The following is a 72089-nucleotide window of genomic DNA, read 5'->3' as shown; positions in this document are numbered from 1 at the left end:
CTGGATCAATGAGTCCTTGAAATGACGGTTTTGGCCAATTTCTCCCTATAGTTCTACTTATTATAAATCAATATAATTTGAAATTATTTTATAAAATATATGCAAGGTTGATCTTATCATTTAAAAATGGTTTAATAAATTTTTATAGGTGTGTGTCACTACACCTGGCTAAAAGAATACATCTTGAAAGACATTTTTATTGCTAAGAGGACTGACTAAATGAAAACTTCTTTCCACAGGTGCAATAGTAAGTATGGGGAAGTGGGTCGTGATTTCAAATTCATTAACAAAAACACTTTTATTGAGCACCTACTCTGCACAGGTACTATGCTAAGCATGATGCTTGTGAAGAGGCACAAAGGATTCTTCAAGGAACTGCAGGTCTTCGAGGAGGTGAGAGGTCTTGTATAGTTACTAGCAAGTTCAGAAAACCTTATTAATCTGCCTGAGAGGAGTATCTGAATGTCCCCTGGGCTGCAAGAGCCCAAGTAGGTTTGACATTTTTCATGTGTTGCATAGTTTCATCGGGAACAACTTTGTATGTATTGTATCTTTCGTTCTTCACAATAAGATCCCTTTTTGAAGTGTTTGATTTTAATTTACAAATATTTGTATATTATATATAAGGTATGATGTGATTTTCTGATATATGTATATATTATAAAATAATTAAATCAAACGAACATATTCACACCTCACACACTCATTTTTTTGTGGTGACATCTATTTTTTCATATTTTTGAAATAAACAATTATTTACTATAGCCACCGTTCTGTGTACTACATCACCGAGGCTCATTGCTCTTATCTAACTGAACCTTGTACTCTGTGGCCAACATTCTTTTCCCACTCATCTTTCTCCCCTCGCCTCTGGTAACCACCATTATCCTCTCTACTTTTGTGAGTTTTTAAAGATTCTACAGATGTAACTTCATGAGGAATTTGTTTTTCTTGCCTGGGCTGTTTCACTTAGCATAAGGTCTTTAGGTTCATCCACATTGGTGCAAACGATAGGCTTTCTTTCTTCTTGAAGGATGAATAGTATTACTTGTGTGTGTGTATTCTTTATCCATTGTTCCGATGATAGGCAATATTGGAAATAATATTAATGAACATAAAAGTACAAATATTGTTTCTGCATGCTGATTTCAATTTATTTAGGTATATACCCAGGAAAGGATTGTAGGATCATATGGTAATTCTATTTTTTGTTTCCTGAGGCATCTAAGAGCTAACTTTTATTGTTCCAATATTGTGGATTATCAACCCAAGGTTCTTTGAGAGGGACTCTGCAATCGGGGCTGGAATCTAATTTGATAAATAAGTAATAAAAATCAGGTAATGCTTACTAAGCTACTATGTGTTGAGTGCTAATACTGTTCTATCAGTTTTAATACGGCATTGCCTTTAATTCTTAAAAACAATCCTGTGAGAGTCATTACCATTCTATTCCATTTTGCAGATGATAAAAGGATGCTTGAAGAGAAATACAACGGTGTAAGGCTGACAGCCACCAGAGGTGGATCTGAACCCTCAGAGCCGTGTTCTGTAGACTTACGTTGTAGCTTTTGTCTTAGCATCATACTTAGTCTAATAGCCTTGGGCTTAGAAAACCAAACTTCCATTTTGAGTCCCAAATCTGCCTCTGACCTCTTTGTTACTTAAGTAGTCTTTGGACTAGGAAGCTGTTGAAATGAAGAGTTTACTGGGTTTGTTGGCACAGGCTTGTAATCCCAGTGTTTGGGGAGCAGAGACGGGAGGATCCCAGGTTCAAAGCCAGTCTTAGCAACTTAGTGAGAACTTGTTTGAAATAAAAAAAAATTATACACACACACACACACACACACACACACACACACACACACACATATATATGTATATTGGTGGCACTGGGGTTCCTGGAAACCCTTCTCCTCCGGGCTACACTCCCAGACCTATTTTATATTTTTTATTTGGAAACAGGGTCTCTTGAACCAGCACGATTCTCCTGTCTCCGCCTCCCAAGCGCCGGGATTACAAGCGTGCACCACCATGCCCGGCTGAAAAAAAAAAGATTTTTTTTATGGAGTGTTGCTAGGAAGTGTAGCTAGGAGGTAGAATGTTCTTAGGAGGTAGAATGTTCAATCCTCAGCACCACAAAAGTAAACAAAACAAAACAATAAAAATCCCCAAACAACACATTATTAAGCTTGACCCCAGATGCACTGATTGGAATCTACATTTTACCTGAGAAACACAGTCTGATCAGCTTTGCCTGGATCTCAGGTTCTCTCTCAACTTCAGTTTCTCAGACTGTAAGAGGACAGTATCTGCATCTGCCCTCTCTGGGCTGCTGTGGAGATCAAAAGGCAGGAGGTATGTGAACAGGCATTGTAAATTGCATAGTATTCTACAAAGGTCAAATCGCAACAGTGAACCAGAGCATTAAAGCTTTAGAGACAATTTGACAAACAGATAATGCCTTTTATCTGCTAGCTTGGCTGAGCAGGAACTCACAGTGCTGTGTGTTATGCAAAATAACCAGACAGAAGAAATGCCTTTTACAAGCAGTTCCTGGAAATTTCGAGCTTTATCAAGGAATTTGGTTTCTCCAGTTCACTGCGGAGTGAAAATAGCCGCACCATAATAAGTTCCAGATGTTGACTGGTCCCCTCACCTTCCCTGGTGCGTGGATGCGTTTCATACCGAATTTCACCTAAGGAATTTTAGACTTTAAAGATAATAATCAAAACCACTGCCAGCTTCCCTTTGGGATTCTTGCTGATTTGGGAGATCAAAGATGCCCCAACCACACAGTGAGCATAGACAGAAAGTTAGCCTTCTTGCCTACTACCAAAGACACAATTGCATCTCACAATGGTCAATTTAGCACTTTTGTCCCCAGGTGGGGTCTGCTCAGAGCGGGCTCTCTTCTCACATATTTTTGTAATTTCCCCCAACTGCCCTTCTTCGCCTCCCACTAAGGCACATGTGGCTGGCCGTGCTAACAACATTAGCTTCTGTTTCACATGCAATTAAGTGGATGCCCTCCCAGTTAATTCTTGGCATACCTAAAAAATACTTTCTCTGTGTCTCGGAGAAGTAGGAGATGTTTAAATTCCAAACAATGAGCGATTCCCAGGGGTATCTCACATGAAGTTTAGTCGGATGGGAATCTGGCCCAGAGGAAGGGCGTCCTCCGTGGTGGCCCCTGGCTTTTTCCGGAGGCGGCCCGATTTGACTTTCGGCGAAAAGCTGAGAAATAACACAACTCTTGACTTTTGAGAGCGCCGTGTGTTCTTGCAGACCTGCGTAGAGGGGCCAGGCTGTTTTCATTACATCCTTGCCGGAATGCATGGGATCTGCTAGAGGTCGCCAGGGATTTCACAAACCCGAAGCAGGAATGGCAGAAATTTGACTCGGGAGCCCCCGCCGCTCTTCAGTGACTTTGTGCTTTGCTTAAAGAAACGATAGAGGAAAATAGTCTCAAAATGGGTCTAAAGGACCAGACAGCGAGGACATTTTTCTCTCTGAGGTTTGCTTCCCTAGGCATGTGTATCTTGCGGGCATGACCATTTGTCCCAACACAGAGGCATGTCCCTGGGAAGCCTACGGTGCCAGGTGAGGTCCGTCTCCTGGTTTCGCCACCTACTAATGGCCAGACTCCCGTAGTTGTATGCGTCTCTGCAAGTTCCATTTTCTGGTTGTAAATATGACAAGCAGCATCTCAGCAAGACCTCCTGGAGATTGCATGAGTCCTGGGGATGCGATGGGCAATCTATGGATTTCTCTAGAAAGATGTTGTTTCTTCCACAAAGAAAGCCACCACTGTCAGCTTTATTTTGAGTGATATTATACTTAAATTCTTTAAGAAGGAGAAGAGTTTTGGTTTAAGAAACAGGCTGGGTCATGCGGCAAATCTAGACCTATGGCAGAAGTGGCTCTGCATGGGAGCTTCAGGCCCACCAAGGAGTTTCAACACACCTGGAGGGGTTCTTGGTTTGGGGTAGGCACCAGTGTCCCAGGGGCTTTGGTGGCAGCATTGGAGGAGGCAGACTTGGTCCCTGTGGTCAAGGGGCTTGAATGGGGGAAAATAAACACAGAAGCTGACAGTTGCAAAATAGATAAAGGCCATAATGAGGGAAGACCATGGGGATGGGCCAGCTGCAGAGACCAGAGAGGTGGGGGAGATGTGCTCCAAATGGCCAGTGACAGAGACCAGGAGATGTCTGTGCACAGTCTGCCACTGTGACCAAGCAGGACCTCTTCTAGTGCAGGGAGGGTCGACAGTGCTGAGAGAAGGGTTAGCAGCTGTCTGTGATGCCCAGCGGAGGGCAGGTCCAATCACAGAGGGATGTGCACATTCCCTATGTAGGGAATTTGTGTAAAACTGAAGGGAATATAGGACAGCAGGTGACAAGATAGGTTTGTGCTTCCGGTAGAGAATCTTTGGGGCTCAGCTTATAAGTGGGGTGGAGCCCCAGAAGCCTTGTGTGCTAGCCCCCTGCTTGCTGCCCACTTGAGCTCAGTTGACATGCTTTAAGTAAGAGACGAGTAGCAGGTGCGAGTCTGAGTCCTTAACTAATATAAAGTCATTAAATCTTTACAATTCTATGCAATTGCTCTGTTTATAGACAAAGATACCACAGCACAGAGAGCCTAAGTAACCTGTGCAAGGTCCCACTACCTGTCATTTGGCTACAGGGTCTGTCCTTCCCTGATGAAAGAAACTCCCAAGGTTGCTATTTCTTGAACAGCTCAGTATCTATGTGGTGGTCTCTACCCACCATGCCCTTGTCCTCCTCCTGTCCTGCTATGGACTGATGCTTGTGACCCAACCTAAATTTGTATGTTCAAACCTAACCCTCAATGTGCTGAAAGTCGGAAGCAGGGGGCTTTTGGAAGTGGTTTGGGGTTCTTGTGAAAGAAAGTCATGCCCTTATAAAAGGGACCCCAGAGAACTCCCTCACTCCCTTCCCTGTATGAGGATACCGCAAGTAGATGGTGGCCTATGAACCAGGAGGCTGGTCTCCACCAGACACTCAATCTGCTGCCACTTTGATCTTGGACTTCCCAGCCTTCCAAAATGAGAAGAAAATTCTGTTGTTTATAAGCTATCTAGCTTGTGATATGTTGTTATAGCACCTGAACAGACTAAGAGGCTTCCCAATCAAGGAGGCTGAGCTGGGGAGTCTGGTAGTACCACTGAGGAAGGAGCCCTGTGCTTCTCTGGGCGAGACACAGCATTGGCAGCAAGGCCTCAGCCCCTCCCTCTGATAAGCCCAAAAAAGTCAAAGACTTGATGATGGAAGTACCAAGCTCAGAGCTGTTGAGTGAAGCCAGTGGATCATAGGGAGCACAGTTGTGGGGCTGGAGGGCCAGTCCACATTCTCCCAGGTGCAGTATCCTCTGAGTCCTATGCCTCCCTGCACACATGGGGGCATCTTATTGCTGGGACACTGGGTCACTTCTCAGCTGGCCTTTCTCTCTTCTACTTCCTGCCTTTGCTATCTCCAGAGCTTCTGCCTGGAAGGCCTTCTTGCCCAGTCGGACTCATACTTGTCTTTGGAGACTCAATCCAAAGCCCATGGAATTCTTCATGTACCCACCATTGCACCTTTGCCAGCTCCTGCTGGGGACTCCTGACTGACTGCCCAGAGTGGCCTCCTGGCTGGCTCCTACATCCAATCCTGCTCCCTGCAGTTCATTCTCCAGGTGGCAATCCAAGGGACTCACAGAGGCTCTCTCCTTGGCCATGCTGTAGTCAGTCTCCTCTGAGCCTTCTCATGGGGCCTTGACTCTAGTCCACCATCACAGCCCTGGCCTACTGGACCTAGCTTGATCAAAGAATTCTGCTATGTCAGTTTAATAAGCACCCACCACCCTTGACATCGATCAAATTCTTTATTCCCTATGCTTGAGGTCAAAGTCCTTAGTCTGTATTTGGCAAGGATCCTGTTAAGCTCATTTGGCAAGAGTCCCCCTATCATAGATAACGCCACTTAGTAATTTTCCATCCACAGAGGCCCTTACTCTGCCAATTGCTTATAAAGTTCAACTCATCCCTCTTTTATTTGGAGTTGAGGTCAGTCTCTCCCCCATTGCAATAGTTGTGAATAAAGTCTTTCTTAATTTTATCAAGTATCAGAATAGTTTTTTCTTTAATAGGATCCTATTTGGATGTGCAGACTTTCTTATTATCGAATCTGAAGCCCATACCACTGCTAGATCTCTGGCTCCATCTCCCCTCTGCTTCTCCTGTCACTGGTGTCTGCCACCTGGGCCCCTGCTGTTCTTTGGGTCCCATCCATCTCACCTTTACACTCATTCTCCTTTCTGCCAGAGACACAGGTGCTCCTTGATATCTGATAGGGCTATGTTCTCTTCTGTTTGGGCTGAAAATATTATAAATGCATAATGCATTTTTTCACTTATCAAACATCACAGCCTTCCCAGTGCTGTAGGCTAATTCCATCCTTGAACAGTTGTTCAGAAATCTGGGTGTTCACTCAAGGTCATAAAGCTCATCAATGGCAGAGCTTGCCCTAGAATGAAAATGCTCTGGGCTCCTCTGGCATCTCACACTCTTGGAAGGTCCAGCTAGTTGAGCACTCATCAGCACGATGTTGTGGAAGCTTTCTTCTTCTTCCTCTTCATTGCCTCATCAGAAAGTAGGATGTAATAAGGGACCCTCTGGTAATATGACTCAGTCTCAGGCAGCAGAGGCCTGTCTTGGCAGTGTGAAAAGTATGCTTTTTCTGGAAAAATGTTTTACTTAAAAGATCAAAGAACTCTTTCACCCAAGACAGATCCCCAAAATACAACTCCAGCTCTGTAGCTCTATAGATCTGGCAGGGTATATTATTAAATGTTCTCACTATTAGCCAGCCCAAATGCTCAGAGAATCCAGAATAACTCAAAGAAGAGCCCTTAAGATCGAGTTCCATCTTCCAGTGCTCAGGGTCCATGGGCTCTGAAGGACTTAGAGGCAGCTCCGCCTCCTCTTTAACTCATCCATCAGCTTCCCTGGGATACGGATCCCTTTCTCTCACCTGCTCAGGTGGATTCCCTCCTCTTGGGATCAGATGATGAAAATGTCCTTTTCTTCACCACACACCTCTCTTTAGCTGTTCTTCTCTTCCTATATCTTAAGATTTTCCAGATATAGCAACTGCAGAGAATTTTTATCACTTACACTGAGGATATTATTCTAAAAGAGTTCCTGGATCTCCCTTTGCTCTCTGAAGAGGTTTTTTTTTATTTAATTTTTTTTGGGGGTACTGGGGTTCCTGGAAACCCTTCTACCTCTAGGCTACACTCCCAGACCTATTTTATATTTTTATTTGGAAACAGGGTCTCTTAAGCCAGCAAGGCCGGCTTTGAACCAGCTCGATCCTCCTGTCTCTGCCTCCCGAGCGCGGGGATTACAAGCGTGCGCCACCACGCCCAGCTAAGCGGTTTTTTAAAAACTGTATTTGTATTGAAAAGCACAGCTGGGTCTTCATATCATGAGCATTATTAGGAGGATGGGGCCAGAGTGATGGTGTCAGTGGCAATGATGGTGGTGGTGATGGTGGTGATGATGGTATTATGGTGGTGGTGATGGTGGTGATTTTGGTATGAGGGTGGTTAGATTGGGATGGGGTCGTACATCTGCACCATTGATTAGAAGGGTAACAGACTTAAATTTTAACATTGTGAATTTCATGGTATTACTTTTATAATGTATCATTTAAAAATAGTATTCTCAACTACAATCGTTTGTTGTTCCTAGCTCTGACTTTTACCATGGTTGATCACGTTCATCACTTGAATAATTATTGGAAAGTTGCCACTTTGGGACAATATGCTTAGGGATTCGCTTCCTTGTTTAATATCAATAAGTCTTCGTTTATTCACATACCATCTGGCCTCGGGCCCCTCAACATGATTGTACAGAACAAATCAGAGTATGCAAAGGGCCACAGGAATAATAATAATAATAGCTACTATTAATTTACCATTTGCTTAGTGAACATGTCAAGAAGTTCACATACGTAACTGGCAATTCCAAAAGTAATCTTGTACTATTGCTTTGTTTGCTTGTTTTTGCCTTAATTCTGAAAGGACTTGTTACAAGCTCCCAAATATTTGTAAAATATATAAAAGAGCATCATGACTTTAGTTGGAAAACAAGACAGAAAAAGAATGTAGACTAAAATGGAGCCATTGGCAGGCTAAAAGGCCAGTATAATGACCTCCTCTATTACTAAGGCCACAAACTGGGCACTTGACTGTTTAGAAGCCATTTTGAAAAGGAAAATCTGGCCCATTACACAACTCTGCTTCCTTAAGGAAAAACTTTATGGGTCATTGGTTTGACCAGAAGTCTTGAAGGTTACCTAAAGGCTGCCTTCCCAGTGACTGTGGAGCCAGATTGGAAACCAAAACCTCTTTGATTTTAACACCTATGCTTGTTTCACTATTTCATGTTACTGTTCCTCTGCTCTTGAAAGGCAGCATATTTTGCAGACGAAAGCAGATTGGAACTAATTTTAACTTAGGTATTTATTTATTTATTATTATTATTATTGTTATTATTATTATTATTATTAGTAGTAGTACTGGGGTTCCTTCCTGAAAACCCTTCTACCTCTGGGCTACACTCCCAGACACCTATTTTTTATTTGGAAACAGGGTCTCTTAAGCCAGTGAGTCTGGCTTCAAACCTGTGTGATCCTCCTGTCTCCGCCTCCCAAGCACAGGGATTACAAGTGTGCACCACCACGCCAGGCTTAACTCAGATTTTAAAAACAAAATCTCCTGACTAGCTCATATATGTATCAGAAGCATTTTAAAATATTTAAGAAGTTTCAGGTGCTTAATATTTGTTTTCAAACTTGTATAAGAGATACACAACCATCCATCCCTGCTGAGGCAGGACTGTGATTGCTTTTAATAATATCTCTCCTCAGATAGTGGTTTGAGGATAGCCTCAGCTACTTGGTGAGGCCCTTTGCAACTCAGTGAGACTGTTTCAACATAAAGAATTAAAAAATAGGGCTGGGGTTATAACTCAGAGGTAGAATGCCCCTGGGTTCCATCCCCAGCATGGCAAAACAAAAAAACCAAACAAACAAACAAAAAACCCTCATGCCTCCTATGGCACTCTCTTCCCAATGACGCACTGGAGAAGGCTTCGGTAGGAGTGGGTGGGAATTTCCATCTCTTCACCCCAGGACTCAAGTGCTTAGTTACCTTCCATACTAATGGCTGGAGATCCATTACACCTGTGAAATGAGGACTTTCTCACCTGGGAGAGAAAACTGGAACCTGATTCTTCCCCTTTGGGTGGAAAGCTCATGCTGAACAATGTCTTGGTGGATAAGAATGGGAGCCAAGGATGTGGGGACTGGAGCTTTGTGCACCACATCTCCTTGTTTTGAATTGTTTCTCTCCGTTATGATTTCCGGGTTCTATTCACTGCCAGGCATGGTGGCGCATGCTTGTAATCCCAGCATTAGGGAGGCTGAGACTGGAGGATCGCCGTTCATGGACAGCTTCCATTAGTGAGGCCCTCCGCAACTTAGTGAGACCCTGTTTCAAAATAAAGAATAAAAAAAAGGGCAGGGGCTATAACTTAAAGGTTGAATGCCCCTGGGTTTCATCCCCAGACCCGCCCCAAACAAAAAAACAAATAAACAAAGAGATGAGGGAAAATTCTTGCTGGTTTAATGGTGTCCCTTTTCCCTGGTACCCTAGTGTCTCTTGTTTCAGGTGCATTGGTTGAGAGGTGGATGGGTTGTACTTGGATAATAATAGCAATAGTAGAATGAACCATGGAGTTACTGTGGGCTAGGCACCATCCTGGTTGCTTTTAGGCATTTCCTCCTTTGCATTTCATAACAGGGACCATGATTATACCCAAGTATTAATGAAGAAACATAAGACACAGGGAAACTAAAGAAGCTGTGTAATGTCCCATAAAAATGTAGCATGGCCAAGATCTGAACCCAAGACTGACTGATTACACAACTCAAGCTGAACCACTGGTTGAGACACAACAGATTGTTGCAGTACAGGGGGGTTAGAGCCTCTGGTTTGGTGGTGACTGTTCCATGAACTGCTATGGGATGACTGGTAGGGGTGTTGCCTTTTACCATGGTTGATCACGTTCATCACTTACTTGAATAATTATTGGAAAGCTACCACTTTGGGACAATATGCTTGGGGATCTTCTTCCTTGTTTATTATCACTAGAACTCAAAGTCTTAAACTGGAAGATGACACTGTTGGTCTAGACAATCTTTAAGGTACCTTCTAGACACAAGAGTTGGTCATTCTAGATTATGTCTATGACCGAGAGCTGGATAACTACTATATTTTGTTTATGGACATTACTCCTTAGAAGGGAGCTTTGGATTTGTGACTAGGACCCTACTCACTTTAAGGAGGCTAATGTTCATCATGGGGTATGGGCTTTGGAGATTTTGAAACAGAGCTCAAATCTTTACTCCACCATGAGTTTTCTGCAAGTCACACTGAGCTCAACTTCCTGGTCTGTGGGATAAGGATAATAAAACTCTCCATGCGGAGATGCAGGAGTCCCTAGAATGTAATAGAAGGCCTGTAACATTGTGTCTTCCTGCAGGCTGGACCACACCTTATTTCTGCCTCATGTGGGATTGGGTTTAATTTAATGTTGTGAGGTTGAAAAAGAGAGAGAGAGATTAGATTACCTTTCTAAGATAGGTGGGTGGCCCAAACTTCATTCTGTAGCCAGATTGGTCCTAGTTACCTGAAGTCACATGATGGATCTCTGGGAAAGGCCATTGGAAGAGGCTCTGGACCTGAATTAACAAGGGAAGCACCACGGTGCCCTTTAAATGTTTGTCTCTGAGACTTAGTAAAGACACATGAGAAGGGATGTGTGTGTGTCAGATATCAGGCAGGCAAAAACAAGAGATCTCAATTACACATGATGAGGGAAGGAGAAAGAAAGAGAGAAATAAAGAAAAGATAAGAATCAATAAAGAGAATAAAAAAAGGAGAGAGGTATGGTATAATAACCAGGATGTTGTAAGGTGCAAGTAACAAAACCAATTCACACTGGCTTACACAAAAAACAAAACCAAAATAAAAATACAAGACAAAGAACCAATCAGGAAACTTTATATATTAAAATCACTTTGAAAAACCAATTTTCAGCCATCAGACTGGCAAAATATTAACCAAGTGTTGTGCCAAGTATTGAAGAGGATGTAGAAATAACTGCAAACCCAAAAGGCAAGTAATATTAGAATGATCATTAAATCATAAGATATATTCATGCAGTGAAATATATGAGACAGTGAATGAACTATTATACCCTCATGCACAGGAAGTATCTTGAAATATATTTTAAGTAAATTATACAAATAAGGAACAGATAGTATGTATTTATTTATAATAAGTTCAAAAATAGTACATTATTTAGTCATGAAGATATAACAAAACTATAGAGAAAATCCAGGAAATTATTAACAAAAAAGTCAAAATGTAATTAAACCCAGGGGAAGGTTACACATGTAGTTTCTAATATACTTGTAATATCCTACTCCATAGCTTTGTTGGTAAGTTACATAAATGTCCATTATTCTTCTTTTCCTAGCAGGGGATACAGGGGATTTAACCCAGGGGTATCCAGTAACACCCCTAGCCCTTTTTAATTTTTTAAATTTTGAAACAAGATTTTTCTAAGTTGATGAGGACCTTACTAAGTTGCTGAAGTGGGCCTCGAACCTGCCATCCTCCTGTCTCAGTCTCGCAAATACTGAGATTACTATAGGTATGCACTACTTTGCCTGTCTTACTATTCCTAATCCACATTTTTATATGCCTTTTTTCAAGTATATCCCACAGTTAGCAAGTTTCTTAAATATGAAAACAAAAACAACAAAAAAAAAGATAATAGTAGCAAAATGGTTGTCCAAAGTTCTAGACCTGGTCCCATACCTTCACTGTGGCCAGGGGATAGGTACTTCTCATTTGGAGACTTGGCATGGTTTGGCCAAGCCTGAGTCCTCTGGCCAGGATGAGACAATGTCAGTACCACTCAAAGAAGATGGATTAAGAAAGGGAGAAGATTGGTGTTTCAAGGAAAATCTGGATGTTTTTACTGAAAGAAAGTAGACTAGTGGACAGGTAAAACTAATGGGTTTCCACCACTGATGATGAGGGAAGCTGAGAAAGATAGAAAAAAAACAGAGATGGAGGGAGCAAGGGAGGGAGAGAGAGAAAAAAGAGAGAGAAAGAACACATGGGGAAGGATAGAGAGATGAAGATAGGAAGGTAAATATGGGAGAGAAAAGTAGGAGGAAGGAAACTAAAAAGGGCTTTTGAAAGAAGATAAAAGGGGAAAAAGAATGAATGAAGGAGGAAGGAAGGAAAGAAAGAAGGGAGGGAAAGATGAGGAAGGGAAAGGTAGCAGGGAAGAGAGAGAGAAGGGAGGTTGGGAGAGGTGCATAGGAGACCAAGATGAGTAAGACAAGGTGCAGCGTGCTTTGCTACAACTCAACTCATAACCAGAGACCTGCCAAACAGGCCAGATCTCAGAAGAGCGGAGGTTTCACCAAAGTTTCTCCTTTCTCCCCTTTTACATGCAAAGGGTAACATCTACCCAACGTCATCCTTCCTTGTTCTATCTCCACTCCAAGGGGTCCTGGAGCTTCTGGAAACTGGAGAACTTTTTTGGCCACTGTCAATCGCCATGCTTTGGTCTAGGAGCCCAGTGGCTTCCGTCTGCCATATGCTTTCAGCATGTGGCTTCCCAAGAACACATCTGTCCACCTTTGCATCAGAGAATAAAAGTTTGAGCCTGAAATGAAAGGGGCAGCAAAAGAGCCTCCTCGACCTGTCTACCACGTGGCATTCCTGTGTGTGTGTGTGACCTTCAGCTAGGAAGATGTGCTTAGTACTCGAAAGGAATCTTTCATCCAGGGGAGAGAGGAGTAAGCACATCTGTATGGCATTGATTTCCACCCTTTTTCTTCCTGGCACTGGGGGCAGGGTTGGTGGAAGGAACACAGAAAACATCTGCAACATCTGACATTGAGTTGGGGTTGCAGTAGGCAGCTTTTGGGGGGAAGTGAAAGGTGAAAGGTCAAATTTTGTTAGGCTCTTCTTTCTTTCTGGCACTATTTTTACTCTCTTATTTCCAATCTGTGTTTTTCTTTTAGCACTTCTAGGGGTGGCTCAAGGAATGTTACTACTTCACATACATAGCATGCCTTCTCTTGAGAGGAAAACACACAGTGAGAATGGAAACCTCACTACCTCTCATGTGGGAGATAACCTTAGGATTCTGGCTTCCAGGAAGTTTATTTTGATTACTGTTCAGTATACTCAACTCTGACCAGAATCCCTTGATTCATGGCTGAAATGGATTCAGAATCTAAAGGCATGGCATCTCTGTTAGAGACACAAAAGTCATAGCTATATAAGAGTAACCAACTGTAAGAATAAATGAGCCAGCTTTACAGGGGCAGGGCCACGACCAGCCATGGTCAGAAAGAAAGGGTTTGCTATATTATGTTCTTGAATGGATAGAGCTGTTTTTTTTTCTTGAGGGCCACCTATTAAACAGCCTATGGGTGCAATTGGGTCTGGATGTGGTCTACTAGATGTCTAGGCAAAAGGATGCATGTAAGAGGTCAGTTCCTAGGTGCAGTCAAATTCAGAGGAGGAAAACCATGAAGCTCATCATTCAAGACTCATGAGATCTGACCCAGTGTATATAGCAACTTGAAGATTGATGTTAGGGTGTCTTTTTAAGAAAATCTTCCTTTAGCCCTGAAATAATTTTTTTACAACAGTTTGTAATATAATTTGCATACAGTAAAGCTTACTCTTTCAAATGCACATTTCAGGGGTTTTTAGATTTCTCCATCCAGCACCATTAATTCCTGATAATTTTTATTAACTTGAATATAAAGTCCATACCCAGTAACACTCTACTTTTTATTTTATTTTATTTTTTTTTTTTTTGCGGGTCTGGGGATGGAACCCAGGGGCATTGGACCTCTGAGCTACACCCCCTGTCCTATTTTTTTTTTAATTTGAAACCGGGTCTCACTGAGTTGCAGAGGGCCTAACTTAGTAGCTGAGGCTGTCCGTGAACCGCAATCCTCTGGTGTCAGCCTCCCAAATGCTGGGATTACAAGTGTGCGCCACCACGCCCGGCTAACACTTCACTTTCTATCCATCCTCTTTCTCCCTTGCAGGTGGGGAAAACTGTTATGTGTTAATGTCTTTGGAGATTTTCCTATTTTGGACATTTTATATGAATGAATCTATATAATATGTATTTATTTATTTATTTATTTATTTATTTATTTATTTATTTATTTGTGGTACTAGGGATGGAGCCCAGGGGCCTTCTATCTCTGGGCTACACTCCCAGATCTATTTTATATTTTTATTTGGAAAAAGGGTCTCTTAAACCAGCTGAGGTTGGCTTTGAACCTGTGCGGTCCTCCTGTCTCAGCCTCCCAAGGGCGGGGATTAAAAGCGTGCACCCACATGCCTGGCATATGTGGTCTTTTATAACCAACTTATTTCACCTAGCAAAATATTTTCAAGTTTATTCATGTATCATGTTACAGTTTGGATCTTAAATGTTCCCCTTGTCCTGCAAGCCTTGTCCTTAGTTTGTAAGAGATGGGGCCTGGTGGGAGGTCTTTTTGTCACTGTCTGGGCCCTTAAAGGGAACATTGGGATACCTGCCCCCTTGTCCTTTCCAGCCCCAATTTTATTTAGGAATGTGGTGTCCAATTACCACATATTTATGAATTCCAGAAACTCACTTTTGTCACTGATTTCTGATGTCTTTCCATTTTCAGTTCTTTCTCAAACATTACCATGAACTAGACAGGGTCCCCTTGAGTTCAGTAACATCATTATATTTGTGTCTCTGATGTCTGTTACCATGTCCTGTATATATTGTGCTTTCTTAATGATTGATGAGTGAGCGGTTACATTTAGAAGTTGAGCGTTTAATTAAGTTTGAAAAGAATTTTCCATAGGCATATGACTCAGATAAGGATGGAGAGTTTTTCTGATAAGGTGTTCATTTCATTTTTGTCTTATAAAAACACACTGTTTAGCACCAATGCCTGATCATTTCAGGGAAACTGAGGCGATATGCCACAGTTTTGAGTGTGTTGCTTTAGGTAGCACCCTGGAGGCAGGAATGAGGTGCAGGTCTCCCAGGGATGGCCCAACTCAGTCATCCAGGTGAAGGGAGAGATATGGGACAGAGAGTGAAGAGGGCTGTGTATGTGATTTGAATAAGAAACAAGTACGGCTGAGGGACATTCCCATTGGTGTTTCAGTGTAGTGATGCTACCTCGGAACCACAGAGCTCAGTGGATGTCAGGATCCATATTCATTACTACTTAAGTTATTTCTTTTGCAGGTGAAGAGTATGTGGGTGGAAGGAGAAATTGGGAAAAAAAATCACCCTATACTGACTCCTTTTGGGGAATAGAGTAGAAATTCTATCTTGTAACAGGACTCAGTTTTTAAGAAAATTCCCCAAATCCAATTGGCTTTGACCAAAGAGTTGAATAACTCACATAACTAAAATGCTCGGGAATTCCTTAGAAGTTGATGCTACAAGAACGGAATTTCTCTCCTTCCCTCACTGCCTTTAAACATGGTGGCTTCATCCTCAGACTCTCTTCATGCTGATTCTGGAAACTCCAGGCTCACACTCTCCCAGATTAAAGTGTCAAAGAAAAGGAGATGTGTTGTGGTCCACACCTGTAATCCTCGTACCTGAGAGGCTGACATTGGAGGATTGCAGGTTTGTGGCCAGCCACTTAGTGAGGCCCTCTGCAAAGAGCCTGCTTAAAGATAAGAAATAAAATAGGACTGAGGGTATACCCCGGAGGTAGAATGCCTCTGGGTTCAATTCCCAGTAAAACACACATACACACACACACACACATACACACACACACACACACGCACACACGTTTCTTTACCAGAAGTTCCCAAAGAACTGCTGTATTTCAGTGATTTTATTTGGGTCCTATGTCTGCTCCTCAATCACTCAGTGTATCCAGAGCTGTATAAACACCTGCGTAGTCCTCTGTGGATTTCCCATGGCATCAGGTCCATCCAAAATGCATAAGAGAAGAAAGTCAGGGTGCTATTCAAGGAAGAGTTGGACTGGACATCAGGTGCCAGGAAAGGCATGATAAAGGATAAAGGGTGGCACGCCAGAACTCTTCCTGACCTCTAGGTTAAAACTGACTAGGGATTCTTAAGAGGGATTAGAAATGGGCCAATCAGGGCCTGTATCCAAGGACCAATCAGGACCCAGATATAAGGACCAATCAGAGGAGTTACCACATTATACACGCTAGCCTCCTGAAAGCAAAGGAAGCAGACAGATAATCATGTTCTTTTCGACAAGAACACTGAGAACCGGAATGATTGTGCTCCTAACATCTTTGAGGCTTTGGCTGCTCAGTACCACAGCTATGGGCCACTTGTGGCTGTGGAGCACCAGAAATAGAGCCAGTCTGAACAGAGATGTAAAATTTACTTTGGGCTTTGAAGATTTGTTGAGAAAAAATAAACACGTTGTAAAATATCTTATTAATAATTTTTATAGTGAGTACGTGTTAAAATAATATTTTGACTACATCGGGTTAATACAAATACTATTGAAATGAAATCACTTAAATTTTTTGTAATGTGGCTACCAGAATTGTGTGTGTGTGTGCGCGCGCGTGCGCGCGCACGTGTGTGCCTGTACGTGAGCATGTGTGTGTAACTGGGGGTTGAACCCATGGCACTCTACCCTGAGTTATAACACCAACCCTTTAAAAAACATTGAGACTGTTTCTTGCTAGTTGCCTAAGCTGCCCTCAAACTTGTTATCCTTCGACATTAGTCTGGATTTGCTGAGATGACAGATGAGTGAGTGGCGCCATACTTGGCTGGCTATCAGAAAATTTAAAGTTCCATTTGTAACTCACATTCTCTTTCTATTGGATAGTGCTATTATAGATATTTCTAGAGTCATTATTCAACTGCCATGTTGTATGGCAATTCTCTTGAGATCAGACTGTGCCACATTTATTACTGTTTCTTTAGTAGAAGATTCTGCTGCATAGTATGTACTTAGTGACATGTGGTTAATAATATTGTTAAGTGGTTATTGTCTGCATCTAATTTGCAACAGGATGAATGCAAACTTTTAAAAAAATAATTCTAATTTGATTCTAGTGATTTTTTTCTTTTCTTTTTTTCATTTGGTGCACTGTAATTCTACACCATATTGGAGTACAGAAAATGTAGTAGAAAAATAAATGGACACAATTCTTATTGTCCACCCTACCAGATCCCTCCCCTGCCCCCAGAAAGTCTTTGAGATTGGAATCTGCAATTTTGTAAATTTTCATTGCATTATGTTTACCATGCATTTTTTATGACTTTGTCTCCTCCTTCCCTTCCCTAATCACACTCAATCATTCTCCTGGAGAATCTGCTCATCTATCTGATATCCTTATTTCTGTATATCTCTCTATCTTCCACAAGTAAGAGATATATTTTCATTTTCTTTGGTACTGACAGAAAGCACTGGGGGAAAAGGCACATCTTCCTACAAATTGGAAGGAAATTTGAAAAGAATGGGTGTTTTAGACAGCATGTCCAATATCAACAAAACACCCAAACTGAGGACATAAATCCTGTCCTGCTCACACACAGCCTAGAGGAAATAACCAAGCCAAATAGGTTCTGAAATATTCCAGTCATGTCAGATGATATACCCATTTAAGAAGGCAGCGAAGACTGATGTTAAATACCCAATTATAAGAAGTAGATTATTAGAAACTAATTCATATTTCATTGAAAGCCCCTAAGACTCCTGAAAAGATGCAAACATCTTTAACAATTTGATCCTAATGGTGTATTTCCAAGCTATATCCCCAAGTAGGTTGGGCCACATTTCCTAGGACACATCATACTCACACAGGCCTCTGTACTTTCCCTTGGGCTCCTAGATCACATGGAAATATGGCCTTGGGTATGTCTCAGAGACTTGCTGGTGTAGAAAAGTGGCTTTGGGGCAGGGTTTGCTGCTTGACCTCCTCCTCTCTGTCTTGTGCCTATTCATCCTACCTAAACTCTCATGCTTTTCCTTCACTACCAGCTAGTTCTGCCTTCACATTTTTATTTACATTGTGTTACCACTGGATTCTCACTCCAGTTCTCTCCAGACCCCATCACTCATTCAAGGGCCTACAGAAAGAAAACTTTGGGAAATCCTCCCAAATCAGCCCATGGGATTTCCATAATACGTTGGTTCTCTCAACAACTTGGACTTAATCTGTAGACAGGAAAAATGAGGTGAGACATCTTTTATATAAACTTTTTTCTCTAGGGAGGGAAGAACTTTGACTAAAGGCATCTTGACTCATCCACTGAATAGAAAGAGAAGCCTGGTAGGCCTGGGTTTTGGTGGGCTCACAGGGACAAGCTGAGCTGTCAGTTGTTTAGGTTCTCAGGAACCTCAGGTTGAGGTTCTTGATGGTTTCCTTTGCTGTACAGAAGCTCTTCAGTTTAATACAATCTAATGTATTAATCCACCTTTTAGTTTCTTGTAACTTTGGGGTCTTGTTGAGAAAGTTTTTACCTGTGCCTATGTGGTGAAGTGTTGGACCTATGCCCTCTTCAAGGAGCCTCAAGGTCTCTGGTTTAGTTTCCAAGTCTTTGATACATTCTGAATGGACTCTTGTGCAGGGTGAGAAAGTGGGTTTTATTTCCATTTTTCTGCATATGGTTAGCCAGTTTTGACAATACCATTTTTTTTCTACCTACTCCTCTGATAGAAGACTAATATTTAGACTATTCAGAGAACTCAAGAACCTCAGTTACAAAAAATAAGAAATCAGATGCTCTCTCCCTAATATGTGAAAGCTAGAGAGAATTGGTCAGAGGAGGATCTCTAGATGAAGGAGATCCTATAGATGAGCAAATAAAGCGATCTGAGGGGATGGGAGGGGGGAAGAGGGAAATCTCCAATGCACATGATGTACTTTAACAAACATATCAAAGTCAATCACTAAGCCAAGCATGGGAAGGAGGGAGGGGGAGAGAATGGGGCGGGAACTGGGTAAGGGCTAATTGGGTGATGTGTACATGTATGTATCCACCATCTTGTATCCCATTATGATGTATGATTACAATGCACCAATAAGAAATTAAAAAAGAAACTCAGTACTAAGAAAACAAATAACCCAATAAAAAATGGGCAATGGAACTAAATAGACACTTCACGAAAAGAATAAATTCAAATGGCCAATAAATGCATGAAAAAATGCTCAACATCATTGGCAAACAGAGAGATGCAAATCAAAACTACCCTGAGATTTCACCCAACTCCAACTAGAATGGCAATCATTCAAAACAAAAAACTTTATACTAGAAAAACAAATAACCTGATAAAAAATGAGCAACTGAATTAAATTAAATTTAATTAAAATTAAAGAAAAACATTTTGGGTGCTCTACTCTACCACAGTCACATTTGGGGGGTCACCATGGGGCTACCTTAATTAAAGCCTCTAGATAATGAAACACCCCAATGACTCGCTCAGGATCTCTTGGCCTAGGGTCCTCCTCCTCCAGAGGTTTCTTCTCATCCCTTCCTATCATTCTTTCCCACTTCCTGTGATGTCTTCTTCCTTGTTCTCCCTTTTTGCCACATCCTATCTTTTTAGAACAATTTGTTCTCTCTTCATTTTGCAGACTCTCTCCACTAGCATAACAAAGATCTGGTAATGGATCACATGATTAAAAGATCATTCTTTTGGGGATAGTGGAAGGTAGGGCACAAAGACCAGAGACTGCAAATCTTTAAAGTTTAATTATGCTTAGGACCATCTCAGACTCACCTGTGCGCGTGCGCGCGCTCACACACACACACACACACACACACACACACACACATCTAGGACTTATTAGAATCCCAAATTTTTAAGTTATGTGGAAGTAGTTTTCTATGCACACCCTGTATGCTATTTCATCAACTATCTAGCACAGAGCCTTAGTCGATGAATCACAGATGACCTTCAGCCAGTTATATGATGCCTATGGGAGGAGAAAGGGAGCATGGGTTTGACATTGTAGGAACTCTGTCACATGCCAAGCAGTGTATATGCATCCAGTTTCTATATCAGGTATTTAGTTTTTACTTCTGAACCATGTCACTTGACTTCAGGATTTGTGCAATATGACAGCCACGGTCATAGCCATCTTATGACATAGATGTCATCAGCATCATCATACGTATAAGGAATCTGGGGTTGTGAGAAACATTAGCTCCACTCACGTTTCCACAGCTAGAGTGTCAGAAACAGCATTTTCTGTTTTATTTATTTAGTTGTTTGTTTTAATCCATGGTCTTTAAAAGACATGTAGAGGCCAGGAATGAGGAAGCCTGAGCTCACTACAGGATGCTGCTACGGAGTAGGATGGGTTGGATGGGTACTGGATGGCATCCTCCATAGCAGTTGTGTAATCAAGGAACAGACTGGTGGCCTTTTTTCTGGGCCATGCTTTATCATGTGGGAATGTTCTGTGCATTTCAGGGTATTTTTTGTCTTCAGTTCTTGCCTCCTAAATGCCAGAAGGGCCTTTTCTGTTTAATTAAATGCGCCCAGGAATTTACAGATGTTCCTTGGAGAGTGGTACCACTTTTTCCTTCCTGAAGATTCCTACAGATCTTATGGGTTTTTTTCCCCTTAGGTGATTGTCTACGTCCCCGTTAGCATTAATATTTAATAAACTTGTGCGGAAGTGAATGGATGAGTGAACGAATGAGAGTCAGTCAGGATTTTGTTCTTTGTAGGGAATGTTTAGATGCAATCCACCTGTGGCCTTAGAGTTAGATTGCTGGGTCTCTTAGGATGGTGCCCACATGGGAGTGTGATGGATGAATGACTCAGACACGAAATGAAAGGACCCAGAAGGCAAACTTCATTAACTCTGTAGATTTCCTCTAACCAGACCCTTTCCTGGTGCTTTTGAGACTGTAAAATGAAGACTCTGCTTGCTCCATGACAGCCCAGGATGGGAGCAGAAAGAAGGAGGGAGACACGCCAGCCTCCATGCAGCGAAGTGGAATCCCATCGCCCTCAGGCTAATGCAGAACAGCTGCTCACCGGCCCCTGCTTGCGATAGAACAGGCAGAATTCTTGGACACTGAGTTATTCTCAGAAGCATGCGCAGGGTCCCCTGGCAGAGCTCACTGTGAACAGGCTGTTGCCAGCACCCTGTCAGGCTGCTGTGCCAGGAGACCCAGGAGTGATTGTTCTTGGTTATGAAAAATAACTTGGGGATTTTAATTTCAAATTACCCACAGAGATGGGGAAATGGTGAATATGGAGATTGGTGGTGAGAGCAGAGAAGAGAACAGGACAAAGAACAGGGAGAGGGACAGAAAGCATTGTTCATTCCTGCAACAAATGTGGACTGTCTCCTCTGTGCGGATGCTGGGATTCTCACTGCAGCCAGAATTCTGCTTGAACTGGGTGGATATAGGTGACCAGCTGTCTAGACTCTCACTGCGGGCATTCCCCATGGATCTGGGCTCTCTTTACTCAGTATTTTTTTGTGCCAGGATCTTTACATAGGAGATGCAATTCAATTTTTGCAAGGACAGTGCAAGGTAGGTATCATTGATCCTATTTTACAGGTAACTTAGTGGTGGAGAAGGCATTTACCTAAGACTCCATAGCCACCAACTGGCACAGTCAGGATTTAAACCCAGGCCAGATGGCTCTTTCCTTCTTGCCTGTATTGAGCACCAACTATATGCTAAGGCAGAGCTAGACATTGACTGAAACCCAGCCCTCAAGTCTGTCGGTTGCACTGTCTCTGGGAGAGGCTGAGTCCATGACAAGGAATGATAATAACAGGATTTGTCAAGCAAGAGATCAGAGTCACCGATAAACTCCACCAGAAGGTAGCAGACAGCTTAGGTTAGGAGGGTAGGGTAAGTCTTACATGGACGTCTAGTGGAAGGCCATTTGAAAGAGAATTTCAGGCCAGGTGCGATGGTGCGTGCCTGAAATACAGTACTTAGGATGCCGAGACAGGAGGAATGCAGGTTTGAGGCCAGTGCGTGACAGACAACTTAGTGAGATCCCATTTCAGAACAAAAAGTAAAAGAGCTGAGTAGTTCAGTGGTAGTTCAGTGTAGTTCAGTGGTAGAGCATTTCTGGGTTCAACCCACAATACCACAAAATAGGAGTATTTTAAGAGGGCCAACACGTGCAATGATATGATGCTCAGCAAGGGGGAGGGTCCAGGATGCTCTGAGGACATGGAAGGTGGGATGCTGGAGAGATGAGCAGGATCCGAGCGTGAAGGGTCTTGTTAGGCAAACCAAAGAGCTAATACTTTGGCATGGGGGAACAGAAAACTCATGTATCTGTTCATTCAGCCCTTCACTCCTTCTGCATGTATTTATTAAGCACCTGCTTCATGGCAGACCTACTACATTTGAAGAGTTTAATGTAAAAAACAGGAGCATGACTTCTACTTTATTTTATTTATTTATTTTTAATTTTTTATTGGTGCATTGTATTCATACATCTTAATGGGATAAAAGATGGTGGATACATACATGCACTCATCATCCAATCAGCCCTTACCCAATTCCTGCCCCATTTTCTCCCATGTTTGACTTAGTTATTGGCTTTGATATGTTTGTTTAAGTACATCATGTGCTTTAGAGAGTTTTCCTCTTCCCCCCTCTCATGCCCTCAGGTCACCTTATTTGCTCCTATATAGAATCTCCTTCTTTCTCTAGAGTTCCTCCTGTTACCCATTTCTCCCTAGCTTTCACATATTAGGGAAAACATCTGATTTTTTATTTTTTGTGACTGACTAATCTCACTTAGCATAATGTCCTCCAATTCCATCCATTTCCTTGTAAATGATGTAATTGAGGTTTTTTTTTTAATGGCTGAATAAAATTTCATTGTGTACATATCCCACAGTGTTGTAATCCATTCATCTAGTTGATGGACATCTTGGCTAGTTTTATAGTTTGGCTATGGTGAATTGTGCAGCTATGAACATAGATACACATGCATTAGTTTGGTAGTTTGGTTTGCTTTCTTTTGAGTAGATACCCAGGAGTGGTATTGCTGAATCAAATGGTAAGTTCGTTCCCATTTTTCTGAGGATCCTCCATACTGTTTTCCAAAGTGTTTGCACTAATTTGCAGTCCCACCAACAATGTTTTAGAGTTCCCACTTCTCCACATCCTCACCAGCATTTGTTATTGTTTGTGTTTTGAATGATTGCCATTCTAATTGAAGTTAGGTGAAATCTCAGGGTAGTTTTGATTTGCATCTCTCTGACTGCCAATGGTGTTGAGCATTTTTTCATGCATTTATTGGCCATTTGAATTTAAAAAGTAAAAAGGTGCCTGCTGGGGAAATCATTAAGGGGTGTCCATAGTGGTCAAAGTAAAAGATGACCCCAGAATGAGCAGTGGTAACAGCTCGAAATCGGGAGCATGTCTAGCAGCGTGGGGGATAGCTCTACTTAATATAACATGGGGGACTAGCTGAAGCTCATTCCCTCTGCAAAACACATTGGCAAGTGAAAATACAGGTCAGGGCAGAACCTTTGAGCGTGAGTTAATCTCCAAGACATCCATGTATGTTTCTGTCATTGGTATAATGCACATCTATCAAGGATCACTTGTGTTTAGTTACAAACCTCAGTTATTAATTATTTAATTTAATATTAACAAGAAGAAAAGGAAAGGAGGGAGGGAGGGAGGGAGGGAGAGAGAGAGAGAGAGAGAGAGAGCGCGAGCAGGAGCGCTTGAGCGAGCTGTTTCTACGAATTCCTGAGTTGAAAGCATTGAAAAGCCTCCCTTAAAGAGGGCCGCTAGGGGAAATTGTTCTGGAATTAGGTGTGGATGAGACAATGAAAATATGGGGAGAATCATAAAATTCTAGCAAGATTCTGCATTCAGCTTGCTTTACAAGGATCAGTAAGGCCTCTCACTATTTCAAAGAAGCTCCTGCTGGAAATTGGAGATGATGCAGTATGGGTGTGGTTTCTGCAAGAAAGAGGACAGGGAGCTGCAGTCAGTAGACCCATTCTCAGAGAAAACCCTCCTTTGGCTCCACATCAAAAGAGTGGTGAGCGAATGTGCATTTCTATGTCTCAGGTTAAAATTAAACAGGTTTGAAGTATGTATGTCTCATTTTTTAGCTTTTGAAAAAAAATTTTTATAGCATACAGAAAGAAAAGTGATCCCTAGTTGGGTGGGGTCTGCTTTTTACCAAGTGCACACCCAGTGTATCCAGCAACCAGATCAAGAAATAAAACTTTGCCAGCACCCCAAAACCTTTTCTCATGCCTCATCCCAGTCACCACATTCTTCCCCCTCAACCGTAACCCCTACTCTGATTTTTATTGACATTGGTTACATTTTCCTATTACATAAATGCAGTTATGCAGCATGTTTTGTTTTGGGTTTGACTTTTTTTTTTTTTTGCTTGTCATTATGTTTGTAAAATCCATCCATGTTTTTAGTGTAGCAATCATGAACTGTGTGGTTCACAGTAACCCTCAGTAAGTGATTATAAAAAGAGATGTGAATGAGTGACCTCCAGCAGAATAAAACAAGACCAGGACAGCTGTCTACCATCTGAGTCCAAGTGGTGCTTTGGAAGTGTTGAGTACCCCAATTTATCTGTCCATTCTACTATTAAAGGATATGTGTGTTGCTCTAGTGTTTGGTTATTATAATAATTAGTGCCACTGTAAACATTTTCCTGCAAGTCTTTTGATGAACATATGAAATGCATGTGTCTGTTCTCTCTGCTGTCAAATCACTATCTCTCTTTTTTTCTGTTCTATATTTTGAAAGTGAAGCACTAAGTCTAGCCCTTTCTGAAGTAGAATGGGGAGAGAAGGAGGCTTAAGTTTTACTTTTTGGAGGCTTGAATAGCTCTAGATCTTATTTGGAATTATTCTGCAAGGAAAATTTGTTTTATCTCCTTCATTCACTCACTTATATTAGTATTGACTCTTACATATCAATTTTATATTTTGGATTATAATCCACAACTACATTATTTATTGCTTGAATATTGTTCGGCTTTGCCATTGGGAGTTTTTCAAAGGGTAACTCCTATGTCCCATCAATGTACCACCTATGGAACTACCATTCTGTCATTTTATTTTATTTTTTTGGTACTGAGGGTGGAATTTAGGAGCATTCTACCACTGACCTACACCCCTACCCCTGTTTTTTATTCTTTATTTTGAAACAGGGTCTCACTGAGCTGCAAAGGGCCTCACTAAGTAGCTGAGGCTGTCTGTGAACCATGATCCTCCTGTCTCAGCCTCCCAAATGCTGGGATTACAAGTGTGTGCCACCACACCTGACTCCATTCTGTTGTTTTTAAGGCATTTCCTTACTGTCTGGTACTACAAGACACCCCAAGCTCATACTGTACTTTTCCTGCCCTACCTTAGAATCTATCTTTTCTTTAAGAAGCCCTGATTTCATTAATTGAAGAACAGTATATAGAAATCACCATCTCAGGGCTGAGTGTCTCACTGTAACTTTAATTTGCATTTTCCCATAAGAAGATCACCTTTCTAAATGTTGATCGGCCATTTCAGATACTCTTTTAAAGGAAATGCCTGTTCAAGTAATTTGCCTGTTTTTCTGTTGGAAGGTCTTCCATTTTTCTCATATATTTACAGACATTTTTTCTTGTTCTTACATAATCTGGATTTGAGTCCTTCATTGGATATGTGTATCACAAATATCTCTTCCATTCTGAGAGGCTTGTCTTCATTCTATTCATGGTGTTTTTGGAAATGAGACATTTTTCATATAATTATGTTATAATTAGCCATTTTCCCCCTTGTAGTTCTGTTAATGGTCCTAAGAACATTCTCCTATGCTATGTTCTAAATCTTTATTGTTTTGCCTTTCATGTTTGGAACTAAATACACCTGAAATTGAGTTGTGCTCAATTAGATGGGAGTCAAGATGCTTTTTTAAAAATTTGGATATCCAATTAATCATTCCCAATGTATTAAAAAGACCATAATCCCCCTACTTATTCATAATCATTATTGTTTTTGGGTTTTATGTGCAGTTTGTAGACTTATATGGCTATCATCTCACCAATACTGGAGTATCTTAATTTCTGTAGCTTTATAATAAGTCTTGACCTGCTGATTAAAGCTCTCCATTTTTTCTTATTTAAGAGTAACTTGTCCGTTCTTTGTGTATCTCATTTCTATAGAACCATTAGAGCAGCAGGTTCATCCTCTTTCTCTGTCTGTCTGTCTGTCTCTCTCTCTCTTACACCCCACCACCACCACACACAATATGCCAAGAATTTCATTGAATCAATTTGGAAAGAAATGACTTTAAATTTTTCAAGTCTTTTTCTCCATGGAAATACACCTCTATTATTTACTTTTTGTTTGTTTGTGGGACCAGGGATTGAACCCAGGGGCATTCTATCTCTGAGATACACCCACTGCCATATTTTATTTTTTAATTTTGAAACAGAGTCTCACTAAGTTATGGAGGGCCTCACTAAATTGATGAGGTTAGCTGTGAGTCTTTGGTTCTCCTGTCTCAACTGCCCAAGTACTGGGATTATGAGCATCTACCACCATGCCTGGCTGTATTATTTATTTAAAAAATCATTTTCAATAGTTTCAGTTTGTAGTATAAATTATTACATTTATTTATTTGGGGTACTGGGGGTGGAACCCAAGGGCATTTTACCTTTGAGCTATACTCCCATTATTCTTTATTTTGAAATGGTCTCACTGAGTTGCAGAGGGCCTAAATAGCTGAGGCTGTCCTTGAACCATGATCCTCCTGTCTCAACCTCCCAAATGCTGGGATTATAAGTGTGTGTTACCATGTCCAACTTTTAATTTTAATTTTAGTTTACTTTAGTTTAAATTTAATTAGTTGTGTTTTGTGTATAGTATAAGATGGGAGTAAAGATACTTTTTGAAAAAAAATAAAAAACTCAACTAATTAAGTTTTATATTATTGTGTAAATTAGCTTTAAATTTTCACTTGTAATTTCTTATCGATAGTGTATGAAAATATGATTTAAATATATTAGCATTGTACTGGGTAACTTGTCTTAGCCTCCCAAACACTGGGCTTATAGGTATGACATTTGTCATAACTCATTGCACTGTAGGTAAAAAGGGTGCATTTTACTGTGCAAAAAGTATGCCTCAATCTGACTTTAACAAAGTTTTTTAAATTTTAAAGAAATCTGTAGTGCCCATGTTCTGACTCTTCCCACCCTAAGCCATCCTCAACCTTGGAGGGAAGGAGGATTTTATGACAATAATGCATCCAAGTGATGTTTTAGGGGCAATGATCGTCTTAACAAGAGCTTCTTCAGTCTAACTAGTGGCTGCTATTATCAGAAGTAGGGGAGAGTCGGGGGAAAAGTCCTACCATCAGGGTGGGATAGGAGGGCACTGGAAATGTTACTACCAGCCTAAAGTGCTCAGAATAAAGACAGGACCCCAGGAGAAGCAGGAGACAGGGAGGAAAGAGAGAAACTGAAGAAGAGGGGTCTCCAGACATCCAGGAAAGGGAGATTCAGCATTGCCTGAAAAGTCATTTGGGAGGAGAAATACGTGTTTACAGTTTCCCCCGGACTCCATGTTGCCAAGTGAAGATCCATGTACACTGGTTCTGGTGATGCCTTTGCAGCCAGTGTTGGGTGAGAATGCAGGGTTACTATTAGAAAGTACTTCAACTAATCAAAAGCAAGAAAAGTCACAGTGGAGGGGGGGGATGCTTCAGCTGAGAGAGCTCTTTCTGCCATTATTAAAATCCTAGTTATAAGTCATCTCAGTCCCAGCTCTCAGTCCTCAATCGTATGTAACAAACAGCCCCTAGGCAATGGGTTGATCACTTTCCAACCTGCTGGATCGAATGTGGTGGGAGACTGGGGAGAAGCCTGAGTTCCAAGAGGTGGATGGCTGATATCTCTAAACACACCCCTGGAACCCAATCCTCCAGAAGTAAGAAAGGATCAAAACATACAAGGGCAAAGAGAGAGGAGAGGAAGTAGAGGGCTGGATGTGGCTGAATAGGATCCCGGGCTGGAAGACCGGCAAGAATGGAATCAGCACTTCTTGGCAGGGAACAGAAAGAGACCAAAGAGACCGTGCACTCTGACAGCCCTCTTCCTGCAAATTCATTGAATGCATTGCAATAGTTGATTTGGAGCCAGTCATCCATCCACTGAGAATCCTCATATACACTATGAAAAGGAGACTAGGGTGAAATACTGCACTCTGCCAAAATCCTCACCAGAAATAGAGGCAATACTATACCAGGTCAAGTTTTGCATTTCCTCCCCCTCTAATTTGACAACTCTGTATTATTGGTAAGATACAGGAACTCAGCATCAAGCATGGAGTCCAGCAGGTTTCTAGAGCTGGGCTCGCCAGTCTAAGTGCCCAAGGTGACCCCTGGCTGAAGAAGTATGGGCTGGGATTAAGAAGGAGGTGGTCTGGTAGCACTGAAAACTTGTGATTTCAGGTTGTGCTATGTGTGTGTTTGAATGTGGTCATGCATGTCTGTGTATATGAGCATCTATGTGTGTGAGTGTACATGGATGTGTATGTGAGCATGTATTCACATGTATATATATATGTGTGCACATGTGACTGAGCATGTCTGTCTATATGTGTAAACATGCCTACACATGGAGTTTATGTGCACACATGCATGTGTAACACACTTGAGGACTGGCAAGACACCAGACCCTCTGGACACATCCCAGCTGGCCTATGTTCTCTGCCAGGTGGAGAAGCTCGGAGCCTCTTCCCTTAATACCCTCGAGCCCCCTGGCTGCCTTGCCTACCAGCGGGGCTGGAGCAAAGCCGAGCAGCACATGCTGGAGCTGACCTCCCTGCGGCACGCTCGGGCGCCATCACCCCCGCCGCAGCAACCGCACATTCTTAGACGAGTTATGTCATGGAAAGAGAGGTGAAGTGCCCCATCTGCTCTGCTCTCCCCTATCCTTACCGTTCCAGCAATAAAAGGGGGGGCATGGTTCCACAGACTCTTTCTTCTCCTGGAGGGTCAAGAGATTCTTTCAGATCCTGGGGCCCATGGTGCTATTGAGCTGGAGGAACTTTTCAAGTTGTCATCACACAGAAGCATCTGCTAAACACCTCTGCACATGGCACTTGTGGACATTTAGCTTGAGGAGAGGGGCTTGGCAGGTTGTGTTTTTATGGAATTATGCATCAGAGGAGATCAGAACACAACTCCTTTCCAATAGATACTTGCTTTAATTGATGGCCTCATGCTGGTTGGTAGAAAGAGAACAAGTCCAGCAAGTGCTCTGCCCTCTTGGGCTGATGGCCTTGTAGGCTTGGGTACCCACTCAGGGCAAGGTGCAGTGGGAGCTTCTCTTCTGGGCTTCCAGTTGGCTGGAGCTGACTGGCTGGTTGCTTGCAAAGTCCCAATTAATGACATCTCAATGCTTGTGTCCTTCACAGAGTTACTTTGCAACTCCTTCTATTCTTGAATCTTGGGTACACCTTGTGTCTAGCTTAGACTACCAGAAGGTTAAGGTATGAGGCTGTACCAATCATACGCCAGGGTCTCTGGAACCTTAGCGCATCTCTTCTCTTCCTTAGAACCTGTCTGGGTGCACAATTGTGGCCAAATCTGCTCTCAGAGGCCCATCCCCATGGAGAAGAGCTCATATGTCTCCACTGAAGACACATTAGGGCAGTCCATGGCCAGTAAACTCCCATACATGTGAGGGTTGAGCTTGGCTCAGTAGAGCCAGCCTCTCTACCTGCAGCTGGACACAGACACACAACCGTGTCCAGCCTAACTCACTCACAGGCACATGCACAAGACTAACACTCTGTTTCTTTCTGGGTGAGGCTTTCAGCTTTTGCTAATGGCTGGTGCAAGGCTCAAGAATCAACCAGTCTCTAAGATAGAGCCCCTTGTAGCAGCCTCTCCCCTCTGTCTCCATCCCTAAACACCCTGCTTCAAAACTACCACCTGGTAAAGGCAGAAATATTATTGCAATAATGTTTATAGCATTTCATAAACCATTTTATGGGAAGCAGAACAACACAGCCGAATCTGTACCATGGATATTTATTTTCCTAACACCAGTTGCCATGGGGTGGTTGTGGAAAGAACTAATCTGCTGGACTCCTCTGCAGCTGAAGGAAACTGTGGGAGGGCCAACAAGGACTTAACAAAGAGGGAAAGCAAGACTCTTTTCACTTTTTGCAGAGGGATGGGAGTGGGGAGTGGACTGGGAGGATAAAATGATACAGGTCTACCCAGATGGAGATTTGGGGAAGTAGCTTAGAAACTGGTCTGAGCCTTTATTCATTCATTCCATTTATCTACCCAAAGCAGCTTACCTTGTATAAAAGACTTAAACATAAAATTATGTGTGTGTATGTGTGTGTATATATATGTAAAATATAGAGATATCGAATATTATATTTTACGTATACAACATGCATTGATATGCATAATCATAATGAAATGGTTACTATAGTCAAACTAATTATCATCTCCATCTCTTTACACAGTTCCCTTTTCTGTGGTGAGAGCAACCTAAGTCCACCCTTTTAGCACATTTCTGGCATACTGCACATTCTCGTCAGTGATAGTTCTTATGCTGTGCATTAGATCTCTAGATTTGTTCATCCTACATAAATGTAACTTTGTTCTGTTTACTAATATCTCCCTGTCTCCTGTGTTAGCCCCTAGGAATCATCACTTTACTCTTTACTTTGGTGAGTTTTACATTTTTGGATTCTACATACAAATGAGATTGTACAATATTGTTCTTTCGGTGTCTGCCTTATTCCAGCTAGTATGCCATCCAGGTTCATTCATGTTGTTCTAAATAGCAGGATTTACTATTTTAAGTTTAAATAATATTTCATTATATATGCAATCATATATATGATATATATAAAATATCAGTTACATATAATTATTTCTGAATAATTATATAATTACAGATAATAGATGATATATAATAATACAGAACGGAATATTACATGTAATTGTGGTTATATATATATCTGTATGTATATCACAATTTATTTATCAAATCACAATCTCTTTATCAAATCATCTGTTGCTGGACACTTAGATTGTTTCCACATCTTGGCTTCCATGCATATTGCAACAATGAATAAGGAAGTATAGATACCTTCTCAAGATATTGAATTTGTTTCCTTGGGATACATACCCAGAGGTGGTATTTCTGGGTCCTGTGGCAGTTTTAATTTTAATTTTTTTGAGTGAGTTCCACATTTTTTTTTCCATAGAGGCTGTACCGATTTACATCACTGTCAGCAGGATACAAATGATCCCTTTTCTTCAAGTCCTCACCAACAGTCATTATCTCTTGCCTTTTTGATGTACTCTAACTGCACAGCTGTGAGATGTCTCACTGTGGTTTTGATTTACATGTCCCTATTGATTAGTGATGTTGAGCAGTTTTTCATATACCTGTTGGCCACTTGTATGTCTTCTTTGGGAAAATGTCTATATAGTTCCTTGGCCTATTTATCAGTCAGGTTGTGTTTTTTGTTCAATTGTATTAGCTTTTGTGTAGTTGGGATATTAGCCCCTCAGCAGATACTGCAGATATTTTCTCCCAATCCACAGGCTGCCTTTTCATGTTATTGTTTCCTTTGCTGTGGAACTTTTGACTTTGATGTCACAGCTTTCTTGAGAACCTTTGTGTGCCGGGCCTGTGCTATGCATACCATTACAGTGACCTGGCTCAGCTGGGCCTCTGGTCAGGGTCTTACAAGCTTGCTATTAGGTGGGCCACTGAGCTGTATTATCATCTGAGTCTTGACTTAGGAAAAAGTCATATCCAAGTTTACATGGTTGCTGGCAGAATTAAGTTCCTTGAAGTTGTAGGACTGAAGTCCTCAGTCCTCAGTCCCTAGATGTGACTCACCCAGTTTCTTGTCATGTTAGTTCACATCATGGCAGCTTGCTGCTTCAGGGTCAGCAGGAGACCTCTCTCTGGTCTACTAAGACACAGTCTTACATGGTCACATAACTAGGAGAATTACCTTGCCATGTAACATAGTTCAAGCAGTGGCAGTTCATTACCTTTCCATGGTGTATTGCTTAGAAACATGTCACAGGCTCCTCTTACACTGAAGGACATGACTCCTGGGGGTTCACCTTAGGGCAGGTATGCTATACAAAGTTTGTGGCAAGTATTTAATTCTGTCTTTGCAGTACCAAAAAAGAAACATAGAAAAAAAGCCATGCAAAAACAAATGAGTTCCAATAAAACTTATAGCAATGGGCTGATGGCCAGGCGGGGCTCAAAGATGGTAGCTTGCCAACCTCTCGTTGTAATGCTGTTGGCCTGAACCAAGAGATCTTCATAAAGATGTTGTCCATGACCTCACTCAACCTCCTCTTTGTGATAAATCTTGGAATATCTTTTTAATGGATCTGTGCTTCATTTGAACAAATGGGTGGTTTTAATCTCCTGAATGCTATAATTTGCAAAAATATATTATTGAAGTAAAATATATTGGCCAAAACCATGCTGGCTGGACAATTATTTTTCAATTTTATTGGGTTTATACTTCATTTTGCCTTTTAGGAAGCTCAGAGCCATCCAAGTATAGCCATCCACACCACATGTAAAGGGCTCCATGCTATGCATTTTCTTGCATGCCCTGGTTTTGTTTAATGTTTCAGTCCTAATTTCTCTTATTTCCCTACAACTGAATTCATGTGATCTTGTTGCCTTTTCTGTATCTATGTCTTCAGTCTTCTTTGAATAAGGTGGAGAAAATGTTCTATGGAAATAAAAAAGTACTGTCCTTTAGTATGTGTGGTGTACGAGAATGTGAACGACCCTGTTCTTCAAATTGCAACAAATAATAATTCAGTGGAAGGATCTTCAGGATCTTTTCTTACTATTCTAAGCCTGATGAAAGATTTGAAAAATTTGCCTACATGGAATAGTGCTAGTTTCTTCTTGTTGATTCAAAGTCTTGGTTTGGAGTAGAGGACTGACATTAGCTCACGGACATTGCTGACTGCTCTGGGCTGCACTGGGGTGGGGCAGGGATCATGGCTCAGTGCTTCTGGACTAGTGACATCACAGGCTTGGTCTTACAAGGGTACCATTGTGCGTCTGGGGTAATTTCACTGCTGAGCTGTCTCCCTTCAAGCTTCTAGCAGCCTAGGGAGGGCAGCTGTAGGATGGTACTTCAGTGAAATACTTAGATCCGACCTGCAGCTGCCAGCCTCCAGGTCCCATCCTAAGCTTTCCCTTCCCCCATTGGGAGAGGCCAGCAGGTGGCCTGAGTCAGCAGCAGTCATACTGGGCTTGGAGGTGGCTCAGCTCAGGTGGCTTCCCCAAGAAAACTGGCCCTCCTCCTGCTCCTGGATTTGGAGGCCAGCTTTCTGAGACCAAGGGACATTGGTCGCTCTTCTTATTCCAAGCATGGATATCCTGCAATCTTGGATTTTTCTCTTGGGGCAATGTGTACTTTAGATGTGCACATGACCAATATGTCCTCTCAAGTCTCCAGCACAGGAACCAAAAATGAGCTAATTTAGAGCAGTATATTTTAACACATGGTTCCTAGAATACAGCAGCTTCTTTTATCCAGCAAGTATATACTGATTTGCCTCCAGAAGCAGTATAGCATGATAGTCAAGAACCATAACTCTACAGCCAGGCTGCTTGGTTCAAATCTTACCTCTTATGTAAGCTGGATGTTTGCCTTTGAATGCATTACCTGACTTCTCTGTTCCCTTATGTATAAAATGGGACTTAAAAGGGATATTGAATCTCAATGTGTTCCCACTTTCTTTCTTTCTTTGTCCTGCCTTTGGGAAGCTAGATGTTATGTCATGAAAACATACATGTGGCAAACTGAGGCCTCCTGCCCACATCTGGGTAAGAAAGCCCACTTAGAAGCAGATCCCCCAGGCCCCATCAAAACTTTGGAGGACTGAAGCCCTGGCCTGAGTCTGAACTGCAGCCCCTTGAGAGATCCCGAGATAGAATCAAACAGGAAAGACACTCCTCATCTCCAGAGTCTCAGAAAGTACTTGGGGTAATAAGTGCTTGTTGTTTGAAACCACAGGTGTTGGGTTATTTGTTATGTGGCAGTAGATAACAAGTAGAGGTGTGTGTGTGTGTGTGTGTGTGTGTGTGTGTGTAGGATAAGCATAGATTTTACTGTCATGAAGCTTAAATTCTAGTAAAGTATGGAAATTAGTCAGCCAACCCCAGCATATGTGAAAAGTATAACGGGAAAGCATAGGGTGCTATGGGAATTTATAGGAAGGGCATCAGGTATGGCTAAATATAGGCCTGACCAGGGGAGTCTTCCTAAGTCGGTAACACCTAAGTTGCTGCTTGAAGGATATGTAGAACTAGTCAAGCAGACAAGGGTATTGGAGAAGGGCATTTCAGGAGAAGGAACAGCATGTGCAAAGCCCTGGAGGTGAGAGATGACAAATCAGGGTGAGGGTAGGGAAGGGGCTTGGGCTCCATGATAGAGGATTTTAGACCTCAAAGGGTCTTAGGCAGAATGAGGGTTTATTTTAGAAATATCAAACTGATATGAACAACATTATGTCATTTGCAGGAAAATGGATGGAACTTGAGAATATTATGCTAAGTGAGATTACACAGTCTCAAAAAGCAAATATTATATGTTTTCTCTAATACGGGGAAGCTAGACAAAAACTGGGAAACAATAGTAACTTCAGATAAACAAGGAGAGACTGCAGGGGAAAGGAGGAGGGGCTTAGAGGAGGGAGGGGAGATAGAGATGTAAAGAAGGTAACAATTGAAACAATGCTGTATATGTATGCTAAACTACCAATATTAACTCAAAGTCATTTACAGGGAAGAGGAGGGAGGGTGGGGTGGGACACAGAGGGAGAGGCTCCATGAATGTGTGCATGTATATTCCTAATTCCTATCACTTTATATCTCAGTATCATGTATAATATGCATTATTGAAAATATCGGCATGGAGAATAGATTGGAATAGGACTAGAAACTTGGGAACCTAACCATTTATTTTTATTTATCTGTTCTATAAAGATATTATTTTACATTTCAAGATATATGTCACCTTATTTGTTAGCATAAAAGTCATTCTAAACACATGAATATACTTGTTTTATGAGAATAATTCCAGGTTGTGATGATTGCCTTACATCATTGTTATTAAAAGACGTTAGCTACAATGGCAGAGTGTACAGTCATCCCTCCACATCTGTGGGTTCTCCATTGGCAAATTCAACCAACTGTGCATCAAAATACTTGGAAAAACCCGACATTTGTATTGAATCTAGACACAGTTTTCTCTCTGTCACTGTTTCCTAAACAAAGCAGTGTAATAATGATTTACATAATTTACATTGTGTTGGTTATCATATGTAATCTAGTGATGATTTGAAGCACATGAGAGGCTTTTATAGCTCATAGGCACACACAACACCATTTTCTGCAAGAGACTTGAACATTCTCACATTTGGTATCCATAGGGTGTGGAACCGATTCCTTGAGAATACTGAAAGACCAGTGCATTTAAATATACCCAGCTGACTTGACCAACCTCCTAAGGATGGATATTTAAGTTGTTTTTAATTTTTTTCTGCTGCAATAAGTAGCTACTAGAGTTGACATGAAAAGAGTCTCTGAGGATATATCTTGGCAGGTTTTATTTTTTGGTGTATTTGAGTAAGGAGGTGAGGGGCATGTAGGGGTAAAAGTACCTAGAAGAAGATGCAGGTTAAGCCCCAAATCCCTAGTGACATCATCTCTGGTATTTTTTGGAGACTTTCTTGACTTGGTACATTCTGCCTCACTGGAACCATATATTTTGAGGTTTTTTTTTTTTTTTTGAAAATATTCTCAGCTCTCCATGCCATGAGTCACACTTGATTAGCACCAACTTGCTTTTCACATCACACACCTGCTATACTACTCCACACATTCGAGGTATTCAGTGCTTACTTTTATCCATGAACTTAGTACAGTGAATCAAAATGATCATTTTAGGTTTTCCCCTCCAGTGAGCTAATCAAGGAAAAATAATCATGATTTAAAACAAACACACACACACACACACACACACACACACACACACACACCACCAGCAACAATAACACCTTTGAGGATTGAGCAAAATTTTATCAACAGGGTAAATGAATCAATGAATCCAGATGGAAAAACTGAGTGGGTGGATCATACAAGGGCTGTAAAATAAAGATATTTTACATTTCAAGATATATGTCACCTTATTTGTAAGTATTAAAGTCATTCAAAAACATTCTAAAAAGTCATTCTAAAAACATGAATGTACAACTGGACAGACCTTGACAAGTTGTAGAAGGAAATCAAAATTACCAAGGTGGTTAAAGTGATGGACCATGGCATCTAGCTGGACGGGAAGAAATTGAAGACATGAAGGGCTGGTGAGAAGGAGCAAAGAAATTATGACCCAAGAACTCTGTGAATTTGAAGTACAGGTGTGGTGAGAGTAATGCCAGGCTGAACTGACAGGTAATGGTCCCCAAACTCAGCTGTGCATCAGCATCATTGAGGGGCTTGTTTAATTGCAGATTTCTGTATATCTGTCTTAGTGATGCAAATTCAGTGGGTCTGATATCAGCACATTTAGTTAATACCTCTGCAAAGTTCCCATTCATATGATTGGTGTACCATTCAGATTCTTTCTGAAATGTGAGACTTTGAGGATAAAGTGAGAAATGTCTGGTTTTAATATTTCAAAGGTAGAGTTGCCCTTTTTGAAGTCAGGATCTGAGAATGGCCACAGGAATACATGACTAGAACAAGAGACGATGAAAGAAGGAGGGACGCAGGTCAAAGGATGGAATGGGTCATCCATGTGCATGTGCTGGTCATCCAGGACAATGGCAGTACTTTGGGGGAAGGACTCAGCACCAAGTGCCTAAGCCTTCCATGAAGGAAGAACATGGCCAGGAGCTGGTTAGGTAATCTCCAAGCTGGGACAGGAACTTTATCGACTGCACTGCAGAAAGGAGTGTGTTGTGGCTGAGAACAAGAGAGGGAATCTGTGGGAATCTTTTTTTCTTATCAGCATTCCTAAGACCCCAGGCAAGTGACTACAAAGTGTGACAAAAGACTGTGAGAATGTGATTATGAACACAGACAATAAAGACCCTCATAGGAAGCCCTTTGGGGATGGAATTAGAGAAGAGGCTCTAGAAGCATCTCTAAATACCACCATACCAAGAGTGAGATCAACAGAAATCATCCTTGGTAAATAATCTGAACATCTCACTCAGATTTGGCATTGTTGGATGCCGCTTTCAAGCACGACACCGGAGACGATCTTCTTCGGACTCTTTATTATCCCAGGCTCTTACATACTCTCCTCTTCTCCGCTCCCCGCTCCCCGCTTATATATCCCAAGCAGCCAATCAGCACTCAGATCACTCGCTCCATGCAAAATTAGCTCATTTGTTACAAACAGTGGTATGTTGTGTTCCCGTGCGCCCCATGCTCCGGTTACCGGACTTCCTGAAAGTTGTTTACTGCTTAATGGGCCTCACAGAGCTTCCGCTCGGCGCTATTTTTAGGTCTTCGAGCTAGCAGGCAATGGGTGGGGCTCATCACAGTTCCCCCTTTTTGTTTTTAAGCAGAAGAGGATAGAGGACTCAACCCCTGCTATAGTTTATGCAATTATTTGCCACCACCTTTTTTGCAGGGACGGGCGAGCAATACAGTGGTAACCCGTATGCAGCTGAGCATATCCTCCTTGGGATGCACCCTCCCGGGGTCCCAAGTGCAGTCCTTGCTGACATTCTGCTTTATGATTTTTCCATTGCGGCTAGCCAAACAGTAGGCGATTGTCCTGCTTCAACCGCCATGAAAGCCTGAGCTAGGAGCATCTGATCCTTGGCCCTCTGCAGAAATAAACGTCTCAGGCAACAGAGACATAGAATGCACAGGAAAACAAAACAAAATCCCAATGCTCCCAACCCGGCCCATTCTTTTAGATGGAATGCTGCCTTCTGGATCCGGGACGCCAGCGTTTGGGCCACTTTGGGGTCGATTCGGGTGGTGTTGACCTTGATGATTTCAGCACGTAATTGTTCGGTCGATTCGGGTGGTGTTGACCTTGATGATTTCAGCACGTAATTGTTCGGTGAGTTTATCAAACTCCCAGCTCCAGTTGCTCCATACTGGTTTTGTCCAGATCAGCATGGTGATCAGGTGTATCCATCCCTGAGGCGCCATCTTGCGATATTATTTGACGAGTCAGTCTCTCTGGGATCCAAATCGGATCGGTTCCGTCCTGTGGGAAAACACAAACAGAGCCTCTGGCCCATGTGAGTACCGGATCAGGTCCCTTCCATTTTCCGGTGAGGACATCTTTCCATTTTACCATATCATGGGGAATACTAGAAGGACAGAAATGGCGATCTGCGGCCGATTTGCCATTAATATCTAAATTTAAAAAATTTAAAGTAAAAAGTGCCAAAGATAATCGCTGCCTTGGTTTCAGATTCTCACCTATTCCCCCTTTTTGTTTTATTAGACATTCTTTTATTGTGCGATGGGCGCGTTCAACAATGCCCTGTCCTTGAGGATTATATGGAAGGCCATGTTTTAATGTTACGCCCATCTGTTTACAGAAAGACTGAAATTTTTGTGAGGTATAAGCCGGACCATTATCAGTTTTTATTTCTTTTGGCACATTCCATGCTGCCCAAGCTTCAAGACAATGAGCGATAACGTCACGAGCTTTTTCCCCTGTGTGAGTAGAAGCATATATAATTCCAGAAACAGTATCAACAGAAACATGTACATACTTAACAGAGCCAAATTCAGGTATATGGGTCACATCCATTTGCCATAAATGTAAGGGGAGCAACCCACGTGGGCAAACACCAACATTAGAAGAGGGGATAAAGGGTGCACAAGTACCACAGGCCTTGATGATGTCACGGGCTTGACAACGAGGAATTTTAAATTTAATCTGTAAAGTTTTAGCATTTACATGAAACTGGCGATGAAAATCTTGTGCCCGTTGAAGTGGGGTGAGAGAGAAAATCATGGGCATCTTCGTAAGCTTATCTACATAATCATTACCTTGGGCAACAGGCCCTGGTAAGCCTGTATGTGCCCTAATATGTTGTACATAAAAGGGATTTTTCCTCATCAAAATTAAATGTTGAATTTTAGATGCCAAGTAGTGGATGGGCGTATGTGTTGATATTTGCCCCGCACATTCAAGGGACTTTATCATCTCTACAGCATAGGAGGAGTCCGATAACAAATTAAAGGAAGAATCATATCTCTCAAACACTTCTAATATAATATTTAGTTCAACTAGCTGAGGTGATATATGCTGATATTGAACAACTATGGGTTTTTGTCCTTCTATCATAAAAGCTCCAAGGCCAGATTTTGATCCATCAGTAAAAATATTGATAGCGAAGGGTATAGGTGTTCTTCTGGTTATGGTTGGAAAGATAATAGGATGTTGAGTTGCAAAATGTAATATAGGATCTTTAGGTAAGTGATTATCTATCTCTCCATTAAACACACATCGTAATATAGCCCAATCATCCAGGGAGGTTTGTAAAATTAATATTTGGTGTTTACTATAGGGAACAATAAGCTTATTAGGGGTTTGGCCAAAATGTTGAATACATTGCTGTATGGCAAGAACAGCAACCTTTGCCACCATAGAGGGATAATACTCAATAACCTTTTGAGGAGATAGTTTAGGATGAATCCATAATAGAGGTCCTTGTTGCCATAAGACCCCAGTGGGTTGGAGCTCAGTAGCCAGTATGCATGCCCAAATAGAATCCCTCCGTGAAATGCGCTTAAGGGAAGCCTTAGTTAAAGCTTGTTCTACCAAACTTAAGGCTTCCCGGGCTTCAGCAGTCAGCATTCTAGGAGAGGTTAAGGAAGAATCTCCTTTGAGGATATCATATAAAGGTTTTAGCATAAAATTTGGGATTCCTAAAGCAGGACGTATCCAATTAATATCTCCTAATAACTTTTGAAAATCATTTAAAGTGTGTAACTGGTCTGTACGAATGGTGACCTTTTGAGGCGTGACAAAATTGGGATAAAGAATATTTCCCAAAAAATGGGTGACGGTGCCCTTTTGAACCTTTTCAGATGCTATAACTAAACCCTTTTCCTCAAGGGCTTTAACAAGCACACAGTACGCTTCATCCAGTACCTTTTCATTTTCACAGGCTAATAGGATATCATCCATATAATGGAGACAACGCAATGGAGGGAATTTATCCCTAACAGGTTGTAAGGCAGCATCCACATATAGTTGACAAAGAGTGGGGCTATTCGCCATACCCTGGGGGAGCACTCTCCACTCATATCTCTGGTCAATTTGCTCTTGGTTTAGGGATGGCACAGTAAAAGCAAAACGTGGGGTATCTAGAGGATTTAATGGTATAGAGAAAAAGCAATCTTTTATATCAATCACTATAATTGGCCAGAATTTTGGAATAGTTGAGAGAAGGGGGAGTCCACGTTGGACTGGTCCCATAACTTGCATTTGTTCATTTATGGCTCGGAGATCATGTAATAGTCTCCATTTTCCTGATTTTTTCTTTATTACAAATATAGGGGTATTCCAGGGTGATGTGGATGATTGGATATGTCCTAATTTTAGTTGTTCTTTTACTAACTCTTTTGCTGCTTCCAATTTTTCACGGGGGAGAGGCCACTGGGAAACCCATACTGGATCCCCCGTCTTCCAAGTGATGGGAATTGCCTCCCCAGTGGCTACTCCACAAAACCCAATCCCTGTTTAGTGTTTTGTCCTTCAGTGGGGACAGGGCTCCTCCGTCCCTGTAGGTTTCGCCCTAATCCAAATGATGGATGAAAACCTTGCTTGTTAAACATATGTAGCGCCTGGGGAGAATATTCATTATGTAATCGGAATCCCATGTCCAGAAGTAGATCTCGACCCCACAAGGAGACCGGAATTTCCAGCATATAGGGTGTAAAGGTCCCAGAATGTTTTTCTTGGTCCTCCCAATGAAGGGGTCTAGCACTAATATCAGGTGTTTTAATGTATCCTAATCCTCTAAGCTGTGTGTCAGTCTTTTTTATGGGCCAGGCGGGGGGCCAATCCTTAGAAGCAATTACACTAGTATCTGCCCCTGTATCAAGCAATCCTAGAATCGGCTTTCCCTCCACTTTCAAAGTAATTAAAGGTCGTTTTCCCATATCAAAGGCGAGAGATATTATATTAGTACCAGAGGACCCAAACCCTTTTTCTCCTCGCTGTTCCTTTTTTGAAGGGAAGAGAGAATGTAGACTAGGTAATAATAACAGCTGCGCTATCCGATCACCAGGAGAGATGGCAACAATTCCTCTGGGGGCGGAGACCATAACCTTTATAACGCCCTCATAATCTTGGTCAATAACTCCAGGATGAGTTATTAGGCCTTTCATGGTGGATGATGATCGCCCCAAAACTATGCCCACCGTTTCTGGGGGTAATGGCCCTGACATATCAGTCGACATAATTTGAATTCCCATTCGAGGGGTTAATACCAGCCGGGTGGTGGCACAGAGGTCCAATCCCGCTGAACCGGGAGTGGCTCTCCGGATTCCTTGGGCGGTTGGAGATTGGGCCATTGGGGTGTTTGGTGTGTCTCTATAGCATTGTACATTTGTTGGCCCCCATACTTGTAAGGGCCCTGGGGATGGGGGCCCCGTTTCCCGTTTTTTGACAGCGGGCGACCCTGTCCCGACTGATCATGGGACGGTAGGATATTGCCGTCAATATCCTTAACGGACCGGCACTCTGAGGCGGGATGTCTGCCTTTTCTACATCTCTTACATAGGTCTGGTGGGCTCTTTTGAGAGAGAGAGCCTCGTTTTGGGCAGTCTCTTTTTAAATGCCCTGCCGCCCCACATGAAAAGCAATTTCCTAGTCGGGTGTTGTTATTGCCCTTTTGCCTGCCAGATGCTTGCATGATAGCCGCAGCGAGCCCCGAGTTGGTTAAAGGTCCGCCGAGTTCTCTACATAACTTCATCCATACTTCTAAACCTTTACTTTTATATGGATTTATAGCTTGTTTGCATTCAGTATTACATTGTTCGAAAATAAGCTGTTTAACAAGTGGCATGGCTGCATCGACATCCCCGAATATTCGTCCAGCAGCTTCTACCATCCTAGCCACAAAATCAGAAAAAGGCTCAGTGGGACCTTGAATTATCTTAGTAAGATTGCCTGACACCTCCCCTTTATTAGGCAAACTTTTCCATGCCCTGGTGGCCAAATTGTTTATCTGATCATACACTTGTTGAGGGTAACAGGTCTGGTTGTTAGCAAATTGTCCCTGTCCCAAAAGCATATCCAAATTCCAGGCAGGTTGTCCTGCGGCCTGATTCACCGCTGCTTGCTCTGCTGCGAACTCAATAAGGAAAGCCTTCCAATCTAAATACTGTCCTGGGGTCAAAGCCGCTCGGGCCAAGTTCTGCCAATCTCCAGGGGTCATGGCATACCTGTAAATGCTTTCTAAGGTGGCTACGGTGTATGCAGCATTGGTACCATAAGTCCGCACGGACTCAGCAATATGTTTTACAAGCTTATAATCTAAAGGCTCATGATACCGAGGTCCTCCTCCTTGTGGTTGAAACACGGGGAAAGCCTGTCTGGATAGTAACATTTCCGGCTCACGCCATACCTTTTCATTAAAGGAGCGGCCTCCGCTTTGTCCTGGAGCTGAGGGATTATAGGGCGGAGGAACAGAGTCCTGCGAGGGGCCCGTAGCTAGGGTTAATCTGCTGACTTCCTCCTCTATTGCCGCAAGTTCCTCGTCCGAGTCCCCCTCCCCTTCAGAGCCTAGTTCACTAGCTGGGTGAGAGGAAGTGGACCGTTCCTCTTTTAACAGATCAAGTGCCACTTGTCCCTCTCGCACTAGCGGTTTGTAGTATTTCTGCTCCAAACATGCCCTGACGAGGCGCCACAAAGGATAAGTTCCTCCCGTGACTTGATTGTTTTTCTCTGCCCTTTTAATATCCTTCCCTAACTTATCCCAACTTGCCAGGGTCAAGTTTCCTGATACTGCAAACCAAGGGGCCACCTCATCCACTTGGCTCAAAAAACCCTGAATAGTCTTATCCCTAAGTTTTAACCCCTTTCCGTTTAATAAGGCTTTTAAAGCCTTTTGTATTGGATGAGATGGATTATTTCCCATACCTATTCAGCCTCAGGTCCAGCCTGAGAGTATACTACCCTATAAATCCTCCCCTCAAAGGAGCTCCCCTTCGTCCTCAAACGGAGTTGGGAAAGAACAATCTTATGATCCTCTACTTTGTAGAGCCTCCCTCTTCACAGGAGAACTTACCAGCCGGCTGCCCTGGAAAGTCCAAAGTTCTGACCGTCTCGTTGAGAGAGATTCCCCGTACGGGCCACCACTTGCCGCTTTCAAGCACGACACCGGAGACGATCTTCTTCGGACTCTTTATTATCCCAGGCTCTTACATACTCTCCTCTTCTCCGCTCCCCGCTCCCCGCTTATATATCCCAAGCAGCCAATCAGCACTCAGATCACTCGCTCCATGCAAAATTAGCTCATTTGTTACAAACAGTGGTATGTTGTGTTCCCGTGCGCCCCATGCTCCGGTTACCGGACTTCCTGAAAGTTGTTTACTGCTTAATGGGCCTCACAGAGCTTCCGCTCGGCGCTATTTTTAGGTCTTCGAGCTAGCAGGCAATGGGTGGGGCTCATCACAGTTGGAGATTTAAGATGATAATCAATCATACTTCTTTCTTTTAGTTAGTTCTAATCCATCTGAGAAATAGATACAAGTGATAAATAAGAATTCAGATACCAATTGTCAAAGCTGGATTGGATAACATTGCTTATAGGATGAGTCAGGTCTTTAGACCAGTCCGCTCCATTGGCTGCATCCTGGAGGATGACACATAGCTCATCCATCACAGGAGAGTGGTGGCCTCTGGGCCTGTCTGTTCATGCAGAGACCATCCCTGGTTCATGCATCCCAGTGGATGAAAGGCTCTGCCCCATCACCAAGAAGAAAAACTGCCTCTCTTTCTGGAAGAGTTGCAAGAGAAGAGGTAGAGAGGATGGCCCAAGTGACCCAGACTGTTTGCAGAAATCCTTACTTCCTGGAGCAGGTCATGGGGAGAGAAGAATAAAAGTTTCTCATCTAGCTCTCACAGTATAGGAGAAGTGATGCCAGTTTTCATGGAGAGGAAGTCAGGCCCCCAATGGCAACATGCTTTAAGATGGGAATTTGATAAGATATTCTATATTCCTAACATTATTGTCTACTGATTGGTTTCTTATAATTTTATTAGCCAACCTTTAAAAAGAAAGGGATGCAAGTGTTTTGTTTTGGACCTAGAAAGCTCAGCATCCATAGGAATACTCTCACAGTTACAGGACCCCATAGAGTGTCACTGATTGAGAGCTCAGAAGGCCATCACAGTGTTTGCTTTAGAGTCACACTTCCTTTTATGGTTTAGGTTTAAAGGGTCCCCCAGACCTCATGTGGTAGACTAGGCAGCCATGTTCAGAGGTGGGACTTGGTTTTTGGGGAAGGGTTCCTAGAAGAGCGTGGCTAAACATAGAGTTTTTTCTAGCAGCTTTCTACTCCTCTCTCCTCTCTCAGCAGGAGAGAGTGAAAGTTGGTATAAGCCAAGCCATAAGCTGATACAAACTCATACCCTATGTCTCTGCTCCCTACCATTATTCCCTGACAACCTGCAGCCCTGGCTCCTGCTTGGAAACCAGGCTGACATGGACTAAACTCCCCATAACCATTTGAAAATAAATCTTGTTTTAAAGTTGTGTGTGTCAGGTGTTTGGGTCACAGTGATAAGAATACTGACTATAACTCCCAAACACTGCTCCTAGCAGAGATCGTGAAGCATGGGACTTCTCTGACGATCAGCTTTGGCTATGGGACTCCCTAACACCCTTGCAAAGTTTTCTTTGGATAGCTTAGCACTCTAGGATGCTTCTACTGACCTTCTCTTCCTTTGCCTGGGGTCACACCTGCAATGTGGTCTGACAGCTCTCACAGGCATACCTGATTCCCTCCCATTTTCTTTCATTAACATATAAACATTTTCCCTAATAATGTCTGCTCACTTAAGCCTATCTTGATGACTGCTTTCTGAAAGAACCAGACTGGCACAACAAGTAAAGTAGGAGGGGTGTGTTGGCCTAGGACTTACCGTACTCTGAAAGTTACATCAGGGAGTTTCTGACAAATTTCAAAAAATGATAATCAAATTGGTTTTATTAAGGTCAGAGATGTTAGACAATGCAAGCTTACTCAACAATGACTTATGTACTAGATAGGGTGCATTCATTAGCTCTGGAAGTTCCAGCTTTCCAGATGGGGACCCAGGGCTCAGTGAGATTAAATACCTGGATCATGATCCTGCAACTTACAAGCAGAAAACTTCCATGTGAATGTACAGGCTCCTTGGGCTCTACCCTCTGATCTTTTACTGCTCATGGGGAGAATGGATATCCCAGGATGGAGACACAACCAAGAGACTTGAGCTGCATCTGTGTTTAGTGACACTCAAGTATTTGCAGTGTATTGGTGCCTCCAAAATATCTCCAAAGGCCTTTTTGTTTTAGATCATTTGTGTTTGAAGCAAACACTGAGCAATTAAAACTTTTTTCTGAAGCTTTTAACTCAGGTTAAGGTCAGAGTTAACCATACCTATAATGGACCAGATAAAAATCTTGATCAAATGGCAGTGACAGGTTCTCTTTCTCTCTTTCATCTCATCTAACCAGACAGGTTAGATGTATCTGTGATCTATATCCCAAACCAGTCCAGCCTATTATCCCCATACAGCCAGAGAGGCTGCTTTAAATGTAAAATCAGATCGTGTTACCCTCAAATGGCTTCTTACTACACCTGGAAGGAGATGCACATTGCTCATTGCCCTTGTGGCCTTCTGTGACAAGGTTGCTGCCCCACATTCCGTACCCTTTGCCAGCCCTCTCCTTGGCTGCTCTCCACTGCCGCACCAGCCACATTGGACATCTGTGCGTTTCTGGAAGAGACTAAGTTCCTTTCCATCTCCTGGTATTTGCACTGGAACTACTGCTTGCCTGGGATGCTCCTTCTGTCTTAGCCTGTCTTACTTCTTCTGCCCTTCATTCAGGGTCTCCATGGCCACACAATCAAAAACCAACTCCTCTCTCACCCTCAGTTGTTTTCACCCAGTCCTGCTTTACTTTATCATTGCTAGAGCACTAACCATGAAGAGAAGCCACATTTTTTACTTGTTTTGTGTTTATTGCTGTCTCTCCCTACTAGAATATCAGCCCCACAGGGCTAGCCTGTGTCTGCTTTATTTGATTCTGCCAGGCACACAGCAGGTGCTCATTAAAGATTTGTTGAGTGAATACAGGTCAATCATTGATGAAAGTAGGGCATGTCTAAATAAAGATGTCATCCATGGAGAAAGGTGATTTAAACACATATGGTACATGTAGTAGCATAGTTTTACTCCATCTACTCTTAAGAAGAAATCTACTTTCCTTTTCCATAAAATTAAACTTAGATAAGAAATGAAAAGTATTTGAAGGCTTGATTTAACACGAGAAAGACTTGTGGCATCTGTCTCCTGTCAGACAGGTTGTATCAAGGAAACTAGAAGAGAAGTAACATTTAGTGGAGAGCTACCAGAGACCAGGACTGGGCTGGGGTTGGAAAAATAATAACAAATGGTACTTACTGTGGGCTTACTTGGTAGTATCATTTATTGCTATCTGGGAGATATTACTTATGTCAATTAATCTTTAGAATGATCTTGCAATGTTGGCACTGTCACAGGTCACAGGTCACCTTGTACAGAGAAAGAACCAAGGCCCTGAGACAGGAACTTGCTTGAGGAAAAAACTAGTAATGGCTGGTTCTGGGATTTGAGCCCCGGTCTCTTTGGCTTAAAGCTTGTCATAATTCAACTTATATGTAAACTGCACAGGTATCATTTGCTGTGTGCTCATAGATCCCAACCCAGCATTCAGGCTTTAGGTAAAGATACTTATGTTCACTGACCAGGTGTATGCTTGACACCTTGGGCCACTGAGCTATTAAATAACTGTGACCATCTTTTGTCTTTAGGTTCTGGTCTGTTCTGAGAGTAAGTGCCCATGTAACTGTGTGGTTGCCTCATCTGCTGTGGGCAAATTAGATGATTTTGATGATCCATGTGTGTGTGTGATGGTTGCTGCTCAGCATTAGACTAATATCTACTATCTGCAAGGACATCTGAAATGTTGATTGAAAACTCAGTAACTTTGTGATGTTTGCAGGAGTTGGTTGGGGGCCTGGAGTGGAACAGGATTTGGGTTGAATCCTGGCTCTTTCATTTATCAGCTGTGTGATAGTGCCTTTCAAAGCCTCTCTTTACATATCTGTGTGTGCAGAAGACAGTCGTGGGCCTCAAAGATTGTGATATGATGTCACGCACCACCCAGCTCTCAATACGCATTAGCTGCTGGTGGTGTTTTCACCATCATATTGTCATGAATATGAGGACTGTCCAGGGCCAGACTGTTAAAGACTGTGGAAAGAATGAGAGGACAGTGTCTGTGATCTGACTATATTGGAAGGCTTGAAGTAACAAGAGCAAGATTATGCCCATTCACATTTTCAGCATCTGTAAATAACAACAACAATCCTGTCTCAGGAACATAAACTTTGGATATAAACACCTACTGGGGTCATGGTAATAATGGTTAATATTTATTGAATATCTAATATGTCCTAGGCATAGTTACAGGACTCCAGCACACATTAACTTGTAAGTCCACATAAGAACACGCTGAAGTAGGTGCTGTTGTGAGCTCCACTTAAAAGATGAGAGACAGGTGGCAAGTAGGTACTGGGGATATCATGGGGATTCATTAAATATGTATTAGATGCTAAGATCTTTCAGGGGAAAAGAACTTCCCTATCACTAGGGCCCAGGACACAATAGGTAAGTGATATGCTTTTATTGTTAAAGAAATGATATGGATCAGAGATGAGTGTGTTTGCCAGGTACCAAGTATGTCAGGCTTTGAGCTCTCTATGATCTCTGTTGCAGCGTCTTAACTCTGTTGTCAAAGTGTAAAGGCAACTCATAGACAATCTGGGAATGAACAAGTGTGGCTATGTGAAGATGAAAGCAATGCTGAAACAGGTGGAAAGACAGATCTGGCTGTGGGATATAGCTCATATATATATCCCTGATATGGAGGCTGATAAACAGTACCATTTATTAGATGCATACTTTGTTCTGGGTACTGTTGTTAAAAACTTAGGTGCATTGTCGGATGAAAAAAGATTGGTTTTGATAAAGTATCCAGGTCTGTGAGACTATAGCACCTAGACTAAGAAAATGATGTTAAGGGTTTTTAACATTATACAGGTGAAAAGATAAGTTAGTTCTAGATTCTAACTACTCAAAATCTGGCCCAAGGATGAGCTTCCTGGAAATGTGGCCCATTGGGTCACTGGGAAATCTTAAGGCAGAAAATTTAAGCTTTCACAGGACTCCAGTGATTCTCACACATGTTAAAAATCTGAGAAGTGAAGGAGAGGTTCCAGATCATTCATATTCAAGCAAGCAGGGTTCAATATCCAGAGACAGTTCACCTCTGTGAACACGGCAAGCTGTTTATCCATGTTGTGGGTGTCAACCTGCTACTGTCAGCATGTAGTTAAAACAAGACCCGTTGGGACACCTGTGGGGAAGGAAAGTTCAGATGCCCAATAGAAGCTTTATTGTTTAACACCTTCTGGAGGCTACTGGGAAAATGTAGCCAATGATTTAATTATCTTTAACTCAAACTCATTATAACTATGCAAAGTATGCCAGTTTCACCTAATGAGGTCAGAATTTGGTTGTTTATGCAGAGATGACGATCCAGGTTTAAATTTCTTGAAAGCTCCAAATTAGACTCTCGTCTATTGATGATCCATTTGGCTTCTTTCTTGTGACTGAGACAGATCCTCAAGGCCTTGTACAGCAGCCCTGGCTATTGCTTAATCTAATTGACAATCAGCTCAGCACACAAAGGAGAGAGAGGAATCACTCTGCTAACAAGCTCCTGCTCTCCTGTCTCTGGAAGAATGCAGGCTGACAGGGACACAATTAAAAGGGGATTGATTTATTGAGCAGGAATGCTCTGGCCCCCTAATCTTAACATCTCTCTGCCTCATGCAATCCCCGTTTCCAAACAAGAGTAAGCCTACACAAATGAAACCGCTCCTGATCGCCAGGGAGCCAAAGACGCTCTTAGTTTACCAAAGGTAGCTCAGCCCTAGAAACCCATAAAGAAAAACCACATAAAAGAAGTCCTTTCCTGCATGAGGGCCTGGATAAGGATCTGGAATTCAGCAGGGAGGGAGGATCGAAACACAAAGCAAGCAGTGGTAATGAAAACTGCTGACCTTGGCTCCAGGGGGGAGATGGGTTAAGGAGAATGAATGGGCAGGGAGCCTTATGTTCATCTTTTATATAATGAAACTGTAAATTTCTGTTAGAAATCACAGGATCATCAAGTATCTGGAATGTTGATGGGGATGCCGATGGGATTCCAGAGGGAGGGGGTGAAAAAGTTCTTGGATTTGAATTCAATTCTCTCTTTGAACTGTGCCATTGAACCGATGAAACGAATCTTAACTATGCACATGCATAGAATTATTTATAATTGTCGGGATTTGAGGAGACTTCTAATAAATAGCACCTTTCCTCTTCACCAGAGTCCCAGACTGATTGAGAAATAAAACAAACAAAAAAACGTAGCAGATGGAGACCGACATACACTGTTGCTGATAAAATGGATGTTGGGAAATGGAACTGCCATCTGTAGGCTGGTAGATTTCTTGTTTTGGAGTCCCCAACATAAAAGACTGGCCATCTCCACTCACGGAAGCTGTAGAGGCCCCTGGGCGGAGACAGATGTGCCATGAGAGGCACAGTGGATGGTCCTTCTTGGAGGCCTGCTTGCTCCCAAGAGAAAGAGAAAAGGGACCGGTGCACCTGTCCAATTTCTCTTTACAAATTTATCAGAATAAATTTATTTATTCGGGAATAAGGACATGAGTGAGGAGTTGGCGGGAATCCAGGAGAGAAGCAGGACATTTTCCACATGGAAGGACTCATCATGAGTTAGGAAGGAGCACTTTCCTTATTGGCAATAATAATCATAACTGTGAAGAGACAAATAATATGGATAAAATTTGAGAAATTGCCAAGTATTACTCTGCTTAGGTTCTGGGCAGAATGCCTTATCTCCTTTAATCTTCACTAAGATAATTTTATGAGTATTTCTCTAGATAAGAAAATAGAGAAAGAGAGGTTGTGTAACTTTTCCAGGACACACAGATAGGAAGAGGCAGAGCTGTAGTGCAAACACAGCTTTGCCAGACTCCAGAGCCCGAATTATGCAGTAGACTGTGCTCTGGCTGAATGAATGAATGAATGAATGAAATGAATGTATGAATGAAGTTACATTAAGGACAGTGGGTCTAGAAGTCTAGCTGGCACAGGGGAATCTGAATGCAACATTGCTAAGTTTGGCAGCCACCTTATCTTTCCCCCAAATGAGGGGCTGTCCTTGAGGATCTTTTACTAGAATGTCGCGTTGTACCAGGCCAAAAAGTGCATCGGTGGGGGACTCTGGAGGCCATCTTGCTGTTCCAGGAGCTAGTTTCCAGGTTGTGCTGGGGGTAAGAGTCCCTGGAGTCTGCTTGCCTACTGGGTCCCAACCAACCCCTTTGTTTCTCTGTATTCTAGATAGGCTAGTGGTCTCCTGGCTCTGAATTTTCTTCTAGATGGCCAGTTGCCTCAAATTCAACTGGCTAGAGAAAGGCTTGGGCATATCCCCTCCTCCACCCAAAGAGATGGGATAAACCCATTTCTACTGGAGCCAGGAATCACACTTGTTAGATTGCAAAAGAGGACACTCACTGTGGCTGACCATCAGCCTCCCCGTCTCTCCTGGTGGAAATTTCCTAGCCTCTCTGTGTGCATCTGACCACACATTCCTTGACATCACCATTGGGCATTAAACAAAAAGTAGAGCCCCTGCGACCTCACTTGTTCTTAATACCGTGTGATTTGTTTTTGAATCCTTTAACCGCCATGGTTGTCTGATCCAAGCTCCCTCCCTCCAGGAGAGGACCCATCCAGTCCCCTTCCCCCAGGTACCTGCTTCAAACCATCAGCCGCCTGGCTCCTTCCCTCATCCTGCTCACCCCTGCCTTGACTCCTCTTATCTTAATCTTTCTTTGGAAACTCCTGTCACTTGTAATTTTCCCCAGTTTCCTTCCTCCACCTCAGCTCTTTCTTTCCCAGGCCTCCTTCGCCTTCTCAGCTTTCTCTTCAAAGAAGTATTTCTTTTTCTTCTTATTTGATCCAATGTGACCTGACAGGGTGGCTGCAGCAGCATATTGGGGATAGAAATATGTGCTAGTTCTTCACAGGGTTTTTTCTTTTTGAATGGAGCATTTGCAATCAATTTATGGAGTTTAACTGAAAGGTTAAGAATTTTCCAACTTAAAAATCAATCTCTTCAAATGAAAAAAAATGGGCAACTTTTTTCATTGAGTTCCAGGTCTCCAATACTCCATCCATGTACAGAGATTGTTCTGGAGAGGGTTTCTAAAGAACCATCGATCTAGGTTACTCCACCATGCTTAATCCTTGTGCAAATAGATTTCACAGAGAGTGGAGAACATGCTGTCTTCATCTTCTTTGGGATTCTCTCTCAGAAAACTGATACCAAAATCAGGTACTTTCAATGGTGCTCCAGGTGGAAATAAGACCAAGATGATGTCAGGCCAAGAGTCCAGATGACTGGAACCCCTCCAGGAGAGGTCTTTATGGAAATAAATGTCCATAAAACCCACCGACACATTGTTAGCTGAGAGCCTAACTCCACACCTTACTGTAAGCTTCAGTATATCCAGGCTCTACTACACAGAGATTTCTTTCTCTTAAGCTCTCCCTGAAGAAATCCAAAGAGGATGCTATTGATATCCTCACTCAGATCCCTGGCCAAGTTGCTGCAGCCACACCTAACCTGCTCTGGGTGTTGCCTGCTGGGGACTCAGAGCTGTCCCCTTCTCTGGATATCTGCCTTTACCCACAGCATTCCCTTCACTGGGGAGATTATGCACTCCTCAACTGTCTCTGTAGCCTGTAACCAACTATGAATCAACAAGAAATATAAAAGGACACCCTTTTCAACATGAAATCAACTCCATAGTGCAATTTATGCTCCAGAGTTCCCCATGGGACCAGGCTTACACTAGTTCCCAGCTAATGCCACATCTGGCTTAGTTCCTTCCTTTCCTAGAATGCTTTCCTCATTTCATTGACAAATCCTGCACATCAAAATCTTTGTCTCCAGCTCTGTTTCCAGGAAACCAGATCCAGAACAGTCTCCAATGGCAAATTGAGACAAAGGATCTGCCCTGTCAATGGACAAACCTGACTCTTGGGTCTCACCTCTTCAGCCTGAGGAAAAAATCACACATGTCCAGAGAAGCAGGAGAGACTGGAGTGGAAGAGACTGGCCCAGGTGCTGGGATGATCTAGACAGCTAGACCCAGGCTTGTTGGAGCTTGCTGCCACAGGGAGTTCACAGGTTGGTGTTGCCATCCAGTGGCAGGCTCAAGTTAGAAAGTGTCTCCAAATGGGATGGGAATGCCCAAGAGAAAGGAAGGTGACATTCTGTGAAGGGAGCTGGGCTCCGTGTACCTAAGAAGCTGATGGTTCCATCAACTGAGAGATGGAGAAGGAGAGTGCATCACAGGTCCTACAAGTGTAGAAGCAGGAGATATGGAGAAGAGACCCCTGCTGTTCATCCCTGAGTGTGGAGGAATCCCTCCTGGAATCTCTGTCTCATCCATCATAAGCATCTCTGCCCTGTAGGGGTCAAGTTGGGTGGATGAGAAATGATGGAGCATAGGTGTGGTAGAGAAAAGGTAGAGAAGAGATGAGAGAAGCAGTGCTCACCTCTCAGTAGCCAACATCTACCTACATTTTCCTTGACTTCATCTTACTTCTTGGATGTCAAATCCTTCAGATTGCTCCTCACTGGGAAATCTTACTTATTGCTTCTTTTCTACTCTCATGCCCAGCCCCACTTCTTGGCATTCATTCAACACATATTTACTAAGTGTCTACTAGGGTTCAGGCACGTCTCTAGACTTGATTCATTAGCAAATAGCAGTCCTCATTTTTGGACATTGCCAGTAGGGAAAGCCACACAGCAAGCATGAAGATGGCTAAACAGGACAGACTCAGCTGATGCTGAGAGCTATTGGATAAACGAAAGAAGTATATAATGTATTCATTATATGAGTGGTTTGTTTGTTTTGCTGAGAGTCTTGTCTGCCCAGAGAAATTGCAAAGGCTTTGAGGCCAGAGATCTCAACCAATACCTCTTTTCTTCCCCCAGGGAGCCTGATTCAGTGCCTCACCCATAGAGAAGCTTAACATACTTGTTGATTTCTGGACAGCAATTGCACTTGGGCTTCTCCACTTTGGATCAACAGTAGGTTTCAGCCCTTTTGCCCTTGGAATTCATCCATTGCAGGACACAGGTACAGTGGGGCAGATGTTGTTTCTGGGACCAAGCAGCCTCACTCTACTTGCTGGTGGAAAATCTACAAGTGTAAGGTAGTTAGGTTAGAGATGAGTGGGGCAGGGGAAGCAACGGGACTGAGGATCTGCCAGCCTTCATGAGAAGAGCTATTAAGATACCCACTTAGCTGCAACTGCCATTTTATTTTACATTTATTTTTCTTTTTGGTAATGGGGATTGAACCCAGGGACAACACCCCTAGCCCTATTTTGTATTTTTCTACTTTAAAAACAGGATCTTGCTGGGGTTCCTGGAAGCCCTTCTACCTCTGGGCTACACTCCCAGACCAATTTTATATTTTATTTGGAAACAGGGTCTCTTAAGCCAGCGTGGCTGGCTTTGAACCTGCGCGATCCTCCTGTCTCTGCCTCCCAAGCACGGGGATTACAAGCGTGCGCCACCATGCCTGGCTTGAGGCTGGCTTTGAACCTAAAATCCTCTTGTCTCAGCCTCTGAAATACTGGGATCACAGACATGGGCTACCATGCCTGGCTTGCAATTGGCCTGTCAGACATGCATCCCCTTTCAGGTTTTACCTTAGGCATGCACAAGAAAGTTTCCAACTTGGAAGAAATACTGCAGGTGCACTAAACTTTGGTGGGAAAATAGCTAGTTCCCCAAAGGCATGGGTATGGGGTTGGGGGAGTGGTCTCCAGATTGTATAGAGCTTGCCCTGTGTAGAACTCGCCACTACTTTCCACTTCTGGAAATGGTCCATTCCAGACCTTTTCTCTGGAAGATAACCCTTTATTATGGCTTTCTCTTAAATGTATCCGCCCTTCCCTAAATAAGCCTTTTATAATCCCCTATATTATGTTTTCCATTTGAAATCTTCTTGTGAAACAAGGACCAAGAAAGAAAGCTCACCGCCCTATAATATTTATTTCTAGGAGAGGTTATCACCTTTAACACAATGAATCTTGGCTTTCATGGCCTCTGGCCTCAGTTGCAGGACAGAAACAGTGAGAACAGCCATTCCACAGTGGTATGGAGATCAGAATGGGATGCTCTGTGTTCCACAACAGAGAGGTGCTGGGCCAAGTACTCATTTGGCACAGAGGTATGACCAGTTTCAGAGGACCCAAGGGACACAGTCCCCAAGGCTCAGGCAACCTTGGCCATTGGTTCTGGGATTAATTGAGGTATAAGAATTGCCTTTAGGAGCCAGCAGAGGCAAATGGCAGAAGGTTCTCTTCTAGAACTTTCCTACCACCTCAGACAGAATTCATCGCTCCCTCCTCAAGCTGATAGCCGTCTGGTGGCTCTACTTTCCTCCTTACTTAGGATTGAAACCCCAGCTTCACCTCTGTTTCTCCCCTTCTCTGATCCCAGCCCTCTGCTCAGAAACCAGATCTCCCATGTCCTGGGTGTTATTTTCTCCAACATGCTCTGCTCTATTTCTGGTCCTTTGTCTTCACCTGCTTTGGTGCCAGCTCCTCCCTTTGTGTTTCTGGGTGGTTGGCAGAACTTCTGTCTTCTTTTCTCTATAGTCCATCTGGGACACTCAAAGACCCAGCTTTCTGAAGGAAAAAGAGTTCAGATGCCTTGTGCTGGCATTCGGAGCTCTTTGTTATGCAACCCAATTCTCTTTGGCACCTTCTGGCTTCTCCACTTCACCACAGCCAGACACACCCACTCGCTGGCTTCTGGCTCTCATCTGTTCCTGAGCTCAAGCTCCTGCTGTTCAGGAGGCCATGTTCACTCTGTTCTTCAAGGCCCAGTTCGGCCTCACCTCTGCACCTCAGGCTCTCTATACCAAACACATATCCTGCTCTGGGTCTAGAACTTCTTGCACGTAATGATGCTACTGAATAAATGTGAGTTCGTTAGGCTCTGATGTGAGAATTCCTATGGGGTGAACCCCCTGGGTGTGGAGAGTATGACTTCCTAACTTGTCTGCAGAGGCATGAGTTGAGTAGGACACTTGGCAAAGCACACGGGATGGTTGTGGTCGTAATAGGGAACACATGCAGAGGAGCCAGGGAGGTCGCGGGTGCTCTGTGATCCATGCAGGGTTTCCTTTTCCAGAGATACTCCAATCCTTTGGCCTAGATGAGATTCCTGAGGTGAGGTGAGAGGCATTTCTGTGAAGCTAGGGATGCACCGGCTCCATGGGTGTGGTTCCCTTGGCAGATGAGGACTGTGGTTCTGGCTAGTTCAGTACCATTTTTTTTTTCCAGAGAGGGTTGGGGCTTTCAGATTGCATCTGGAATAAGCTTCTTATATTGGGTGTCGGAGCCCTAAAATCTTTTTAAATTTTTTTTTTATCTTTAGTCTAATCCCTGGCACAAAAAATTATTGATGTAAATTGAGATACTCAAGAAGGGAAGTATATGTTACTGGCCAACATATTTCATCTACTTAGTATTATATGATAATTTTTTCTTCTATTTCTACATTAATTCTCACATTGATCATGGAGGATAGACTCTGATCGACTTGTAGACAGATAAAGAGGATGGGGATTGGAGAGGACAAGTGACTTCCTGAAGATTTCACAGCCTGAAGCTGGCAAAGAGCTCCTGGCTGCAAGTCCAGTGGCTGGTCAGTCTTCCAAACACAGCACTTTCTGAGTTCTTAGGACTCAAGTCAGGCAGAACTGGGAGAATCTGGGAAGTTGGACTGCAAAGCTTTCTGTGTTGACTCCCAAAGGAAAATTTTATAGTTTGGGAATCTGTGCTGATGTCATGACCCTCTTAATTCTGCCACTATCTGCATGAAACATTTTGGTCCTGCCAACAGTCACCAGAATGGCATCCAAAGGAATTCTAGGATCTGAAAGCCTGGAACCATCAGAAGCCATAAATCCCCTGGGCCACTGAAACAGAGCAATCCAGTCCCTCTGCAACATGAAGGATCCTCATCTGGTGCCTCCCCAAACAGAAGGCAGAGGTTGTTGTTGGTAGGTTTTAATGTACAGTTTGCTATTCTCACTACCGTTGTGCACTGACCCCTACCTTGAGCCCCACGTGGGGTTGGTATCATTTCCTCCTCTTTAAAAATGAGGAAATGAGGCTCATATTAAATTACTTGCCCCAGTTCATGCAGCTGGTAATGGAGAGATATGGAATTCAAACCCACATTATTTCTTAATCCAAACATGCATTCTTAGCCACTATCGTGCCTCTGAGTAGACATTTGCTGATTGAACGGGGTTGAATAACAACGCAGGAGCAAGCGTGGCTATGTGCCAAGCGTCTAGCACAGACAGAAGAGCTGTCGGAGTTGATAGGAGAGTGCCTTGCTTCTGAGCAAGTATGGTGCTGCGAGGGGCTGCCAGGTGGACGATGAGCCCTCCTAGGAAAACTGACTTCAGATGAACTCGGCCAGAAAAGGCCACTGCGTCACCAGCCCTGTCTTAGGTCATATTTCAAACACTGGCTCAGGGCCACTGGCTGTGAGATCATGGCTGAGCAATCCGACTTTAAAATATATAAGGACCAACTTGGGAGTTTTATCGCATTTCTGCCGCGCCGGCATGAAGTCAGCTGGCCTGTGTGTGACAGGGAGAGTTTCACTTGTAATTAGCTGGGTGGGTTTTTCTTTTTTCTTTTTTCTTTTTTAAATGTTCTGTCTAAGCTGTGGTGTGCTGCAAGCTGGCCTTCTCCCTCAGAGCTACCCCCCAGTAGTAGCGGAGGTGAGTCATAGCTATAAAATCTGCAAAGCTCATGGGGGAATGGAGGGTGGTGGAGAAATATAAATTATTGTGATCATCTTTCAGGCACACTTGAGTTAATTATGGCATTTGCACCAGCTGCATTGTACCTTCATCAACACCAAGCCAGAAGCGATAGGTTTAGAGGGAAATGAGATGTTCTCTGATGGCACAGGGGCCCTGGGAGCCCTGTGGTCTTTGGAAGGTGGTTGGGGCAAGATTCCCAGCACCAGCTGGATCCTGTGCAGAATTTCTCAGACGCTTGGGTGTGAGCAGCATCACATTTTCTTTATTTTTCTAAAGCAAATAAATCTGGCTTGGCTCTCCACCTGCCAGGGCTGGCAGAAAACCTATTCTTAGTTATGTCTTTTGGGGTGTGAAGGGGAAGGGGTGCTTTCCCTTTTGGGAACATAAGAAATTCCTAAGAATTAAGCATTTCTGCAAGATTCTGGGGCAAATATTTGGCCTTGCCAACATTTGGGTCCATGGTGCGGAAACACTTGCTCATGGTCCGCAAGTACCATTTTGAGGGAAGCCTCTCAGTGTCCCCATCTCCAGCCTCATATTCTCGCTGGATGTACCCCACAGTGATTTCCATCCACACTGCAGGTCTCCATTCTCAGAGACTTCCAAATCACTGCACCTTCCCTAGTCTCAGAGAAACTACATGAAATCTCATTTTAGGTCACCTCTCCTCAGTTGTCCCACTGTGGAACAGTTTTCTTCTTAGGACATTCAATCTCACCAAGGAAGAAAGGAAGAGAGGAAGAAAGGAAGAAAGAAAGAAAGAGGGGAAGGAAGAAAGAAGAAGGAAGAAAGAAAGAAAGGAAGGAAGGGAGATGAAATAAAAATAGAAGTTATGTTAAATTTCTCTTTGAATGTTCATTCAGAAAAGGAGAAAACAACTTTTTAATTCTTTGAGTCTCTTCTAGCAAAATCAGGATAGAACTACTTCTTGAGTTTGTCATCACCCCAGCTGTGTGGCCGTGAGCAAGTTACTTAAACTGTCTGAGATTCAGATTCTTCTTTAAGGCAGGATGTACAATCCCTGATAGCAGGACTACCATGAGGATAAAACTACAAGACATGTGTCAGGCACATGTAGCATACAGCCTGGTTTAGACTCCACTCTCAAAATATGACTGTGTATGGGAGACTGTGAGCTCTGTGAAGGTACCATTGCTTCTCCATCTTCAAGGACAGGGTTGTAGTTTATCACAGTATCCTTAGCAACTGGTCACCCAGTGGGCATCCAAAAATGTTTGGTTAAATGAACAGTTGTAAAAGGCAATGGTTTAGGAGGCTCCAAGAGAACATAGCTTTCTTTGCCACCCCACAATGACTGGCCTTCATGCTGTGTGTCCATAGTAGATGATACATGTCTCTTGGACATGTGTGGTGTGTGATACAATGATGTCAAGACATTATGAGACACAGTGGAATGCAAACTTGGCTTTACTCACTCGGCATCAAAATCTACTCTAGAATAGATGGGGAGACTATATGCATCTTGGGCTTTAACAGAAGTTTTCTCTATTAAATCACTTTTTGGGGCTTTCTCTCCCATCCTGCCTTGATAGTGATGAAGTTTATAAATGTCCCAGATCACTGCAAAAAGGGGAATATCCTACAGGGACAACAGTAGTGGAGGTGAGTCATAGCTATAAAATCTGCAAAGCTTGAGGAGGGGATGGGAGGGTGGTGGAGAAATATAAATTGTTGTGATTGTCTTTTAGGCACACTTGAGTTAATTATGGCACCAGAACCAGCTGTATTGTGCCTTCATCAACACTGAGCCAGAAGTGATAAGCTTAGAGGGAAACAAGATATTCTCCAATGGGGCAGGGGCCCTGGGAGCCCTGTGGTCTTTGAAGGGTGGTTGAGATGAAATGATGGAGCTCAGGTAAATCTCGAAGCAGGTGGTGACTTTCTCATGCATGATCAATGGACGATCAGGTGCTACAAAGACCCACAAGGCTAAAGTAGCTTCTTCACTTAGCTGGCTCATAGCCCTCTCTCATATTGTGTCCCATGATCTGCAGATACTGAAAGGGATCTTTCTGGGCACTGGCTGGCAGCCCCTGTGTCTCCCAGTCCTCCCTACTTCATGCTATGGGAGCTGTTTCATTTCCATGCTCCTTACCCAATTCCCATCTCCTCCAGTGTCTTACCTCTGATCCAGTCCTCCTGCAATCAAGGAGACCCTGACATAGGGGTGTACCTATCTTTACCCCATTTTCTTTCCAATTTTAAACTCAGTGCTTCTTTCCCCTCAAGCCTTCCTTTCGGAATCTCCAACTCTTTTGAGGATTTAAAAAGTCAAGACATAGCCTGTCTTTGTGCTTTCACAGTCCCACCTCTTCTCAGGCTCTGTGATGTTCAGTCTGGTCCAGGGGAAGGTATGTGCTTGGCAGTGAGACTAAGCAGTGGCCAGTGTATTTGTGTCTTAGAAAATAAATTCATTTCTCATAGTTCTGGAGGCTGGAGAATCCAAGATCCAGCTGGTGGTATCTGTAGAAGGCCTTCTTGCTGTGTCATCACATGGTAGAGGGCATCCCATGGTGAAAGTGCGGAGAGAGATGAGGCAGGAGCAAGAAGAAATGAGGAGGCTGGACTTGCTTTATTACAACCCAGTGTCAAGATAACTGACCCAATTTTCTAATAACAGCCTTAATCCGTCATGGTGTGTGCCTCTTAAAAGACCTCACCTCCCAATTTGGTAATAAGGACAATTAAGTTTCAACCTAAGTCTTAGAGGGAACATTCAAACATAGCAATATTCTTGGCATATAAATCTCTAGATAATGATACCTGAGCAATTTAATCTGGAACTTTATGGAGATGATGGGAGGATTTGCAAGGTCTGAGCTGACCCCGCATCACAGGAGAATGACCTCTACTTTCCCATGCACATGTAGTATAGGGCGAATGATGGACAGAGCAGCCACCACCTGATCAATTCTGAATGCTCTACTTGATTTTTGATCACACTGTCAAATGTGTTTTTATTTCATCATGCGTGATAAATGGAGTGGGGATGAGGAGGGTACAGATGATCTGTGTGTGTTGAGAGGATATAGGAGAAAGGTCTGTCTGAGGAAATCACAGTTGAGCGTAAACTCCAAAAGCTGAAAAGAGACGAAACTCCTCTCATGAAGCCTATGCAAAGGCCCTAGACAAGCTTGCAAACAGAGGGGCCAAAATGGCTGCCGTGGCATGAGTGAGGGAGGAGTGGTAGGGAATGAGGGAGAAGACAGGTAGGTCAGATCACCTTGGGCTTTCTAGGCTGGGAACATTTAAAATTATTTTTTAAAGCTAATTGGTAGGGTTTAAACTGGAGTGAGTGTCTGGATAGAGGTATGGTCTGATTTAAAAATTTAAAGTTCATCTAGTTCTATAATTAGGTTAAGTTTTCTGGATCACAAAGGCCTAAAACTTGTGTTACAGGGATTGCATAAAATCTAGAGAAAGATTGCTTGAAATAATTTTACTTGTGGTTTTCTAGTGTAGGAACAGTAAAAAAGGTCAGGGAGAAGGGAGCTGGCATTTAATGAAGGACTATCCCATGTTAGTCAAGAGCAGTGGAGAAAGATAGCTGAGAAAACAATGCCTTTGCAACCTACACATATTAATGGAGGTGCTGAGAGAGTGTGGTGTTTCTTTCATAAGATGAATCCCTCATGGCAAAATTTCAGGACAGTACTGGGGTGAGTTTTATCAAGGGCAAGCTGTTATAATCCTGAGCCTGAGGTGTGAATCTCTCTGGCTTCTTATCTGGCTCCCACACATCTTACCCCTATGACACCATCTCACAGAGGCCAGATCAGGAGACCCTCCCCCAAGTTTTGGACTTTCAGCTCCCCAAAGTATGAGAAAAATAAACTCTTTCTTTATAAAGTAGCCTGCCTCAAGTATATCATTATAGTTATAGAACATAGACTAATACAATAAGACATCAGAATTTCCTGGAGGGATTGATAAAGCATAGATCTCTGAGCCCATCCCAGGCTTTCTGATTTTGGAGGCTTGATTATCAGAAGTTCTAACAAGTTCCCAGGTCAGGTTGCTACTGGACACTATGCTTCAGGAACCACTGTGTGTGTGTGTGTGTGTGTGTGTGTGTGTGTGTGTGTGGTATGGGGGGTGAAACCCAGAGGCTTTCTACCTCCAGGCTATACTCCCAGATTTATTTTATATTTTATTTGGAAACAGGGTCTCACTAAGTTGCTGAGAGCCTTTATAAGTAGCTGAGGCTGGCTTTGAACCTGTGTAATCCGGTCTCAGCCTCCCAAGTGTGGGGATTAATAGTTGTCTCTGGTGGATGTGAAGAAGGCTAGCCATAAGTATTTACAAAACTCTTCCCTTCTATTGGATAGAATAGAATTTGTCCTCCCCAATATATTCATGTCCACCTGATATCTGTAAATGTGAAAGCAAGGTCATACTAGATCAGAGTGAGTTCTAAATCTATTCTTATTTCTGTCTTTGTAAGAAGAGGAAATTTTGGATACACATACACAGAGAGTGCGACACACAGAAGAAAGCCTCGGAGGATTAGAAAGCAGAGATTGGAGAGCTACACCTACCACTTAAGTAATACCCAGGATTGCTAGGAAACACCGAAGACAGGTGAGAAGCTCATCACATATTCTCCCAAGAGCCCTCAAAGAGAAGCAAATCCTCCAACAAGCATCTTCACCTTGGACTTCCAGCCTCCCAAACTGAGAGAATACATTTCTGTTGTTTTAAGCCATCTTGCTGTGTGATGATTTGCGGCAGCAGCCTTAGGAAGTGAAACAAAACAAAACAAAACAAAAGGCTAAACCTCCAAACCAGAGACTTCAACCTTTCTCTTCTTTACTGAGAAGCTCCAGTGAGCATTGGGTGTCACGTGGAGAACCAGGGTTCCCAGGCGGGGCTGTGCAGCGTCTACCTGTTCCAGGAGGCCCAGCCCACTTTGTATAGAGTGCTCTGCTGGCTGCTGGCTGAAGCAACGGCACACAGGTTCTAATCTCAAGATTCTACTTTTGTGACTGGGATGTAGATCCTGGAAATCTACATTTTAACAAAACTCTCAGGTATTTAATCAGGGATTGAAGACCTCATTTAATAAAACACAGATTGAAAAGGGTGAGATATGTAAAATTGTAAAGTAGGTATCCATACCTTGAACTCTCCAAAGCAAGGGCTCTGACTTCTTTTTTTTTTTTTTTACCATGAATACTTTAGTAACTTGTTGAACCCACAGACTCACCTCAGAATAAAATAGAGCTCCTAAAAGGATATACAAGATTACCAAGAAAGCCAATTATACCAGAATATGGCAATAAGAATATTTAAAACCCCTACATTTTCATATAGTTCTATAAATAGTTCTTTGTTAACATATTATGTGACAAAAGCAACTGTAAAGTGATGAGAAATAAGTCTGTGCTTTTTAATCTATGTGACATCATGGATCTGCTTCTATTCCTGTATTTTGTTGTCCACGTTAAAAACTGAATTATTTCAGTTAATAGAAATAAAGATGAGATTCCCCCATGTTCATGGTCCTCTGAACTCTATACAAATCCTTTGCAAGTGGCTAGACTCAAGTTAAGGATGTCCTGAGACAAGCCCCATCCTTTCCCCTTCTGCGTGGTGCTCCTGCCACCCCACGAGCCCACTGCAAAGGAAGATACTCATTCTTCTCTCAGTGAACGTCCAACTGTCATTCCAGGTTGCCTGGTATTTTAGACCCTGCCCGAGTTTTTGAGCCAGGAGATCCATGGGTTCGAATACCTCCTTCCCAGCTTATTAACTGCACAACTTTCATCTGGGCCTCAGCAATCATATTTATAATACAAACATTGTGAAACCATAGTGAGGATTAAGGACAATGTATATAAACTGCCTGGCACATAATAGGTGCTTAATAAGGATTAAATGTAATTTACTCCAAGTTCTAAATTATTGCCTACAATTTTTTTTTAAAAAGTGTTTCCCAGGTAGGAAACATTTACATGTTAAGAAGGAGTCTTAGAATTTTAGGCAGTGGCCGAAGAAGAGGATCAGATGAGGTGAATAACTCTTTATACCATCCTATGTGGGAATTGGACAGACTCATTCATCCAATGGTCTTTCAGAGAAATTGCTGAGCACTGAACCTACCACATGTGCTGTTGGATGCAGAGGAGCACGGGAGAGGCCTGCCGGGCACTGGGCAGAGTTCCAGCAGCCTCCCGAGACTTAGCTAGCCTGGTTGTGATCTTGGGAATGGCTGGGCCAGGACAACACAGGTAGGGTGCTTGCAGTGGGTTGGCTACTCTTTGAACATGGCCTGTGCCCTGTCCAGTGTGAGCCCAGCTGTCAAGAGGACAGGCAGGCATGCAGGTGAACATTCAGCCACTTTGTCCTTGTCTGCTCTTGCTAAGGCCTGTTACCTATAAAGTTCACGTTTGATGGCCTCTGACAGATATAGTGTGGGCCTCTGCTTGCCAACTGTGTTTGCCCAGTCATATTTTCAGCCCACAGGGCATGGGGGGAGCAGTCTACAATGTCAAAGGACAAGCCTTCCAGCATTCCTCTTTTCCTGACTCTTTGAGGTTAGAGCCAGCCTTATAGAACTCTGAGAACACGCTGCCCTTTGACTGAGGTGGATGGTGGGTTTGAAATTTTACTGTTGCAGGGTCTAGGGTTAACAGGTAAGCCATAGCTGTCTAAAGAGAAGAGGAGCTAAGCCTGTGCCCAGGCTCATGCCATCCAAAACACCAGCTCTCCCAAAGTAGCCCCCACTTAATTTCTACCTCATCAATAGTGACAGTAATCTTTGTGAAGTAGCATCAAGATACAAGGGAAGCAGAGGATTTTAGGCCGAGGATCCTGAATTAAACGAGGCTCTATATCAACCAATGCTACCTGTTTGACCTAGGTGAGGCACTTGGCCTCTCTGATCCTGTTTCTTTATAGAGTAGACCTCGGATGGACAGCAGGGGGGTCCCCTCTCAGTAAAATAATAAGATAAAATCAAAGACACTGTTCTACTTCCATAGTCCATGAGGATCCCCCAAATGTCTGCCTTCAGACTCTAACTCCTTTATATGCAATCTCTGTTTTATACCATGTCAACCCAACACGAAGCCCAGTCCCTTCTGCGACTTCTAAAATAGCTCACGTGGGGAATAGCAAGAATGAGATGAGTAGAATGGACCTAAGTTCATTGCTTTTGTTTTTTCCTGGTTTTGATTTTGATGGTAGAAAGTAATGAGGAACTTACATGGCAGACATTTGATCAGTCTCCAAAGCGTCGTGGATATCATACTGTCCATAAACTATCCTTCCGCTACCCCACCTTGAAGGGTCTCATTAGCTCCTTACCTTATTTAAGCATAATTCTAATCTCTCTGTGAGTCCTCTCACCCTCTCTTCTGTTTTCTCTTCTTTTCACTGGTCTCAGTATCCCCTTGTTTCTTGCCCATGATAGTGAAGCTTCCTTTTTCTATGTCTCCTGGGTCAACAGTCTTGTCTTCAAATTATCACCCACTTTAATACCTTAAAGCTTTTCCCCACAAGAGGCAGTTACCCTTCCCAATAGATTTTTCTACTGGATGTTAGTAATAATGATGATAATGATAAAGTCAGACAAAGATTGCACAAGCTATTTTTGAAATGCAAGACGTCATACAAATTCATCCATCCGTGCTTTCATTCATGTAAAAAACATTTGTGCATACTTCAGTAGGTGCTAGAATGCTGAGAAAAACAAGATGGTGTGTGGAATTCTGAGTGTAAGAAGATGTTAGAAATTTCTTGCAATGTTACATCTCGTGGGCAATGGTGGAATGAAGAAGGGAGTGACAAACTCACATTGCTTCAAATATAATAAAGTAGATAATTGATGCATAATCTAGACAAAACAAGTTCAAAGTATTCTTCTGTACATTTTGGAGGAAAAGAGCCATTTGATTGATCCATCTCCTGAAATCATATTAACAACTACCTGTGTCTTCTCTGTGTCTACAAAGTCAGATCTGTGTTCAGGGTCTACAGTGTTGTCCTTGGGATAGGTTATTTGACTTTTTAGAGTATAATTTGCAAATCTGCCTGAGAATCCTCCATAAAGTTGTCATAGACATCGAAAGAGACTAATCTACTCATTCATTCAACAAATAATTATTGAGTAGCCACTATGTGCTGTCTACTGGTTTCCACCCTTGTTAACCGGCCCCTAGAAGCCATACAATATCTTTGCTCAGCCCTTCTTCTGAATTGTTTTTATTTTGCAATCACCCTCATTAGTTAATAACCCTACAATTTGCCTCAAAATTCCATTGCCCCAGAGTCCTTCAGATAGAGGCTGCATGAGGGAGCCCCTGGGAGACTGGGAATGGGCATGATCTCAGGCCCAGGGGCCAGCAGGCCAATTGGAAGCATCTTAGTCTGTTTGGGCTGCTTTAAGAATACCAGTGATGGGGGACTTAAATGACAAACACTTCTCACAGTTCTGGAGTCTGGGAAGTGCAAGTTCAAGCTGCCAGTAGATCTGATGTCTGCTTCCTGATTTGTAATGCCCTCTTCTCATTGTGTCCTCCATTGGCAGAGAGATCATCTCGCTAGTGTCCCCTATTAGAAGGGCACTCCTCTCACTCATGCGCTTTACCCTCATGACCTAATTGCCTCCTGAAGGCCCTACCTCAAGTAGGGCACACTAGGGTTTAAGGCTTCAGCATAAGAATGGAGTGGGGGGAATGACACAATGCAGTCCATTGCAGTAAGAAAGAGTGGGAACTAATTAAAGATGCTGCAACCAATGAACAAACATCTCTTTGCTTCCTTTTGCCAAAGCCACTGGGAGAAACCCAGCATTTTAATGATGTCCCATTTTTGGTTCAGGATTTATTGCAAGTACGCTTCCTTTGTTTCTCCTATAATCCTGTCATCGAGTGGCCCAGGGATGCATGTCAACAGCACAGACTTTTGGCTGGAAAAGGGCCCAGGATGTTTGAGCTTGTCACTAGGGAGCCCCGGTGGTGGGGAGAGTGGGGGAGCCTGGTAGGGGGCTGGCAGGCTCAGTAGAGGACAGTCATTAACCCACGGGAGGGGTGGCGCGAGCCATCCAAGCCATGGTCTGGCAGAGTTTACAACCGCATGGTAGGGACACAGCATTTCTGGGCCTTGGGAAACCTCCTCAACTATTGGGCTGCTTTTCTATGGCTTATTTGTCCAGCCTGGGCTCTTAAGTTTTGACATTTTATTTTTCCTTTTGGACTTCCCTCCCCCTCATTATAAAGAAGAATTCAGGGCCTGTAGAAACACTACTAGAATTAAATCACAGAGCTTTGGTGAGATATGGGACCTGTGAAAGGGACCCAGTGTACTGGACCACAGATGCAAGTTTTGTGGTGTGGTGGTGAGGGCATTGATGGAGACAGGTAGAGAATTCAGAAATGGGACCAGGTGTCTTGACCTCCAAGCTGAACTGCCAGCATTGCACACTCCATTGGGCTCTGCTTACGTAGATGCAGTGTGGGCGGCACACTCTGGGGTTGTGGAGCTGAGCAATCAGCTCCCAAACCAGTGCTCCTTCTTCCCAGCCCTGTCCCTCTCAGCCTTCCTCATTTTAAGTGGTTGGACTAAGTGCCAGTTTCCCTAAAAGGTTGGTTTGGATCCAAGGAATGTACTCCTGGGGGCTTTATCAGGAATTCTGCAGTGGAGACAGACACTGGGGAGACATGTGGTCAGCTCTGTCGACATGACAGCAAGAGAAACTCTGCTCAGAATGGCCCTGGCCAAGAGCCCTTTTTAGGAGTGAGTGGGGGAGTCGGAGGGGAGGTCTTGCTGCTGTGCCTTCCCCCAGCCTCATTGCTTCTCCCAGCACTGTGCCAGTGTCAAGGTTATAAACATAAATAAGGACGGGCATCTGGGGTCAGACACAGGAGCCAGCTGCTCACCTTGAATGCTCCAGGGAAAGATCTCCCTTCCCCAGGGATAAGCAATGATGAAAACAAGACCATTATACTGATACCTGGGTAGGTACCATACCTGGCTCCCTCTCTATACCGCATCCCATATCTGCTGTGATTATAGGGCCTTTGGAGGGTATAAGACAGGCCTGGTGGCTTGAGCACATTTTTTCTATTGCCTCCCCCTAGAGCCAAGATAGATTTATAAAGGAGAGTTGCATTCTATCTTCCCAGAGCTGATGAGAGAGACTGGGATCCACTATTATGTAGGAAAATGCCTGGTGTAAGTCCCACCCTGAGCATGCGGAGGGACCCTGCTCGTCACAAGTCAGGCCTTGACCAATGGTTTGGCCCTACAGTCACAACCTAGGAGTTAGTTTTGACTTCTTCTTTTCTTTCAGTCTCATACCCCCCCATTCACCAAGTCCAATCAAGTCTACCCCTAAAATATCCTTTGGAGCCATCAGCCTCTCTCCCTCTCTGTCTCTGCCCCAGTCCAAACCACTACAACTTCATATCCACGACAGCAACTGCAACTTTCAAGGTTTCCCCACATCCCTTCTGCCCCACTCACCACCTGTAATCTACCCTGCCACCAGAGCAATATCCTGACATGTCTGTCTGGTTGAGCATTTCCTTGTTAAAAATTTTCAATGCCATACCTTGTCCTTGGATAAAGACTTAAAAACAAATTCAATTTTCTCTCTTCCCTTATATTTTGTGTTTCAGACATAATGAATAACTTTTCCTTTTCCCAAATGGGTCATACTCTTTCTTGCCTTTCCCCATGCTATTTCCTATATCAGGAACTTTTACCCCAACCCCATCCCCTTCAACAAACGGATGCAAACTTCACGTTCTTGACTTAGCTGTCCCTTTCTCCAGGAAGACTTTTTTACTTTTGTCTGAGATGCTGGTCCTCTTACATGTTTCTGTGACTGCACAGAGCACTCTCGTCATTGCTGGTTTCCTGGCTAATCTTCCTGGCTTCTAGAGTGACCTCTGTCATCAGCAAGAACCTCCTTGACTTCAGCCAGGCTACACATGTTAGTTCTCCCTTTCCTTCCAGACAGTGTGGGTTCACTATATCTCTTTATGAGTTTGCCTAAAGCAAAAGAAAAGGGACCCTGGACACCATAATGGGTAATGTTCACAGTGGCACTGATTGCTTTTAATACGGAGACATTCCACATATTACTGGTTGTTTTATTGGCTTTTAACAAAGCCAAGGGTGAAATGAGATGTCGGCTCTTTAGGAAGAGACTCTGGGGCAACGGGGGTTGGGACTGCTTTTAGGCAACGTCTGGAAACCCTCTTATGGAACACAATCTTGCTTCATCTCATCTCAGGGTGGAGGTGCTGGAGAAGCGTTGGTGACTTTTTCCCCTCTCTGGATCATTGATAGTTCAGCCAGGCTTTCAACAGCAGCTGTGGATCAGATAATTCACTGTGGAGCCTGGTCAGTCTGCAATGATGTACTGGCAATTAGGAGATGGCTGCCCACTCTCGCTGGTACAATGCTTCTATTCTACAGCAGCTGAGCACCTGTCATGTGCTAAATTTGCTGGGTGCTGGGATACAGAGGACCTAGGAAACCTCACCCATCCATCCACCCATTCTGTGTGTGTGTGTGTGTGTGTGTGTGTGTGTGTGTGTGTGTATTACTGGGGATATACCTCAGGGGTGTTCTACCTCTGAGTACACCTCCAGACCTTTTTATTGTAAAACAGTTTTACTAAGTTGCTAAGGGTTTCGCTGGGTTGCCGGGGCTGGCTTTGAACCCAAGATCCTTCTGTCTCAGCCTCCCAAGTACTGGCTTTTTATAGGTATACACCACTATGCCTGGCTCTTTCTAAGTTGTATAGGAATGCCATAAACAAATGTGAGGTGTTGAGAGAGGGAGAGACTGCAGTTAGAGATATATGCACTATTTATTTATTTATTTATTTATTTATTGTACTGGGAGTGTAACTCAGGTGCTTTTCTACCTCTGGGCTACACTCCCAGACCTATTTTATACTTTATTTGGAAACAGGGTCTCACTCAGTTGCTGAGAGCCTCACTAAGTAGCTGAGGCTGGCTTCGAACCTGTGCGATCGTCCTGTCTCAGCCTCCCAAGCACTGGGATTACAAGCGTGCGCCACCACAGCCGGCGAGACATGCGGAATTTAAAGGGACAAGCAGAGCTTGGAGTGTCACACTTATGCCAGCAGAATGAATGCATGCAGTAGCTTTGGAAAGTGCCCAAGGCACTGGTGAAGCATTTTGAAGCTTTAGGTTGCCCCATAATCTCCACGAGCAACCCATGTTTCTTCTGTAGTAGTCACTTCTCTGACGTTTTGTGAAATGTTAGCAAATACACCCTCAAGTCCTTCCAGCCTCCATCACTAGATTGCCCCTGCAAGTCCCTTCTTGGCAGACATTCTGTGCCAGTTCCTTCCTTCAGTTCCTTGTTAATTCACAAAAACCCAACAATTAATTTTCAGTTGGAAACTGAGGCACACTGGGGTTGTCAGAGCCATGGGCACAGACAGACACTGATGCACAGGTGTGTGCAAGTGTGTGTGCAGATGCACATTTGCTGTGTACATGGATGCACAGTCCCATGTAACCTGTGAAACCATATTGTTGTTCAAATCCCTTACACCAACACATAGGAATGTCTGCGTATACTCTAGGGACTGAACAGCCTGGCGGATAAGCCCCTTCCTCCTGCCAGACACTTGGCAGGCCTTTGCAGAGCTGACTTAACAAGGCACTGGCCCAAGACAGTGGGACAATGAGGATTTTGACATTATTTATGACAGCCATTCTTTGTATGTAAGTGACCTCCGTGCCCTGCTTCTGAAGGGAAGGGTTTACACACTAAGATGTCAGAAAGATAAGTGGCTGTGGAATGATCGATGGAGGCTTAGGGGTGAGGAGTGGGGAGGAGATGGGGTGAGGGGACAGGTGTTGCTTTGCAAGTGGTCTGGAGACATCTCCAACTGAGCCAAAGGAGATGAAAATCCCGTTTTCATCAATAGTGAGATCAATACTAAGAGATGTCTCTTTTGCTGACTGGGATTTTAGGGCGGTCACAGCCAGTATCTCCTCTCTCCCTTCTGATTCTGAAGAGTGAGGCAAATGGGACTGAACTGTTACCCTGGTGCCTGGAACAAGTACTTGGAGCAAGAGCCAAAGAGGGCTGTTATCTTCCTGTGATGAGGGAAGGTCCAGACTGGACCTTAGAACAATCCACCCGAGGGCAGTTGGAGTCTGTGAAGCCACACACCTCTCTAGGAGGAGGAGGGAGGGAAAGAGGCCAAATATCCTTTCTTGGGGTTTCAATAGATTAACACTACCCATAAAGAGAGGTATCCTAGGTACTAGGGAGGCTGAGGCAGGAGGGTCACATAAGCCCATGAGTTCAACAGAGTGAGATGAGAGAGAGAGAGAGAGAGAGAGAGAGAGAGAGAGAGAGAGAGAGGGGGGGGGGGGAAAGGAAGGAAGAAAGAAAAAAGTAGGAAGGAAAAAGGAACATAAAGATGGGGCTCTTGCTTAGCAATCAACTCTGTATTCTCCTCTGTGTTCTCAGAGAGTATTAAGGGGGTGGTGAGTGGCATGGTGTGTTCAGGGGGACCCCCCTCATCATAGGGAATGAGCAGTGTGGGGTACTTGTCTCCCATGACTACTCCTCATGTTTTTGTCATAGTCTACTCATTGTCTGTGCGGGGAGTGGTGCCCCTTCACCCGAGATCAGCCCTTTGACAGGACAGCTCTGCCCTGGCAGGACCCTGCCAATCCCACCTGCCCTCTGCTCCTTCACAGGTTCTGCTTGGGCTGTGGCAGGACTGTGTCCTCAGAAGGCTCTGAAAGGAAGCAAGTCATACATTAATCAAATCATCCTCAAGGACATCCTGTTCAAGGATGGAAAGTGATTCCATTTCCTGCTTCCTATCCCAAGTGATGTGGTCAAACTTTGTCCTTTCATGTTGTCGAATACAGCTTCAAAGATGTGCTCGTCCAGTGGAGAGGCAACAATAATGGATGGGGGCTGCCAGGACGGGGTACTCAGGCAGCAACTCAGAGCCAGGGGACCCCATGCCTGAGGGCTGGTGGAAGGACACTCCTGCTTCCAGAGAGGGTCTGCTCTTTCTGATTTGGGACCTCCCAACTGCATTCAGGACAGGAATGGGGATGTAAATGAAGGCCAAGTTTCTTAATCTCTTTCTCTGTCTCCCCTCATGCTAATTTCTTCCCCCTACTCTTTCCTTTCTTCCTTGCCCTTTCTGGACTAATGACCCATCAGGGCTTCCTGAGAAAAACAACCACTACCAAGTCAGAAGTCAGCCCGCCTGCCTGACAGCCCAGCCCATCCCTCCACACCCATATTCCACGGGCAGCCACCCCCATATGTCATGGGGCCACCAAGAGAGACTTCCTGTTCATTTTACTGTCAGACACATCAGTTGTTAGCACTTCTTGGCAAAGGAGCTTGACAATTACCTTGCGAAGGAAAACAGCATCAAGGGTTCTTGGAAAGAATGTGGCTTTTGGAGCCAGGCAGACACGGGCTCAATTCCCAGTTCTGCCACTTAGTACTTGTGTGACCTTGGCTAAGTCACTTAGTGTCTTTGAGTTTCAGTTTCCTCATCTGCAAAACAAACAACCCAAAGAAGATAACAGCCATCTATGGAGCCACTTTGAAAAGTAAGCAACTCAGTGCATGCAATTGACCTGCAAGTCCCCGG

The sequence above is a fragment of the Muscardinus avellanarius genome, assembly GCF_963383645.1.
Source record: "Muscardinus avellanarius genome assembly, chromosome: 11".
Taxonomy (NCBI): Eukaryota; Metazoa; Chordata; class Mammalia; order Rodentia; family Gliridae; genus Muscardinus; species Muscardinus avellanarius.
The sequence above is the reverse complement of the archived record's forward strand: the minus strand, read 5'-3'. Positions refer to the sequence as shown.